Genomic DNA, 72089 nt, shown 5'->3' on the forward strand with positions numbered 1-72089 from the left:
AGAACCACCGTTCACGGCTGGCCGATCCCGGTGATCACATGGGTGGAAAGCCGTTTGCACAACTGACGAAGCGCTAAAAGGAATAGCAATGGTTGGAATCGTTATTCTATTCTGAACCTTGTTACCTTTACACCAGATAAAAACAAAAGACCGGGAACATAAAAGGTAGTAAAGATGTTATCATAAGTGGTTATAAGAACGCAGTTGTAACACATAAATGGGAAAATGTGCGTGCGCAGAATGGCTACACTGTAGACTTACGTCACGTTAATCTTGACTCGTATACTTATAAAGCAGTTAGTGCACTAGAGCGGCTTGTAAGAACCGACGTCGGCCAGCGAAAATCGGTTCTTAGTTGGAGAAAAGGCTTTGCGGATTTGAGGCCTGGCGATCTGATATTCGAAAGGAAAACGAGCATATCGGCGACGCCTTACACTGTTTATAGTCGAATACTTGGGTGTCACAACGAAGATAGTTGAGCTTGAAGGCTGAGGGTATACCGCGATCGTTACCTCGGCAGGCGTTGACTGATAAGCCGCGCTCTTAAAAGAAAAGAAAAAAAAAAGGGGGGGGGGGGAAGAAAAAGAGTCTGCGCTGGAGTTGTGCCGGTGTCAAGCATAGAGATATATCGGGTGCCAAATCCGCGTGGGGTAGCGTTGATAGAAGCCGCGGCTTCCGTGGCCACTCGTTGGATTCGCCTCCGCGCGGGATGTTTGCTCGGCCCGTTCGCGCCCTCGGGCTCGCCCGGGGAGGTGCGGGAGGCGCGCGGCCAGACCTGTTCGGGGCTCTGGCGCGCGCGCCATTAGGATGCAAAGCGCGTCTTCGCATTTCGCTTTCAAATCGACACGCGGGGCGCAACGAGGCGGAGAGCGAAAAACCAAGAAAGGCAACGCGGTTTGCTGCCGTCGCGGAATACTGATGACGCCCCGGCCCGGTCGCAAAGTTTCCCAAATTATCTCTCGGAGCAGGCGATTAGAGGGGGCGCGAATTCCGCCACCGGCAGGTTTCGGCAGTCCTCCCGCGACGCGCGCCCGCCGTCGAGGCCTCGCATACAGGCGCTGCACGCCTGTTGCCGGGCTCGTATCCCGTTTCTCATTTTTCGTTGCATTCGCGGGATCCCCAGGCAGCCTTGTGCATCCGAGGTCACGACGGTAGGCGAAACTTTTGATGAATGAGGCCGGAAAGACTGCCGACAAAAGAGCGGCGCCGAGCGACATCACTGTTATGTGCAACGTCGAAGGCGCGGTGGCGTCAGCTCCGAAGGACGGATTAATAATTCTGAGTCTGGGAGGAGCAGCGAAGCTTTGTGGTTTAAATATTGACTAGACGTATGTTATCTCATAAATGTAGATTTTCGCAGCACAGATGCCAAACAAGTTCGAGACAACGACCGCACTTCGTTTTAAGCGTTAGAACACAACCCCGTGAGCTGCATATACAACCGACGACGGATTCCACTCGTTGTTGACGATAAACGTGTAGCTGTGTTTCAACAGACTGTAAGTACGGGCAGTGTGCAACCTGTATGTTTACACAGAGCATGGAATGAGTGCTGTTTTCAATTCCTGTTTCACTCAGGTGCGGAGATATATAGGTATACTAGATGGGCATCCATTTATCGGCGTTGCAGCTTTTCCCTTCACGGTACATCAAGAACTAGATATCGTCATGTTGTAGGGACGGGGAATAATAGAACTGCCAAAAGCGCTATAGTTAGAGCTTTAACTTTTGATTTATTTGTCAATATCAATGCTCATTCGACGCCATTCATCTCGTTCAATTTCAGTGTCACATCAAGGAGTCACAAAGTCTGCAATTTGGCTGCATTTTCAGCAGCACTAGTTTCGCTGCGGTATATATACATATATATATAGTTCATGGAGAGTATACCAGCACTAGCGCAGTACGTTTATTTCAAAAACGAATACAAAGGTGCAAGCCTTGTTGTCTGCTCGGCGCATTTCGCGCGTTTGGCGCATTGTGTCGCAGCGTCGGCTTTTGTGACGCGCCACAGCGTGCTGTGGGGCGTGTCGTGGCGGCTGCGGCTGTCGCCACATCGTTCTACGGGCGCTTTTTGAATTGATGCGGCTCCTCACGGTTCGAGGTATGTTTTGCTTTTAACTACGCTCGAAGTTTGCCTCCAGTGTTAACATGCTTCTGCAATCTAGCAGCACCTCCCATCAACTTAGTTAGTACAGGCCTGTCGTGAACTATGTCGAAAAATTCCCATGTAGCACAAGAATATTATGTCCTTTTCGTTGTCGCAATAGGAGTTGTCATGATAGTATTAGCATACTACGTAGTGAGAACGGAATGGTAACCGTGAATGCTGGTTTTTAAGTCAGACAACGTTCCAAGCAATTTAACGATCGAGAGCAACTTAACGCATCACATGGCTTTACTAAACTGCCCTCTGTTACGTTTCGCCTACAACGCGCGGTAATGCCGGCGCGGATGCAACGGACGCCGGGGCTTTGTTCAAAGCGGCGGACATTTTGGCCCGTCCGACGCCGCCGCAACGCCTACCCGCCAAGCGTGCCCAGGCGTGTTTCAGTGCCACGTGTCTTCGTGTGTGCGTGTGTGTGTGTGTGCCCTCGCTTGTCAAAGCGCGGCAGCCGGGGAGCGGAGTTCCCCGAATGAGGAGCCTGGAGGTCTCTCGGCTCAACTGTTCGCGCCGTCGTGTGGGTGAGGGTTGGCGATGCGTCACTACACTCGGTTCAGCAGGTCTCTCGGCCCGACAGTTCGCGCCGTCGTGGGCTCCTGCTGCGCCGTCCCGTGACCTTCATCCCGTGACCTTCCCTCCTTCCCTTTTGGACCGCGACGCCGGGAGTATAAGAGCAGCTGCCCCCGGACGCCAAGAGAGAGGCTCCGATTTGTACTGTTGAGTTACGTGCTCTCCCGTCTCTCCACTTCGGTCGACCTGACCGGCCGCTCTTTTGCTATGTTAGAATAAACAAGTTGTTCTGTTACCAGTCTTCTCATGCTTTGCCGGGACCTTCGGATGCTTCCAGTGCCCCAGGCCGCCAGGCCAACGCTACCCTTGGGGCTTGCGACCCATTGGCAATATCGGGCGTCAGCACCGAGACTCCAACAACTCGTGCCAGCGGTGCGATTACAACATCTGGTTGCCAGCGGTGAGATCGCGACAACGGAGGCCAGCAGCGAAGAGATGCGGTTGACTGTATGCTGAGCAGCACAACGACCATCCGGGAGCAGCGCAACGAGCCCTGTGTGATGACTGGTTGCCTGCAGCGGAACGACTGCGCGGAAGTCTTGGCTGCGAGGTTTGGTGAGTGCGGGACTTTCTTCTTCTGAGTTTTGCCAGGCTTTTGTTAGTGTTAGAAACAGAGCTGGTAATTGTGGTTGTCGTTGCTACCGGGTTAGTTTGCGGCAAGACAATAGTAGGCAGTAGAGAAAGCAGCATTCAGAGCAGCCATGGATTTGAAGTCGTTGCGCAAACCGAAATTGTTGGAGCTTGCGAGAGAGTTGGGTCTGGATGTCTCAGACAAACTCAGAAAACCAGAACTGCTAAGGGCTATTCTTGAGTTAGAAGCTGAGGATGACGAGCTGTCGGAATGCCTTGAGACCATTGAGGAGAGGGAGCTTGAACTTAAAGAACAGAAAGAGAAAGATGAGCGTGAACGAAAAGAACAGAAAGAAAAAGAAGAGCGCGAACACGCTTTGGAAATGAAGCGTCTCGAGGTAGAGATGGAACGCGCTCGTAATGGAAGTCAGGCACACGGTGCAGGAGAACGAGTATTGTTCAAAATGACTGACCTGATGCGGCCGTTTAAGCTTGGAGAGGACATTGGTTTGTTCCTGGTTAACTTTGAGCGAACGTGCGAGAAGCAGGGGTTCTCTCGGGAAACGTGGCCACAGCGCTTGCTCACTTTGCTACCCGGCGAGGCGGCCGACGTAGTCGCTCGCTTGGAGAGAGAGGAGGCAGAGGATTTCGACAAAGTGAAATCGAGTCTGCTAAAAAAGTACCGGCTGTCAGCGGAGGCGTTCCGTCGGAAGTTTCGGGAAAATGAGAAAGGCAGAAGTGAGTCATATACAGAGTTTGCCTACAGGCTTATGTCAAACATGCAGGAGTGGCTCAAAGAAGAGAAAGCGTTTGGTGACCACGAGAAAGTTCTGCAGTGTTTCGGGCTAGAACAGTTTTATAGTCGGTTACCTGAGAACGTGCGGTACTGGGTCTTGGATAGGCCAGACGTTAGTACGGTGGCTAGAGCCGCTGAGTTAGCCGAGGAGTTTGTGACGCGTCGGGCTCGTGGAGCTAAGGACGGTCAAAAGGGTGAATTTGGCTCCAAGTTTGAGAGGCCGAAGTTCACGCCCATGAGAAAGCGGTTCGAGACGAGGCAAGCGCGCGTGTGTTATACGTGCCAGAAGCCGGGTCACTTTTCGGCGCAGTGTCCGACCGAACGTGAGGAGACGGCGGCAACCGAAGCCGAACGCAGAAAGCGGTTCGAGATGAGGCAAGCGCGCGTTTGTTATACGTGCCAGAAGCCGGGTCACTTTTCGGCGCAGTGTCCGGAAACAAAAACACAAGTCGTGTTTTTGTCTATATGCAGCACTGACGAGAACATGAAGCTTCTCGAGCCTTACATGCGAGACCTCCTCGTGAACGGGAAAGAGTGCCGAGTGCTTCGCGATTCCGCAGCTACAATGGATGTAGTTCACCCCTCTTACGTAGAACCCGATATGTTCACGGGCGAGTGCGCATGGATCAAGCAAGCAGTGGAAGCTCATAGCGTGTGTCTGCCGGTAGCAAAAGTGCTTATTGAAGGACCTTTCGGAGCACTTGAGACGGAGGCCGCAGTGTCATCTATGCTGCCCCCCCAGTACCCGTACCTATTTTCGAACAGGTCCGATCACCTCCTGCGCGAGAAGGGGCTTTTGTTTGGTGAGGCTAGCGTTCAGGCCTTAACCAGATCGAAGGTTCGGGAGCTCGCTGCAAAGGCGGTAGATGCGGGACCGACGTTGTTGAACGATGAAAAAGGGTCAGAGGCGCAGCAAGCTAGTATTCAGAGCACGCCCGAACGGGATAAAATTGAGCCTGTAGCGTTAAAGGCACCAGATACTGGAGAGGAAATTCCCGATGCGGGAAAGTTAGAAGAGCTTCCGGTCGAGCTTCCGGGACTAGGCTCAGTGACAAACAGGAAAGACACCGATCAAGTCATTAGTGACTTAATAAGGAAAGCATCGCTGTCGCCTGAGCAGAAAACAGAACTACACCAGCTCTTACAAGAGTTTCAAGGTCTGTTCTCTGAGAGGCCTGGTAGGACTTCTGTCCTTACTCATGACATAGAACTTACCTCCCCAGAGCCAGTACGATCCAAGGCGTACCGGGTGTCACCCCGCCAGAGCGATATTATGGAGGCTGAGGTAAAGAAAATGCTACAGCTCGGTGTTATTGAAGCGGGTGAGAGTGATTATACCTCCCCTTTGATTTTAGTTGAGGTACCGGGCAAGGAACCTCGTCCTTGCGTCGACTACCGCAGGCTTAATTCCATCACTAAGGATCAAATTTATCCGATCCCTAACATCGAGGAGCGCCTTGAGAGAGTGAGTAGCGCTCAGTTTATTTCCACCCTAGATCTTGTCAGGGGTTATTGGCAGGTTCCACTTACAGAAGAGGCTAGTAGGTATGCGGCGTTCATTTCACCAATGGGGACATTCCGTCCTAAAGTTTTGAGTTTTGGTTTGAAGAACGCGCCATACTGCTTTTCAAGCCTCATGGATAAAGTGTTGCGGGGACAGCAAGAATTCGCTTTACCGTATCTAGACGACGTAGCGATATTCTCCGCATCCTGGCCTGAACATATGGCGCACTTGCGGGCAGTGCTAACCCGCCTGCGCGATGCGGGCTTGACAGTCAAGGCTCCCAAGTGCCAGTTAGCACAGGCCGAGGTTGTCTACCTCGGACACGTGATTGGTCGGGGTCGTCGCCGCCCCTCTGAAATAAAAGTGGCCGCTGTGCGAGACTTCCCGCAACCGCGCACGAAGACCGATATTCGGTCGTTCTTAGGTGTCGCCGGCTATTATCAGAGGTACATTCCCAGGTACTCTGATATCGCGGCTCCCTTGACGGATGCTCTAAGAAAGACAGAGCCGCAAACAGTCGTCTGGGACGAGACAAAGGAAAGAGCTTTTAGCGCCCTAAAGAGCGCCCTAACAAGCCAGCCTGTGCTACGATCGCCCGACTACTCAAAAGGGTTCGTTGTTCAGTGTGATGCTAGTGAGCGAGGCATGGGCGTTGTACTGTGCCAACGGGAAAATGGAGAAGTAGAACACCCCGTCCTGTATGCTAGTCGTAAGCTGACGAGTCGTGAGCAGGCGTATAGCGCCACCGAGAAAGAGTGTGCGTGTATCGTATGGGCCGTTCAGAAATTGTCATGTTACCTAGCTGGCTCGAGGTTTATCATTGAAACGGATCACTGCCCTCTCCAATGGCTGCAGACCATCTCTCCCAAAAATGGCCGCCTCCTGCGCTGGAGCCTCGCTTTGCAACAATATTCCTTTGAGGTGCGTTACAAAAAGGGGAGTCTCAACGGTAACGCCGATGGCTTAAGTCGAAGCCCCTAACGTGGGAATCAGCCTCAAAATTGCTTGTTACTGATGTTTTTCTTCCTGAGGCAGGATTTTTTTTAACTTATTGCTTTTGTGTAGTGTTTCAAAGTGATGATGTGCTTTTTAGTGCAATTTTTCCGATTTGTGGACGCGTTCTGAGTGCTGCTAAACTACTGTAAGGAACTAGGCAGCAGTATAAAAGGGGAAAGAGCCTGGCAGGGCTTAGTGAGGGTTGTGCCGTGCTTGCTAACTGAGCGGTTGACTTTTGGCGTGGTTCTAACGCTTGCCGGAAACGAGAACAAAAATGTCAACTCTCCCGAAGTCACTTTGCAGTGTCCTGTGTGCACCTGAACGTGAGAACGAGGCCTTCTCTGTGCGCTGCGCTCAAGAAACGCCCAAGGACGCCCAACTTCGGTTATGAGCATCATCGAGCGACATCCCTCCGGACAGCGGATGCAGTCCCCTGACCATCGGGATCTCCTTCCCCCGGCGGGGCGGTCTGTTACGTTTCGCCTACAACGCGCGGTAATGCCGGCGCGGATGCAACGGACGCCGGGGCTTTGTTCAAAGCGGCGGACATTTTGGCCCGTCCGACGCCGCCGCAACGCCTACCCGCCAAGCGTGCCCAGGCGTGTTTCAGTGCCACGTGTCTTCGTGTGTGCGTGTGTGTGTGTGTGCCCTCGCTTGTCAAAGCGCGGCAGCCGGGGAGCGGAGTTCCCCGAATGAGGAGCCTGGAGGTCTCTCGGCTCAACTGTTCGCGCCGTCGTGTGGGTGAGGGTTGGCGATGCGTCACTACACTCGGTTCAGCAGGTCTCTCGGCCCGACAGTTCGCGCCGTCGTGGGCTCCTGCTGCGCCGTCCCGTGACCTTCATCCCGTGACCTTCCCTCCTTCCCTTTTGGACCGCGACCCCGGGAGTATAAGAGCAGCTGCCCCCGGACGCCAAGAGAGAGGCTCCGATTTGTACTGTTGAGTTACGTGCTCTCCCGTCTCTCCACTTCGGTCGACCTGACCGGCCGCTCTTTTGCTATGTTAGAATAAACAAGTTGTTCTGTTACCAGTCTTCTCATGCTTTGCCGGGACCTTCGGATGCTTCCAGTGCCCCAGGCCGCCAGGCCAACGCTACCCTTGGGGCTTGCGACCCATTGGCAATATCGGGCGTCAGCACCGAGACTCCAACAACTCGTGCCAGCGGTGCGATTACAACACCTCACAACCATTCAGGTATCGAAATCGCACCTCTCATTATTATGCCTGCAACTATATAACTGTTGTAACCAAAGCGGGAGATATTTACGTCCGCACGTCATTATTAAACTAGCGCTGTGCCGTGTCGTCTGCTGCCGAGAGCTTGCGCATTGCCTGCACTTCCAAAGTACTTTGTGAGTGCAGGAGAACCGGGAACTCGTGCAGAACTTGCCTTGCACGAAGTCAAATCGAACAGCGCAGTGCACACCGTGCACACTGCAGTGCAAAATCGAGGACAAAAGTTTTCCACTCCCTGAGCGCAGGACATACGTCACGCAAAAGGAGCATCATATGTGGAACACGTCAGCCAAAAATACGGCCGCAATTTTCCGCCGCAGAAGAAGCTTATAGTGAGACGCACCGTGGAAGTGAACCGCCTCGTTTTTTCCGTTCGGTACTAACGTTATAGGCACGTTACAACTGTTGCTACGGGCCATGCCTGTCGAAGTAAACGTATATCTTCTACAGTTTTCCTTTTTTTTTTTTTGTACGTTCAGAGCAGTTCTTCAGAGCCGGATTCCGCAACAATGCCGCCGATGCACCCACGCCCCTATTTTTTTTGCCCACGATATCTCTAGCAGCCTGTTCAGCGGCTTGCGCGCACCGCCGACCCCAGAACATCCATCACCGAAATTATACAACAGAGTTCGTTTTCTCGCTGCGCGCATATGTGCGTGTGGCAAGCGCTGTAGCGAGCTGTACGCTCGTGAGGCGCAATCCTAAAATCATGCACGCCGCAACAGTGTCCAAACCCGGGGCCGCTTGCAGCCGGCGGGACATGTCGCAACCATTCAACTTCCAGAGTGCACCGCGATATGCGGCCGGACACGCATGGCGCGTTTCCCGCGTGACGTTCTTGCTCGGAAGAACCAAAACGGCGCCGGCCGCGCTGAGCAACACCGCCGCGACCGGCCTTCGTGTCCATGTTCCCGTCAGCCGGCGTTACTAATGTAGATAAGGAAGCTCAACCATCCGAAAGAATAAATGTCGGCTGATGACGCAAGGCGCAAAAGTTCGGGCGCAATGTGCGCAATCGACCGGCGGGCGCCCGCGAGCGCGCGCGGACGCGGGAGACAAAGCAGAGGTGTGGCCAGAACGTGTGGTGGCACCTATGGCCGGGGGTGGCGCAAAGCGGCGTCCTTGACGCCGCCGTGTCCAGCCGCCCACTTTTGTCGCCCCGAGACGGCCTCGATGGTTTCAGTTACGGGCAATCAGTTGATTGGTAAGTTTTAGTTGCTTATCATTAACGTATACGTAAACCGGTGATGGAGACTCAGGTACGTTTGAGGTGCCAGGGAAAAAAAGAAAAAGATCGCGGAAAGAGGCGAAATACAAACGCGATACAGTAAAGCTCGAAAGCACGAGCAGGTCGGAATGCAATACAGCAAAGTAGAGCACATATAACAGAACACGTATACTACTTGGAGTTGCGGTGCGGTATCTTGTAGCGTGAGCAGTAGTGAACATTAGTTGTAGTAAAACAACAACAACAAGAATTGCTTAGTTCCTGGTCCTGTCACTATAAGCACAGAGAAGCTGTGAAAGCCTTGCGCGATTTTCTTGTGGACGGTGACCTCATTAACTCCTTGTGAATAATGCTATTTGAGTGACGCAATCTTTTGACTCACGATAACATCATCATGACTTTGTCATGTCATCGACATTTTGCGTGCTTTGGTGTGTTTTTCCTTCTTCATCTCAATTTATTATATGACAATTTTTCCGCGTTAGTGACTTTTTAGACGCTGGGCTTCGAGAAGAGACTACTGTTGCTTGTCACAGGTCATACGCTGACTCTGCTTTATGCATGATTTACACGGATTTACAACTTTGTATAAAGTTCTTTGTATATTTGTAGAGTGAATGTAGAGTGTTTGTTTCACTCTATGAGCGATTCTAAAAGCTTTTGGCTCTTTTTTTTTTAATTACATTTTGTACTGTAATAATTTTTAAATGTGTGTGTGTTTAGCAACGACCTTGAGATAGCGGGCTCTTCAGTATACCCGGACTTTGAACACTATCGCAGACAATAAACATCAACAGCAAAAAAGAGGAGGTCAGCGCCTCTCGTTCGCTCGTGCACTGGGCCCAGAAACTGGTCAGTAGCAAGAGTTCAGCAGCATATACCGGGTGTTCCAGCGAACATTTCCAAAAATTTTTAAAGGTTGCCTGTGGCAGATAGCACAACTCTAGTTCTTGAGCTGGTCTACTCGAAGCGGCGAACACTAAAAAAATCACAAAACGTTGAAATGCATAATCTACTAGTTAACAAAAAATAACTAATTAACTTTTAAACCAATTACCTTATGGCCCATATAACAATTTACAAATTCTAGCCGTGGAGTTCACAAGGCAAATCCACTTGGAACGCATTCTCAGGATGACACCACATTCGAATAATTAATTCTTGAACTTTGCGGAGAAAAGCATTGGCGTTTATTTATTTATTTATTTATTTATTTATTTATTTATTTATTTATTTATTTATTTATTTATTTATTTATTGTGAATACTTTCAGAGTCCGAAGGCACTACAGAAAGGAGTGGTATGGACACAAACGTGTGCAGTGAAATAACAGGAAAAAAAAAAAGGCCACAAGGCATTGTTTCATGGCGATCTTGAATCGTTCTGTATCTGCAATGTCAGCAATGGAGGAGGGAAGGTGGTTCCATTCGGTGGTTGTTCTTGGGACGAAAGAATCATGATATTAGTGCGACACGATGGCAAGCTTACTTTGAAGAAGTGATCTGCTCTAGCTGAAACATAGCAAGGTGGTGAAAAGAAAAAAAGAGCGACTTTCAATGCTTGAGTGTAGTGGCAGATTTTATTAAAAAGAGTCAGGCGGGAGTATTTGCGGCAGAAGGAAAGGTCCGGTAAGTTTAACGTCTTTTTCAGCTATGGTGTTGCACTGCTCAGCACGAGATCGCGGGATCGAATCCCGGCCACGGCGGCCGCATTACGATGAGGACGAAATGCGAAAACACTTGCAGACAGAAGAAAAGTTGTTCGATGTCACATATTGGGTGCGTTTAGAAAGAAATTATTTTATCCATTCTAAGACATTGGGATCTATATTAAGCTGACTAAGTTTGAAGATAAGTAAATCATGCGAAACCGAGTCAAAGGCATTTGCGAAATCAATGAATATACAAGGTGTTTCAAATCCCAGGTTCGCATTAGTGAACAGAACATTAGTGAAAGACAGCAGTTCCGTTTCGTACGAAAACGTTTTGCGGTACCCGTGTTGGGAATTACTGAAAAAAACTATTGGACTCAAGTTAGTTCCAGTTACTTTCTTAACAAAACGTCGTTCTATGCATTGAAGCACAAAAGAACTTATGAGGGACGCCTTACTGAAGAACATCGGACAAATTTTGGCCTCCTGGGGTTCTTCAACGTTCAGCTAAATCCAAGTACACGAGCCATTTTTTTTTTTTTTATTTTATGTTTGCTCCCAATATATGCGTGTGTGTGGCAGGCGACAGAGACAGAGCGTCGCATTGGGCCCTTGGCCGAAATATATGTAAACTAAGCAGGCAACACGGGTGATTCGCGACGACGGTGATATACGGCCTCCAGGTCGCGAATTTTCACATACTAAAGTCTTACTGCTTGTCATAACCACTGCGATAGCTCGTTGGCTATAGCCACATTCATAGCCACTGAGCTAGCCACATTGCGAAGGGGGCGAAATGCAAAAAACGCTCGTCTAGTGTGCCTTGGACGCAGATTAAAAAACCCAGGTGGTCAAAGTTATATACCGAAACCAGACTGTGGTTCTGGCACGTAAAACCCTCGCGTTTATTTCATCAACCGTGATAGCCGTCATTAGTTACCCCATTCCCTCCGCTCATAGTAGCAAGCTATGGAAAGCTTTGAGCTCAGGCCGACCTTTCTGCCGTTTATCAAACAAATCTCGCCTCTCTCTTCAGCCAGAAAACTCCGTTGACCATTTATGCCATTTTAGTCTTTTGAATCACTCACTGTTCATTTTTTATTGCACCCATATAGTCCACTCGATGATAAATGCGCAGAGTGCAAGACAACATATAGCGCACGCGAATACTTTTGCTGAGAAATAATCCAGACGGTGTTCGTAAAAGCAATGCTAACGGACCTCAGTCTTTTATGCGAGCAGCACGCTTTCAAGAGTGCCGCATGCGGGCTTCCCGGAGTTGCCGAGTCTATTCAGATGAATCAGCCTGGGCGGAGCACAGGCCCGCTGCGGAAGCCACGCCGTCACCAGAGACGGAGGCGAACCGCGTATATGACGACGGATGTCGCACTGGGACTCTCAGCTGCCACTTCGCAAAGAATCAGAGCCGGTCTTCTGCTCGGTTCCTGTGATTAAACGGGGAGCCGAAGGCGGACGCCGTGCTGTTCGCCTCTCGCAATGCACGCTGGAACAGGGTTCATTATGCGGATCTAATTAGGGAATCAATTACTGACGAGAGGACGATGCCTGAAAAGGTGCCCGCAGCGCTAGCTTCCTTCCGACAAAGCCGTCGCAATTTTTGCGTCGTGGCGCGCGCAATTTCATCCCCCCCCCCCCTTTCCTCGACAATCTCAAAAGCTCAGTGGGCTTGTGACTGCCGTGAACGCGGCCCAACGCGCACTATGGCTAGGGCGCAACTTCGCCTCGGTTGTGCGCGTTTTCATTAAATCCGAGCGAACCGGCGACGAAGCACGCGCCTTCGATGAATGGGATCGCGACGCCACGAGCGCGCCCGGGCACCCAGCGCAGCGGGGCAGCAGCTGAATGCGGCCTGGGAAGATGCCGCACACTTGCGAGCGCACACAATGCATGCTGGTGTGCGTACGTCTCGTGTGTTCGTGTGCGTGCGTGCGCGTCTCACGAAGTACGAGCCATTCTGAGAGCGCTGAGTTCTAGATCGTACAGAAGTTGCAGATGTTCGATTAATTAAATTAGAGGGTTTTAGGTTCCAAAACCACGATCTCATTATCAGGGACACCGTAGTGAAGGTCTCCCAGAAATTTAGACCACCTGAGGTTCTGTAGCGTGGACCTAAATTTAGATGCACGGATGTTTTCGCATTTCGCCCCCATCGAAATGCGGCCGCCATGGCCGGGGTTCGATCTCGCGACCTCGTGCTTCGCAGCCCAACACCATAGCCACTAAGCAACCACGGCGGGTACCGATGTTTGTAACAGTGCAAGAACGCACAGCCTTCATCACTTGCAGCCCCGTTCACATGACTACCTCACCTGTATATGCGGGTGCCGTGTGTCAATGGGAATGCACGACTACCGCAGTACATATGCTGTCATGGGTTCAGTGTGGCAAGGCACAGAGGTCGGGCTATATCAACAATTTGAAGAGGCTCGGCGCAGCAAAGAATTACATCCGCTGCTGGTTGGTAATCAGCTGCCAAATGCAAAGGGAAAGAAAAAGAACAAGAAAGGTAACGAAAGGAAAGAAAGCAAAATGCTCAAGCAGATGGCACGCACCTGCAGCGATATGAAATAGGCCAATGTCGTAAATGAAGAGAATAACAAAAGTTTAGTTGGCGTGTCAGTAACGCAATCAACTTGCGGCGCGGTCAAGCCACGTCACTCTCGTGCATTTTTGATGATGATCGATGATGTTTTATGGCACAACGGCACCTAGGCCGAAGAGCGTCATTAACTTTGTATCAACTGTTCACCAGGCTATATAAATCAAAAGTAAATTTTGATTCATACCGTGCATTTTTATTGCTTAAGGTCACAAGGGGGTGTCAAATTGCACCTGTCGCATTCTTCTGGCTGGACTGGCTTCCTAGGCGTTCAACTGGCGACATACGTCTTTTGAGAGTCAATTTCGTGACTGCTGCATATTTACATTCTTTAAGACTCCAACGCAAAGAAAGCGCTGACACACAAGCGAGAACTAATATATTGCCGTAAAAAAAAAAAGAAAGAAAAAGTAAAAACGGTAGCCACCGTTGGTTCGCTACGGCGGCACCCCGAGTGACACCCTCCGCTTTCATTCTTTGCCGCCAGCATAAGGGGGCGTGTTGTCGGTGGCAGTGTTGCCATGGCAACCGCCGAAGAAGCGTAGCACATTTGATGGATTACCGGTCGCGAACCCCATCCTGTTACGAAGCCGCGCGCCTGGCAGCAGCAGTAGCGAGCTGCACCAGCCAGCCTGCCTGATTTATTGATTGGCGCCCTCATATGCGCGAGAAACCGTGAACCCCCCTCCCCAAGCGTCTGTGCTGCAGGGCACCGCTGCCGCCACGTGCTGAGTCGGCTGCGTGCCCGTGGCTCTCAAAAGTGCCCGCGTCTTTCACGTGCTGGAGCGGTATACCGGTACACGGATTCTGCTGCAAAAGTTTCGAGGTCACTGCGCGAGTCACAAAAGCTGTCAGCCGAGCTCCGTGTTGGCGCTTCTGTAGCTCTGGTCGCGCTCACTCGGGTCATAAGGGAAACCGGCACATATCGGTAGCACTGAAAGTTATGGGAATTCCACAACGGCGCAAGCGTACGCGCCAATATGACAGCTCCGGTCGCTTACGCGGTGGCTTACGAGCTCTGGGAACTCACTGAGCCCGTACATGCTAAAAGCAAACCCCTTTGATCCTGAGTGCGTTCGAAACCGCGTCCTCGTGACTGCGACACATCTGAACTGCATACTCGTCGAGAAGTCATGCAGCGTTCAGTCTGAATGATATCGTTGTCAACTGCGAGAAGGAAAAAAATCAGTTTCGCCCAACCGGCGAAGCATTGACTGAGATTAAACAGCTATTTAACTATTAAACAGCTAAACGAAGTATAACATTAGTAGTTTTATCAGCTGCATAAACTGCTGTGAACATTCGCTTACTAACGGAATTGTTTAAATTCTGGGGTGTTATGTGCCGAAACCACAATATGATTATGATGCACGCCGTAGATGGGGCACTCCGAATTAATTTTGACCACCTGAGGATTAGTTTTGACCACCTGACAACCCAACGCACGGCACACTGGCGTGTTTGCATTTCGCCCCCATCGAACTGCGCTCGCCGTGGCCGGGATTTGATCCCGTGCTCTCGGACTTAGCGGCGCAACGCCATAGACACTACGCCACCACGGGCCCGCCGTGGTTGCTCAGTGGCGATGGTGTTGGGCTGCTGAGCAGGAGGTCGCGGGATCGAATCGCGGCCACGGCGGCCGCATTTCGATGGGGGCGAAATGCGAAAACGCCCGTGTACTTAGATTTAGGTGCACGTTAAAGAACCCCAGGTGGTCGAAATTTCCGGAGTCCTCCACTACGGCGTGCCTCATAGTCAGAAAGTGGTTTTGGCACGTAAAACACCATAATTTTTTTTACGCCACCATGGCGGGTTAGTAATTAAATTAACAAGCCCGTTGTCACGCACGCACCGGTGATCGCGATCAGATGATCGCGGACACTCGCGGTCAGAACGTTGCCGTGATGAAGAGCCCGGCAGCGGCGGCGAGCGAATTCCCCTGCGTGCTGCCTCTCGCTTCAACGAGAAGTAGGCGCGCGAGAACACACCTGACACGAAGCAATCAGCTATCACCCGTCGGCTAGTCTTGAAACCTACCACAGATTGTCTCCAAGATAGGAAGCGCGATGCCGCGCTCAGCCACCGCAGCTGGAGTAGAAGTGGAGATCCGCACTGACCTGCTCCCTTGCCACCCCCCTCCCTCTTCTAGCGCACGCACATCACCCCGCTCCCGCCCTTGCGGCGTGCGAGAAGACGGCGCGCACTTTGCCACCGTTTCCTCCCTTGCGAGCGCGAGAACACACCATCGCATCAGGGCACCATCCTTCTCGGCTCGCCTCGCAAGCTTTCGCTCGCACTATAGAGCATACGGCGCACGGCCGCGATGTTATCGCACTTGGACTTTATACGGAACATCACGGCGACGGCGAAGACGACGGCGGAAATTCTCCTGGAGTGTTCGCATATAATTCGGCGACGAGAGGCAAAAGTCGAAAGCTATAGTTTAGATTTTAGTGAAGAGATACTAGTGTGATATCAGTAATACTAAAGGTTGAATCTAGCAGAACGGTCCTAGGGTTTTCTAGAGCTTTAGTGAGATTAGATTGGCGTGTGGTTCGAAATTAGCGCATGAGCATTCAAATTTTGGTCATACGAGTTCTTTATAAGCAACTGATTTTACGGAAGACGGTGCCACGTAAGAGATTACGGCGAAGATAACCAATAACCTTCTTATATGAATTGATCGTATGGGTTACATGTTTCGACGAAGACAAATATTTGGAGAGGGGTATGCCTAAGCACTTGGAGCAGTCAGCGGTTGCTATAACACAGTTATTATTCTTGTATGCGGGGGAGGTATAGTGAGGTCGACGATGGAATTAAATATGTACCGTCTTACTAGCGTTCAGTGACATGAGCCAAGTTGCACAACAATCTTTAATGTGAAAGGTTATCCTGGAGGGAAGAGACGTCAGTGAGGTTGCTGACAGGGCGGTTAAATATACAGTTATCGGTAAGAAGGCGCATATATGAGGTTACTGAAAATGACAGGTCATTACTATATATAGATAAATAAAATAGGAGAGGCCCAAGTACAGTGCACTCAGGTACACCAGACAGAACGGGAAAAACGGAAAATGCATTATTGTTAGCGTATACGAACTGCTTACGGTTGGTTAAGCAACCATGGATCCAGATAAAAACAACAGGGTGAATATTTACGCATGATAACTTCAGCAAAAAACAAAAGTGCGGCATTTTATCAAATACATTTTTGAAATCTAAAAATAGGTCATCAGTTGGAATATTAATCAAGAAGCCGTGTTTCTTTGTTTGTTCGTTTTTTTACTTCAGACACTTTCTTTTTTTATAGAAGCCCACAAATGTTCTCAGATCACGTCATTATGCATTATGTCCCTAGGCGGACATCATTTGAAAAAAGAACAAAGCAATCAATTCGCAAATTAGACTTATACTTTAATTAACCCTCTTAGTTACAAACTTCACGGCACATGTCTATGTTGAAAAGTTGAAGAGAATCGTCATAGAAGTCTAATTCCGTGTTTCAACATTTCAACACGGCCATGTAAAACGAGATAATTGGCCTCAAATAATTTGTTGAATTTACCTGATTACGTCACTCAGCACTGCGAAGCGCCGCTGGTGCTGCAACTCTCCTGTGACGTAGCAGGGTGGCGTATAAAACTGGGGACAGGTGCATAAAGCGGAGCCGGGTGGAGCGATCACGTGCGTATCTTTAGTGTGCACTACTAGTACAGTCAGCAAAAAATCCGGTAGAACGATTGTGCAGATTTGACAGAAATTGCATATAATGACAGGCATATTGGAGAAAATTGCAAGGCACTGGAAACATTAAAGAAAATTTCCTATTTTGGATATAGAGTGAGCCGTTTGAGTTAGTGATTTTTCTTTCTTTCGTTTTCTTTTTTTATCTTCTACTTCTAATGCTGTTAACTGAAAACGAAGAATACGCGGGTCGGTGGCCGGCGCCGATGCAAGTCCGATGGTCGCGCAACGAACTAGACGAAGTAGCCGTGGCCAGCGTACGGCAGACAGTGCATTAACGAGGACGCTGCATAGTGTGACAAGGAGCCAACGCCCTGCTTCGGTGGCGGCCTTAATTGCGCCCAGATGCGGGCTAGCGGTGATAGGGCGACGCGTACGTGCGCCGGAGAAAAGAAAAAAAAAAACACGAACGAGTCCGCAGCGCGTGATGAGCGGCTGGAGCCGATATGCGCACGCACGGCCGCGAGCAGGCGGCGCGCAGTGGTGAGACAGCCAGCGGTGACATCCGCCCACGGACCAGCCGGCCGCCGCTGCCGCACGGCATCTTGGCCACAAGACTCGAGTGTCGGTCGCGGCCGCGGTCTCCCGTCCGCTTTCGCGTGGACCACCGCTGTTCCCGCTCCTTCGCGTGCATGGAAGCACCCCAAGCACGCTGCCGTGTCTGGACGCAGACTGCCTTTACTAATAAAGACGTCGAGTAAAAAAAAAACGAAGGACGATATGCCTAGCATGGATATCATAGAGTTTCCTACAAAAATCACTGCTGGAAACTATAGCGGTATACCGTGGAAACTGTGGGTCGTAGTAGTTCAGCTACCATGGGAATAATGGTATAGTGCATAGCTTCAACGAGCCTGGTGGCACCACCCACCATCCTGTTTCAAGGAGGTTGCTCACAAAATGTATCCGTCGATCCCATTCAAATCAATCCATCAATCCGCTCATTGACACATTCATCTGTCCTTACTGTCGGTTATTACTGCTTCTCTTATTCCTCCACAATATATAGTCTTTCAAAATATTGCAGTGTAATTGCCATTCGAGTCCATCCAAAGCAATACCTCATAATGGAGCTGCGGTCTCTCACCTATTTTTTATATGTTTTTGACATTATTGTGTTCCGGAAACTTCGCCTTCTTCATTTCTAGAAAAATTGGTACCAATAACACAGTACTATATTCGTGTCTACAATGTAAAATATTTGCTTACGATAGCGCTGCCAGATTTCGTCTCATAACTTTGGTAATCTATACTTCGATGAACACGCGCGGGATATTTGTTCTTTGGACACCGTAATTATTGCATGCAGAAATGACTTTGTTTCACGTCAAATTTTATATTCCCACTGCGTCTCTATTGCCCCATCCTGCAGGAGTCACTTGTCGGAATGAACTAATAACTTATTTCGCTTAAATTCTAAAGTTTTTGTGTTTTCAGATTCGCTCTGCTTGAAGGTGCCTTGAAACGATTCAGAGTCTTGTGCAGGTTCACATGAATTTTGTCGACAAGCTACTTGAGGCCACTGTCGATCAGGTTTAGGCCTGATCAACAGTGAACATAAGAGGGAAGGAACAAGGGGATGTCTCTTTGTAAGGACCCCTTGTTGTCCATATGTCGAAGCGTTGGTTTCAGGCTGCCAACTGTCTCCATATTTTAAGCTGTCTTTCCATAATTCAGTAATACATATACGAATTTTGAAGATATCTCATCCCTACCGATCAAAGTGACAGCTCTCCATGCATTTTATCACTCCTGTGTGCATTTCTACGTAGCATGGGTTAGTGATGTTACTTGAGCAAGCGATCTCATTGGTGGCCTATTAGACGTCATTCAGAACACTCAAACATGCAGTTCCTGTAATCTTGTTTTCAATTGTATAGGTATACGTAATTTGTTTACCGGTCAAAATTAAGTAAACAAATGCAACAAACTTGAACGTTTTCTTGAAACTAATGCCGCATGTCCACCTGAGAACGCAATGGATTGTCTGCTGCAGCTGTCCGTACTGTTGTGCCACACAGCGCGCCTATCGTTGAGGCAACGGGCGCTCTTCTCGCCCCCCTCGTTCTTCTGAAGGGGTTGCCCTTGTGCTGGGCTTCAAACATGCACTGACGACCTGCACAGTTCCAAGAAACTTTCCGTGAGTCGAAGTCAGGAGCCCAGGGGCACAGAGCACCCCGACGAAGCTATTGACAGCCTTCAGAATTCCACAGAACGGCTGATCCCTTGCAGTGGAGACCAGTGGTATGCAGCTTGGACTTCTACCGCGACGAAAGAGGAAAGCGACGTGGTTGACGTCAGCACCGGTCCTGCCTCATTCCTGCCGACGATGGGACACCTGCCCCATTGTTAGGAAAGAGTCGCCACTAGCCGTGCCCGTCGGTTTGGTGCGCTCTTCGACACCGCTACTTGTATGCTATTACCTGCTATATATGTATATATTTTATTGTATTGTGCATATTGTACATATTGCATACATATACATATACATATTCTACATATTGCTATATATGTACAGCTTTTCGTCTCCTCTGCGCCTGCTCCAAGAGTACGTCCCTCGTCTTCGACGCCGAGTCGCAATAGTACACGGGCATTTGTATGCGAGAGAGACTAATGGAGCGAAATAAAAATTTCTTCCAAAATATGTGCTCCATGATAGATGTGTGAGGATGCATGTAGGCAGGGGAGGCGTGAGAAATAATGCGACAACGGTTAATAATTGTGCATTGCTGAAAGAGGCCGGTGGGAGGCCACCGATATTATCTCACACGAACCTGTGATCCTGACCTCAAGAATAGAAATAAATGCCGCGATGTCTTCTACTCGCTTGAGAATGAATCGTGCCAGCGGTATACTCTTATATCCCCATACGTATTCTCAGAAACCAGGGCTCTCATTTTTGCGCTTCTGGTGTGTGCAATGAGTGAAATAAAAAGAATTCTACAGTTTTACGTGCCATAACCATGATTTGATGCGCCGCACAAACCGAGGCTGCCTTGGCTGGTCCCGAACCCTGCGGCCTCCGTGCAACAAATCAAGTCACCAGAACTAGCGAACTCCTCCACCCACGATTCTCGGTTTCGTGTCCCGCAGTGGCTACATGTTGGGGAGATTCCAGAACACTTGATGTTGGTCGCATTGATCTTGCAGCTGATCTTGCTCCTTCGCTGTCAGCGTGGCCAAACCTCTCGCGCACCAGTGGCACGCGATACTCGTCGCTTCCTGAACGCAAAAAGCGGTTGACAATGTCCAGTCAAAATTTGTTTCAGAAAAGCTTATGTGGAGAAAGAGAGTGCTATTCTTTCTTTTTTGATTTTTTTTTTTTCAACAAAGCGGCATCAAGATGCGCAAACGTAATAGAGAATATAACAATAACATGATATTATTCTTAGTACTATAGCACAAGTTGGCATTGCGTCATCCGTTTCGATAACGGCTCGGCTTCACTTCAAAATACAAAGAAAAAAATATGATGTCATTGTGGCAGAATGTTGTCGCCTCATTTTCTGCATTGCGTATATATGTCGCAATTCTTAATGGCTGGAGCTGCTAGCCTCTTGGCCTGTGATCGTGAGAGGGATGAATATTGCTCGACGAATGCAAGCACGTAACGTGAGAAAGAAGTCTTTATCGTGGATCTGCGGTATCTTTTGGGGGTGGACTATACCGCTTTCCCCGTTGATCACTGGAGAAAAGAATATTACATGGTTCGTGGATTTTCCCATTATGTACCCATGTTTGTGATGTTTAGCAATTCTGGCACCTTATTCGAAATGACTGGCGTGGTGATGACTACTGCGGGCACATGCTTTTATTACGTCGTCTGCTATACGAAGTATGGGGCGCCTTAAAGTGTGTATGGCGCTTTTGTTCCAGAGGCTGACTGCACAAAGTTTTTTGCCTATTGACTGTCACGTGAAAAACTTCCCGCGAGTCACCGTATGTTGTTGTATGGTCAGTTTCAAACAGGAGCTACCCGCCTCGCTGGCTCAGGTGAGATGGGCAGCTAGATCGTGGATGGAAGACAGCCACCCAGAGAGGAAAATTGAAGAATGGTATATCGGTGAACGTGGCATGGTTGAATGTTCTTCAGTTGGAAACGTTTTCAAGTATTACCCCTGGAGGGGTTAGCGAAAGAAACCTGGAAGGGTGAAGCGGTGTGAACCTTTTCATAGAAGATGAAGCAGTGCAAGAGCCTGGGGAAGGGATAAAGGAGGATAATGTTGGCAGAAAGAAGCGACACTCAAACTATTGTAATGCTTAAGTTGCCTAATGTTTTGTTTTTTGATGCTCTGCATTTTAGCCCTCTTTGTCTTTTGTTGGGTGCACCTTTCATTACCACCAGCGTGGTCGATGCCCCTCGTGGATACGAGCAGCAATAAGACGGACGCCAGGTTCACAACAAATCTTTGTATTGCGTACTTTTAGATAGTAACCTACAGTTATGTCACCGCAGACACATTTACGCCAGCAGATTAGTGGTGTCCAGAGCGGCAGAGGGTTAGATAGAGGGGCGAGTTTTATTAACTTTCCAGGCGTAGAATTAACTCGGCTAACGCTGCACAGGAGTAATGGTGATTAAAACAAGAGACCTTACTCCTGCAATGACATTAAGCAGTAAATTAATGATGATCATTCAGACAGTACATAATAAGTTTCTGCGTTTATTGGACAAGCACAGTGTGACGAGATGTCATCATCACAAGCGCTACTCGTTGCGGCCACGTAACGTAGACGCTCACAGGTCTGCGTTATGCTATAAGCAATCAACACTTGTAAAACAAATAAAGTCGCTGCCGCCAACGTTTCGACAAAGGGACTTGTTCTCGTCAAACGAAAGCGAAGTCCCCTTGTCGAATACATTGGCTTCCGCGACATTCCTTATTCGAGCACTGTTAATCACTTCAAGCCTCCATCTTCCTGTGAACATCTCTCCTGTTTATTCATGCTACAATAGCATAATTAATGTACAAGGCACAGGGAACACCATGTAAACACTCTTTCAAATCATTAGGCGAGAGGACACTTAAACGTGGTTGTCTTAAGTATATTCGGTACCGTTAATCAGTTGCAGTTTTTTATACACTTGCTGGCGGAACCGACAAGGCTAACGAAGGTCTTAGCCAAACGGCACAAAAAAGTGAGCACATTTCCAAAAACATTTTTACCACCGTAACGTTCGCTAGCTGGAGAACTGCACTGCAACTGGAACATTTGCTTGCACAGTCAGTGAAAATGAAAGGTGGCTGCAGGCACTTCTTTCCAGTTTCGCTCGTCTGTATCAGAGCTGCTTTGGATTTCATAAGGTCGACGTTGATGTAGGCAAACACTTGGCAGGACACACGACACTTGTTGGGCCGGAAATGTTGGACTCCTTGGAGGAGTTTATGAAAAGAGGCAATATTTATTCATTCCTAGCGCCACCACTATATATAATGCCAATGTCAGGGCGGTGATCAGCAATAGAAAAAGAAGAGAAGGATGCGAAGGTGCGCGAGGCAGGTGTGAGCGGCCGTATTTAGAGGAAAGTTCGAATAAACAATATTCCGGTGTGGCTTACAAGCACCTTGCGCTGAAGCTTTCCATAGTGGACAGCGGCGCCAGAAGCCACAGCCTCGCGAGCGGAAGCAGCAAAATTGGAAGGACGCGATTCGGACTTGATTTAGATTCCGATGACGCCTCGGAACGTTATCGGGGGACAAAGGTCGCGCTTGAACGCGGCAGCGCGAGCCTTATCAAGGTTGGGTTTTGGACTGGACAAAGCTAGACCAGCATTGGACACTCGGACAAGCATCTCTCGGCGTTTGGAAGGCCGGCAAACGTCCTCTGGCCCGTGCAGAATGCCTTTACGCCGGCGGAGCAGCTAACGATTGGTTTCTCTAGCCTGCGTGACTCAAGTAGTGTTTGCGCTAGTTAACTGTGCTGCGTCATTTGTTGCTGCTGCTCTACAGTAACTTTCATACGATGCTCACCAAAGCGGTATCTTGCCTTTGATGTTAACAGCGTGGCGGCCGCATTGGAGAAAATCCCGTCTCAGCGGCCCGTCAAGTCCGGCTCAGCCAGCCTAAGTTTGCGTCCCGCCGCGTCGTCGAGCTGTTCCACCACCTCCACCTGCCTCGCTGGTTCACCTGGTCTGGAAGCGTTCCTGCTGCTGCGAACAACCTCATCTGGGTAGGGATGGAATGGCAGCTGTATACTCCCGCTCAGCCCATGGCATTCTATTGTTGGGAGCTACTAGCCACAAGAATTTCAACAAATTAGAAATTCTTCCAAAGAAAATACGATGCTTTCTTTAAAGATTTCATGGTCATCCAAGGGAATTGCCTACCAATCCATTATGCATAAAACATTACGTTCTTAAAACGAGGTATATCTTCACTACAAGCTATCGTTTTCCGCCCGCAATATACACGTTACTTAATTTCGGAATATAAATGCTCGCATAAATACACATTACGGTGGCTGGAAATGCAAATACCTGCCACGTAAACGCAGTATGAAAAATTCTGAACTTATCGTGTGCCTGTGTTACTGAATCGCACAAGGCAGAAAATAAAATTTCATCTTATACTGAGCTCTATAATTCAAATATCGCGTCAGAAGGCTTGTTGTAAACAAAACAAGTTAAAATTGACGAGTTGCTTCTTTCTCTTTTCATTTTTTAAGTGTATTTTACAATCCCGCAAAACATTGTATCCATATGTTATGGTTCATGTATTAGGGGCGAGGACTTACGGAGTCACCATCCGTCGGAATAAGCGCCTCCCCTTGCGTAGTATGAGGGATCACGCGGCACGCTCCTCATAGGTTTGGCTTACGGCGCTTAATAATAACACCACGCAGTAGCCCTCCTGTACATATCTGTAAGTACTCTCAAAACTTTATTATGGACGAAGTAACAATCTTGGGCAAACTGAAATCACAGAACCGTTTACAGATGTCATCTCTTTACCGAATGCGTACAGTGAAAGCCACTGCACGAGGTCGCCGCGATGGAGTCTCCCGAACCTGCTTACGTGAAAGGTCGGCAGTCACTGAGCGCAAACTATGTGAAATATGTTCTTATAGTGGGTGGTCTGTATAACCAAATGGCGCATAACAGAACGAAGCCTCAATGCATGCAGCGATCACACGGGTTCGCGCTGACCGACTGCACGTCTGCATGCATGTGCACCCACAATGTTTCACTTTCACTGGGAGCGTTTTCGCACCGTGCTGTGAGCTTTAGGCCGCAGTATATGAGCATTTGACAGTCCACAAGCAAGCACTGTTGCGTGGACGTTATCAGAGCTGTTCAAAAACAATTTCGTTTTAACAAGGGACTTCGACACCTACGCGGCGACTGTGATATGACGTCGCGACGATTGAATAATTTTTTTTCTTCTAAATTCTTGGACGATTCAATATTATTTCTAAAGTTGCGTCGCACTGTATGCACTTAGCGGGTGATATCGCGCTGCTTCCTTTTCGTAATCCAGTGCGTTAATTTACAACACAAACATAAGCATATGCCATGCTTTTGTTTAATGTGCTTCTTACCAATCCCTTTCCATTCCAGTAAACTTGCCAGTGTCTAGCATCAACAAGTTCATAGACCAAGCCGTCGTGACATTAGCCAGGCAGCGAGCGCGGGCGAACGTCTCAGTACGCGTTTTCTGCTACTCGCCGAACATATCCCAGTCCCGGCGCCGTAGCAGAAATCTTCCTCGCGTCTGTGCTTGTTGCATACCCGAGTTGTAGCCGATGGCTGTTTGCCGGTTCTAAGTTTCGCGATCCAAGCTTCACACAGCTTCTTGTCCTGGGACTACGTGTGATAAGGCTGACACAGGGCTCCGTTGCGTACGTCCGGCACTGTGGCACCGAGCAGTAGCCTACCATGCTGCACGCCTCCAAAGGCAGCCACTACCTATTATAGTGATTTCAAATGTTGTCAAGCAGACACCCAAGGCAGAAAATCCTCACCACTTAATCAGAACCGCAGTGCAGGTGGTACTTTAAACTCGTTTTCAGCTCGCTTCGGCGCTTCCGAAGCAGCCGACGCGGCCGCTGTGTCCACGTGATCCCTCATGCCAGGTCACGCCGACGGTGGCGCCAGCTTTTCCAGTGGTGGAGCTGGCCCCCAATACTATACACATTTGTTGTATGGCAAATCAGTTCTGCAGATTCCCGCAAGGTGAAGCAAGTATCATGAATGGGCATATGAATGGGGAATAGGTCCCGTACCAGGACGAATTTTTCCTCGACCGCGAAGCGTTCTTTCTGAGAAACCCGTATGAGTTTCGTTTGTAGCTTCGTGCTACATTCGGATGAATGACGATTTTTCCCATTCACGATACTTGCTGCACCTTGCGGGGTTCCGCAGAACTGATTTGCCATATTCTCTGTCCTTGTGCTTCGAGTTGTCAAGTAATTCGCCCTCGCACTGCGATCTGCTAGCCTCCTGGTCAGCTCAGATGGTAGAGCTAACGGCCCGGAAAGGAGTTGGTCCCGGGTTCGTATCCTGGACCAGGACGAATTTTCCCTCAGCTGCGAAGCGTTCTTTATGAGACACCCGCATGGGTTTCCTTTGTAGCTTCGTGCTGCATTCGGATGGATGGCAACCTTTCCCTTTCATGAAATTTGTTATATCATTGGTTGCACCACATTAGATATATTTATTATTGGTTTGTTTTCCTAATTTGTGAATGTATCACCGCTTATTGCCATAGTAGACAATGCTAATTATGTGTTCTCTGATTGGCTGCTTGGTTCATCACCAGGCCTGACAGCATGAAATGTGAAAAATAACCTCAGTCGTTCTTGGGGGCGCACTTGTCGATCCTGAGAAGTCAGTGCCGCACAACTTGGCGCCATCTACATCAAGAAACGCCGAACACGGAGAAAAAGCTGTTGGTTTATTCATTCAGTTGTATAGAAAACACATTTATCGCGCAATGCTACTTGTGTTAACGTCCCGAAGCAAATCATGGGGGCCTTGAGAAACGTTATATAGTGGTGGTGGGGTGACCCGGATTAATTTCTATCTCCTGGATTTCATTAACGTACTCCCAATGCACATAATGTCGGTGTTTTTGCATTCTGCCCCCATCGGAATGCGGCTGCCTTAGCGGAGAGTATTAGTACCTGCATGCTGTGCCGCAGAATTCCAAAGCCACAGAGTCGGGTTGTTCAGTTGCAAGACGCTGAAAGCACAACTTTGGCGCCGTAACGGGAGGCGGTGTTATTCGAGTTGACTGACATACTGTGAACATATGGCACGGAAGCTAATTGTCCTTTTCGCGCCTCTTGCTTGTCTTACATTCGACTTACCCAACGTGCCATTTTTTTCATGACTACACTCTAAGAAAAATCCCGGTGAAAACGGGAGTAACTGGGCCGTTAGTCCTAAAAATGGCGCTTTCATCCCTCAAGGGAATAATCGCATGAATGTGCGTGCCGTGTGCACATTTTTGAGAGTACTATCATAAGAAGCCAACAAACACTGATACCAAGGACAACATAGGCGAAATTACTTGTGCTTAATAAAGGAAATAAAGAAACGATAAGTTAACGGCAATCAAAGCGGATGAAAAAACAACTTGCCGTAGGTGGGGACCGAACCCACAACCTTCGCATTTCGCGTGCAATGCTCTATCAGTTGAGCTACAGCGGCGCCATTTCCCTATCCACTTTCTTGGGTATTTATGTTTCCTAGTAGAACCCTGGGAGTATTAGCCAGTGACCCCACTCGCAGACCTTGGCGGCGGATGTGGAACATCCTTTCTGCTACAGGCGTCGCGAGAACGCGATCTTTTGGGTGAAGGCAACCGGTCAATAAACCCACACATGCTACCTGAAGGCATCAATTGTCGGATTCGAGACCCTCGTTATGTAATAAACGAGAAGAAAAGAGGTTAACCGAGGGGCCCAATTTTATCATAAGAAGCCAACAAACACTGATACCAAGCACAACACAGGGAAAATTACTTGTGTTGAATAAACGAATTAAGGAAACGATAAGTTAATGGCAATGAAAGTGGATGAAAAAAAAATACTTTCACGCAGGTGGGGAACGATCTCACGTCCTTGCATTACGTGTGCGATGCTCAAAGCAATTGAGCTACCGCGGCGCCATTTCCCCATCCACATTCTTCGGTATTTATCCACTGTCATTGCAATTTATTTATCATTTCTTTAATTCAATTAGTAAGTACAAGTAATTTCCCCTATGCTGTCCTTGGCGCCTTTGTTTGTTGGCTTCTCATATTACACAATGTAGTGAGGCAGCCTATTGCCAGCCCCAGCTGCCTAATATTTTCTTCTCTACGCATTTCTTTTTTTGAAAAGGGAAGTGGATTCGTACGCCAATCGAATGATGCAATGACAAACTTTATTGTGCTACTAAAAATAATTATATTATAAACCGTTTCCTTCATAACAAATGCTTACAAACTGTTCTGAAACATGTTTTGTCTCGGTATAATGGTGAATATTGCGTGCGGCGAAGATGACGAAGACCACGTGCGATCTGACCGCGAGGCGCTCGCACACGCTGGAAGCAAGCGTATGACGCGGCTCGTTCGGATTCGTCTGGGCAGTCAATCAGAGAACGCATCACCTGCGCTGTGCACGACGTCGAAGCGGGCTACTGGACCACAACACGGCTGCTCCATACCTTCCCCGGAGAGACTGTTCGCAGCGGGAATCCTTCTGGACAAAGTGGACTACAGCTTGGCGAGGCGGATGGCAGAGCAGCAAGCCGACACAACGGGACGCCAAATTTGGCTGCCGGAGCAGGGATTTACGGGCCGCGGCGACGCAAGTTGCTGCAAAGCGGCCACCATGCTGCGGAACATCCAGGGCAACATTGGGCTGTTCGGCACCTTGCACGACAGCGCGGACGGGGAGCACGGACACCACGCCTATGCTGATAACATCTTCCTGCAGCCGCAGCTGTCATCCCTGTCCTCATCGCTATTTGAGGACCCAGTGCAATGTGGACGCCTCGCACAGGAAACTTCTGCGGAGAAGGTGAGCAACGTAATGAAATTTTTATTGCGATAGCACTTGTATGGACACTCCAGACGCATTTTTGTTGTCGCCGTCGCCGTGATGTTCCGTTTAAATTCCAGTGGCGATAACCGTCGCCGCGCCGTATGCTGTATGTGCGAGTGAAAACACGCGATAAGCGACGACGATCGCCGCTCAATCTGGCGCGCGCAAGGGCGGAAGGCTGAGAGGAAACGCGCGGTCTTCCGTAGCGCGAAAGGCCGTGAGGGAATGGGAAGAAGGGAGGGGAGGGGGCTGCGTTCTTCGGCGGCAACTTTGTATTTCGCGACTGCGCCCAAGGGGAAGCAACGACCGCAGCTCAACCTCGAGCGCCAGGGAGAAAAGCGAGGAGGCAACGCGGGAGGAAGGGGCGGCGGCGTTTTATTTCGGCAGCAACTGCGTACTTTACGAGGCCGCTCGCGGTCGCGCGTGCCCTATCTTGCAAGCGATCTGCAGACGGCTCATACCTTTGTGCTTGCTGTGTTCTCGCCGCTACTTGCGTTGAAGCGATAGACAGCGCGAAGGTCACTTCGCTCGCTGCTGCTGCCGCGCTTTCTCATGCAAGCGTTTTTACAGCGACTGTCCGCGATAATCGACTGTGATGTGTTCGTGTTTGCCTGTGCGCGCTGACACCATGCTTGTTAATTTAGTTAATAAGCTATTTTTTCAAATTTATGCAGCCGATAAAACTACTATCCGTACTTCGTATAGCTGTCCACTAATTTGCTATCGCAATCGATGCTTCGCCTTTCGGGCGAAACAGCGAAATTTCTTTAAGATCACCTGCGTCAAATGGGCGCCACACGGTCAACTAATGAGAACACTTGAGTGACTGAAGCTATAGAGAAAGCAACTGTTAGCTACTCTCCAACGTGAGGCGCACATGTAGGAATAATATTTAGTTCATCTTGCTTGTATATACTGCCGCTTTCGCCCACCCGGGCGCAGCTTCGCATCCTTCTCGTGAACAGCATACTAAGTATAGTGTAAGGTGGTGAACAGTATACTAAGTATACTGTTCACCACCTTACTTAAGCATAGTTTTGGTGGCGCTAGTTATAATTAATATGACTATGCAGAAACTCCTGGAACGAGTCCGACATCCCTGCTCCAACAGGCGTCCTTCTTGCTGCTGTGTCCAGCCATCGAAACCGTGCCTACGAGATCAGCGACTGCCGTGAAGCAGACCATCGAAACAACGAAGTGTCTGCAATTAATTTTAATTTCACTGGCAGCGCTGGCACATGCTACAAGACTTGGAACACAGTGCCACAGCGAGTCAGAGCAATTGTGGAACAAGGGATAATTGAGAAATATGTTTATTTTTCTGCCATTCGCTTGAGCTAGAAATGAACCGACGGTTCGAAAAATGTTTGCTGTTTTAATTACCCGTTTATGCAGCAAATGAATAATTATGTAATGAAAACGATGTCGTACCACTAATTGGTATATTTAATAAAAGCAGATTTAGGCGTCCTGTCTGTATTATTATTTAAAATAGCTTTTGCATGTGTCATTGTATATTAATTACAAACCCACAGTGTGCCAGGCAGTAGGCATGCGAGGACAGCGCACATGAAGCCACCAGCCATCTCGGAGGTTACTGCAAGGTCTGAGTGCGTACACCGCTGGAACCCTACCTTGGTTACTTCCAAGGTAGGGTTCCAGCGCTGTACGCGCTCAGACGCTCGGACAGCCATGCACAGACACGGCCGGGCTAGCGGAGGAAGCGCACGATCACCTGCACGCCCCCCCCCCCCCCCCCCCCCCCTAGCGCACATGTTCACGGTACCTTGCGCTCACCTCGCCCTCCCCCACTTAGCCTTGCGCACGCTTTATTACGTGACCTCCAACACTGAGCACCATGTTGAGCGCGCATCAAGCCATCATTGTTCTCAGCTCATCCCTGTCCGTTTCGTTCGATTCCCTCGCACCCACAGCATACGGCACGCGAGGCGCTATATGATCTTAAGGCTTTATGCGGAGCCTCACGGCGGCGCTGCCGGCGACGACGAAGGCGAAAGTTCGTCTGGAGTGGCCATATGATTGCTATCGCAGTAAAAAAAATGCAGGTCCAGCCCAAAGTTGGAATCTATATATGAAGCGAAAATTTATTCAAGCGGTGTGCATTAAATCCTATGGAACCAACAGCGACGCCCACCTTTGTGTACTTTCATCTATGCAGCGTGCAGCCTCATTTAATGTTTGTTTATCCACCACAAATGCGACAACTTTTTATTCCTGCGGCTATTTTGATGCCATATGCCGCTCACAAGTTATGCCGAAATAATAACGGCAATTCAGGCGGATGCAGAGTGTGGGACGTCTATGCAGCTATTTCAGGGCTAAAGTACAGGGTCGTCCACTCTTGGTACGAACACGGCGCAGCGCGTCCGCGCCATGCGCGCTGGCGCTCCGCGGAGCGCGGCCACGCTGCGTAGTGTTCGTACCAAGAGTGGACGACCCTGTACGTCCTGGACGGCACTACCGTAGATACGTATGTGTAAGGAGATGTTGATTGAACATATCTGTATTGTTATTTGAAAGGTGGTCCAATTCTTAATGTTTAGTCGATCGCATATAAATCCAAATTTTGTGCTTGACCTTCAGTTTTCTGCTTTTATTTGTTAGCCATAGTTGTACAGGGATATAAAACCTTTGCTACGTGTTTATACCCTATGTCCCGGCTAACGTTAGCCAAGCTGTTCAGCGAAAGAAATCCGAGGGCACCTAAGCACTTCTTATGAGTTGTGAATGCGAATGCGAATGCATTAATGTCCAATTGGACGCTGCTAAGCGGTCCTTCTAGTTATGAACTCCTCGCGGGCAAGCGAGCGCGTTGAGAGGCTAGGCGCGTTTTGATCTGCCCTCACCGAGGCTCAGTTCGAACCAACGTTTATAGAAAATCTAAAAGCCTTGGTTCGAACGCAGGTGAGAGCTTGTGCGGACAAGGAACGTGTGGATAACAAGGCTCCCGAGAGCGAGAGCGAGGGTGCCGTGGCGTTGCGTGGATGCCCTCTCCCCTCACGCAATACCGCAGAAGCAGGTGTTCCCTTTCGCCCGCTCTGCTCCATCGAGGCCCGAGCCAGCAAGCGCGAGCCAGAGCTCGTAACGTGACGTCGCAGCCAATGGGATATTTCGCTGCTACAGACGCCGCCGGCTTTTGCGCGCAATGGGCCATTGGACGCGTTCGCATAAAAAAAGAAGAGTTAAAAATGCGATGCAAGATGCAGTTATAAAACCTACGGTGTTTCGTTGTCAGAGGTCTGGCGACCGAACACCGTACGTCTTAAAATTGTATTTTGTACCGCGCTTTTTACAACAGCTTTTTTTTTTTTTTTTCGTTGAAGAGCTTGGTTAACGTTAGCTGGGACATCCTATGCCGGGTGTTTCTGCGAATACGTTTGTAAAAATCATATTTGGCAGATAGCGCAATTCTAGAAGGAAGAAACCAGTCAAAAAACACAAAGGACAAGAGGAGAGGTTCACACCACAATGACTGGACTGGGCCAGTCGTTGTGGTGTGAACCTCTCCTCTTGTCCTTTGTATTTTTTGACTGGTTTCTTCCTTTACGTATGTACCAACTGGCCCAGATTTCAACCCTTCTGCAGCGCAATTCTAGTCCTTCAGCTGATCTCGAAGCGGACATTAAACTCAAGATATTGAAGTGCCTAATCCAATAATTAACAAAAATGCACTAATTAAATTTTCATCTAGTTACCTTACGTCACATATGCAATTTACCCATTTTAGCTCGTGAGACAAGGCATATACACTTGAAAATAATTATATGGATACCATAATTTTCGAGTTATGCACCATGAAACTTGCTGCAAAAACGCACTGTCGTTTCACGTACTTATTTTAGGACAACGCCGTTGTATACATTGAAGAACAAAAGTAACTGGACCGCCAATGTATTTCTTCGCAAACTTCGGCAATTAATATCTCAAAACTGGTGCCATCCTGAGAATTCGTCCCAATTGGATGTACCTTGCAAACTCCCAGGCCCATGAGAGCGATTTTGTGCGCCACGGAGACGCGCAACGGTTTCGAACGACGAAACGGCCCTTCGCTTGAACAGATCGCTCGGTTGTGGAAGTCTAGAATTCGTCGCTCGTCGGCCGGAAGTGCTATGAGCGACCGGCCAATAGCGCGAAGCCGGAACTGGATGTACATCACTGAAATACTAAGGGCACGTTCGAGTCGCCTGCACCACCTGAACCAGCTCACGAGGGGCTGCACCCTGCCATTCGTTTCAGCGGTGCAGCAATGGTGCCCGCTGAACCACGACGTTCGTTTCAAAAGGTTCAGGAAAGGTGCGCAGGGCTGGTTCATGATTTTGCTGCATCCACTCCGCTGTCGGTGCCGACTTGGGGTACGTTCGATTCGCCTGCACCACTTGAACCAGTTCACGAGGTGCTGCACCCTGCCATTCGTTTCAGCGGTGCAGCAATGGCGGCCGCAGAACCACGACGTTCGTTTCAAAAGGTGCAGGAAAGGTGCAGGGCTGGTTCATGATTTTGCTGCACCCGCTCCACTGTCGGTGCCAACTTGGTGCAGGCATACAGGTGCGAAGCAGCGACGCAGCAGACGACGCAGCACACGGGCGCGAGCACCGTAAAAAGCCCGCTTACACACGTGTGATGTGTCTACGCAACTGTAGTGTGTATTTACGCCCCAGAAACCGATCATACCTGCAGTTCAGGACCTCTCAAACTTACGCACTCCGTGCACATTAGTCTGACATAGCATAACATTTACACCGCGTCTGCACCTTTGCATTCGTTTCGAGTGTTTCGCTGGGCCTGCACCTCCGGAATCGAGCTGCACAGTTCTTGAACTTCTCGTGATCCGCCGTGAACTGGTTCACAGTGGTGCAGGCGAATCGAACAGACCTTTGGTGCAGGCGTACAGGTGCGAAGCAGTGGCGCAGCAGACGACGCAGCAGACGACGCAGCACACGGGCGCGAGCATCGTTAAAACACCGCTTACGCAGGTCTGATGTGTCTACGCAAGTGTGGTGCGTATTTACGCCCCAGAAGCCGATCATACCTGCAGTTCAGGACATCTCAAACTTACACACTCCGTATACATTAGTCTGACATAATATAACGCCTGCACCGTGTCTGCACCTTTGCATTAGTTTTGAGTGTCTCGATGGGTCTGCACCTCAGGAATGGAGCTGCGCATTTTCTGAACTGCTCGTGAACCGCTGTGAACTGGTTCACAGTGGTGCAGGCGAACCGAACAGATTGATTTTGAGCATAAACAGCGCTAAACAACAGGACGAAGAGAGGGCCACAGACCACAGCGCTGACTAACAAGCAAGTGCCTTTATTCTTTCAGTCAGCGTATATATACTCCTCTACCGCTATCTCAAAGCACAAAAGCAACAGAAATTCAGCACGCGCAAGGGCAATAAATTGCAATCAATGAGATAGGAAGGCTATCTCCTTCGGAAGGACGCAGGGGCAATAAATTGCAATCAATGAGATAGGAAGGCTATCTCCCTCGGAAAGACCGATGTTGTCGCACGGAACGAGCAAACGATTGGATTTTTATACGTGCAAGGATAAGAACCTACCGAAAGACCTTCAGAAATATTTTATGCTCTTTTTACACTAAAACACATCAGCTTAAACTAATAAAGCACGCGTCACGATATTTTCGACGCGTATTTGCTGCCCTCATACCGGCAACACCGGGGAGACGTCGCTCAAAGTCGTCACTCGCATGGGGTACGACGTGTTGGCGACAAGCGAACACGAGAGCCATCTTCATCGCATCGCTCGTCGCTGTCGCGCGCAAGATCGCTTGAATGGGGTTTATACTTTATAGATTGTAATATGGGCTGTAAAGTAATTAGTTTAAATATAATGAGTGAATTAGCGTTATATTATTCGCTTAAGCATCTCGATTTCTCGCCCAGATAATGTTCGCCTGTCTGGGCAATCAATAGCACAAAACATTATCATTGCGCTATTTGCCACAGATGATTTTTTTTTTAATTACTGAAAGACTTTGCAGAAAAACCCGCTATATGCCGTACGATATTATTTATGTTTCTATTATATCGCAGCGAACAGGGTACATATGTGCTGTGCGCGTATGTGCCTTTTGTGCTGCGCGGACTATTGCGAAAATCAGCAAGTGTGCTATACAAACTCCCTTAATATAGACATTTTCTCTCTCTCTTTTTTTTCTTGTTGTTCCTGTGGGAAGCATGTCCGAATGGAGGTGCTATCGCCATTGGAAGCTGTAAAAAAATACTACGATTTTTAAGCGTGAAAGGAATAAGCGTTGCACATGGCGCCATTCATTCACATAGTACCTGCGCCGAAAGCGCGAAAGCCATTGGCATCGTCCGATTTTGTCAGACAACGAGCTAGAATAGCGAAGGAGGACACGTAGCGCCATCTAGAAGGTTGACGCCAAGTTGCGTTTCGTTCTCGCCGACTGTCGCATATCGCGGGACACTTTAAAAACGGTTCTCCAGCGCCTATCCCAGAAACAGCCGCATCATTACTTCCACACCAACTGACTTCCTGTTTTGTCATTCTCTTTTCGTCATATTGATGGACGGGTCACGGTGAATTACATGCCACGTATCACACCATCTTCAAAATTAAATGCCTGGGTTTTACGTGGCAAAACCAGGATACGACTATGAAGCACGCCGAAGTGGTGGACTCCGGATTAATTTCAACCACCTGGGGTACTTTAACGTGCGCCCAATGCACGGTACACGGGCGTTTTTCAATTTCGTCGAAATGCCGCCGCCGCCGCGGTCGGGATTCGATCTCGCGCCCTCAGACTTAGCAGCGCAACGCCAAAGCTACTACGCCACAACGACGGGTCAGTGTGCGCGTTCTTATTTCTTCTGCTGATCAGTTTGTCAATTAGCTATGCGCTATACCTTCTAACAAAGAGAGAGAGAGGAGTGAGACCTGCCACGTGGGGCTTATTTGTTCAATGAGGCGCTTGTGGGCATCCTGAACCAAAAAGCCGAGGAAACGATCGCGGACTGAGCGCCAGGAAAGTGTGCAAGGGACCATAGCGGCAGCGCGCCCTATAGATATCTCTATTCGCGCCCAGTGGCGTAGTCAGAAATTTTTTTCGGGGGCACCCACTTTGCCGAGGAAGGGGAGGGGAAGGAAGGGGGGAGAGGCGCTGGGAAGGCTGTGTATACTCACAGAAGTTTCGGGAGGGGCGCATGCCCTGTGTGCCACCTCCCGGCTACGCCACTGGTCGTGAGCGCCAGTCTAGATGGCTGACAGCACATGCAGCCAAAAGATAGCCACTTCATAGACATTAAGAGGCTAGCGAGCTTTGAACCGTGATGTTACGCAGGTGGGTCGGGAGTCCATGCATTCCAAAGAGAGTCTCGGGCGACGATTGGGCAATAATTTTGAATTCCAAAGCATAGCTTTCACTTTGAGAGTCTGGCTTTCAAGATGAAGTCACAGGTCGAGTTCACCATGCTTATGTTACCTAGGCGGCGTTGGGTAGAGAGAGTCAGTGTTTTCTTTTCGTTTTTTTTTTTTTTTGTTCTTTAAGCAAGGTAGGACATTAGGCAGTATAATAGCAAGAGCTTGGTGGCACAACCCACCACCCCAAAAAGGACGCTCATAACATCCATCCATCCATCCATCCATCCATCCATCCATCCATCCATCCATCCATCCATCCATCCATCCATCCATCCATCCATCCATCCATCCGTAGACATGCTGTAAGACAGCTATAAAACACGCTATAAGTAGCACTTATAGCACGTCTTTTGTCGTGTCTTGTCTTCTAATGGGAGCATTGCCTTAGTTACCTCTTAATGTTTCTGCGCCTTTCGACATTCGCCGGTGTACTACAAATCAGGTCGTCAGGCCGTCACCTTCGCCGTCATACTGTCGCCGCCGCCGTCGCATCGCATGCTGCTGTCGTCGTAGCTTAAACGTTTATCGCATTCGTAATCTGAGGCACGTCGAATGCATTGGCAGGATGAATTCCTATGCCAACCAACGTGCTCGCTAGCACTTTGAGGAAATGTGTTACGCTGAACCATCTTCGGTATCAGCACATATAATAATAACTTCTTTATTTCCATCAGTGACGGAGGAGACTGCGGGTAAAAGTCACTTTAGAGGCAAGCGACTTCACTAGAGCCCGCAGCCTCATTTACAAGGCAAACAGCGATTGAACAGGAGATATATATACATAGCAATTGACTACATGTGAAATATGCACAAGAAATAAACGCGAAAACACAAATTTCCTGAAAAACGCTCTTCAATTATTTAAGAAAAGATTGAGTGGCAAAATGTTCACGTAAAGCTCGTACATTATTTATATAAATATCAAGACTTGATTTCAAAAACAAATTTAAAAGTGTTGGTAGTGTGTATGATATCTTTTGTGTAGAATAATTGGCTCGCGGAGTGGCACCTTCCACTGTTCCGTACACCTTGTGATGTAAGAATGTGTGTTCCTGGTGAGATTAGATAACTCATGAAGAAACTTTAAATTCTCTTTTACCTCCCGTTTGAAAGCTTGACTTAACTTGTAATTATAAAGATGAAACACGGGTATTATATTTTCTTTCGGAAATAAGTCTGATATGTGGGCATTGTAAGGCAAGTTAAATGGTACTCGCAAAAATATGCCCCGCTCATTTCCTTATTACCAGCTAGCGCTGTGTCGGCGCGTTGTGACATTGTACCACCTTTGGGATTGATACAGGTCGTAACGGGCAGGATGCAACATTTCTTCGGCAAACTACAGCAAGTCAGTCGTCAGGTCATCCCCGGTGTCATCATACTATCTTAAAGCCAACCACCAGCAAAATGCTTCGCAATACATCCAATTCCCACGGTAGCTCGGATCCGCAAAATATTACAGTAAAATGTTTTTGAATATATCTTCGCTCTAGAGTTTGTCTCGAACCAAACCCGGGTACGGACGATTATGTCGTGCATCGGCCGTTGTCTGAGCTGGTGCAGTGCAACATGCAGTGTTGGAATTAGTTGCATTGCGATGCCTCGCCCTTTATGTATACCACCTCCAATTACATACCTCCTCGCTTCCAAGCATCACAGACACCACGCATCAGACACCAATCAGGATTTTAGAGTTGTGAATTAGGGTGGAATAGCTCTGCCTATCTTGTATGGAGTCGTTCGAAACCACGGAATAACTTCGCACATCGACCGCCATTGGCAGAATGAATCTAACTCTGTGTTAACGACCGTACTCGAGGGAAACTTAAAGTACGCGAAGCATTAGAGTGATTACAGTTATACCGATATCACCCGCCTATACCTCAAACCCGCATGCTTCCGAGAACGACGTTCACCTGGGCTCACCAGAAGGTTTTCTTTTTTTCATTAAGAATAGCAAATGCATGATGTCAAAGTGTGTTTTACCACCCCGTCATACAATTTCTTATGCCAGGGACGAAATGCTACACCTAAATCGGCGGAGTGTTTTGAAGGCCACTATGTAAGCGCCGTTGTAGCGACATATATGAGTAAATTTGTGTGCTGTCGAAGTGCCAGCGCGCCCAGAATGAATAAAACACAAATAGCATCGACTGCATCTCTTTACGTACTACATGAGACCCCCATAATTAAGTAAAAGGCTTCAAAACTGCACCTCACCTCATTAAATGTTTCATATATTAAGCTAATGAGTTTGTTTGTTAAATATTCACAGTTGGTCAAATAAGGTGAAGCTCATTTCGCTCACGGTGTGTAAACTGCTATATCTACTTAATATACACTATCTGAAAACAAGGACGATCAAGCTAAGTAAGTAGATGAATTGTTGGAGTTTAAGCTAAGCGGTTATTGAGAAGCGAACAAATGATGGCAATGCATTTTCTTTTGTAGACAAATTTTTGAAGAATCGTGCTATCACTGTCAAAGTTTTCAAGCCATATGCGCACATTGCCTATCTCGCTCATACAGGCACCTTGATCAGGTGCACCCTTCAACATGCACGCAGTTGCTATAATCGACGGCAGCTGCCATTCGACAGAAGCATCAGCGCGTCGCGGCACCTTTCGGCTATGTGGTAGGTTTCCCAATAGCATTACAGAAAATCTTCATGACCAGTTAAAGAAAAAAAGAAAACATGAAGAGCCACACTGAGTTTGTATTATCTACTTGATCGATCAACCATTGATATGCATTGAAGTGGCCTACAAAAGGTGGTTACTGCCAGAAAAAACCGAGGGCAAAATTTGTGCTCTAACCGCACTGCCAGCGCCTGACCTACAATGTCAGGAAATATCAAAACGTTTTTTTCCATCTTTGAGCCGCTTTCCCATAGAAAGAGTGTTGAAAATTGACTACGTTGTGTCTTCGATTACTTTATCTTGAAACGTAACACTTGTTTGACATAAACTACTAAGTAGTCCTGAGCAGATGCCATTCGAATCTGATGACGTCGCGGGCAGGTAGCGCGGAAGTTATTAACCGTCGTTTGTTCTTGCATCTTTTCTAGCTATCCAAGCCTGGACTCACGGTGAGACTTTCCTTTCTTGTATTAATAAACTTCATATCAGGGAGTTTTAGAAATAGCGTACCCAAGCGCCTGCGCCCAAAGCCCCACGCCCTGCTTTCGTTCTCATGTACTACGTTTGCGTCTTCGAAGCCTTCCAAATATTTATCTGTCTATGTCTGTGTGCGTGCTTCTGTGAAGGAAGACTGGATGCGTCGTGATGAATAAACAAGACAAGGCCAATGTATACATCAGCCTTGGCCAAACCAACGATTGCCCACTGCAATGCAACAACGCCCCTGCCCTTCCACTATAACGGTTCTTTAAAATTCGGGGGTTTTAGGCGCCAAAAGCACGATATGATTATGAGGCACGCCGTAGTGGGGGACTCCGGAAATTTTGACCACCTAGGGAACGGGGGTTTTTTGCATTTCTCCCCCATCGAAACGTTATAGTGGTCATGCACGCCCACCACAGCGGTGATACTTCCAGCGTTCAGTAGGAGAGTAGTCACATCAGAAACGGCACACAAAAGCAGTGGTGAATGAGAGCACGGATAAAAATATACACCAAAATATCGTTTCTAACACCTTATTTGGAGCTTTCTGGAATGAGACTGTGTGATATAGCGTGGATAATTGTTGCCCTGCAAAAGTTGGGGTATATAGCACGTTGTTATTAATAACGACCAGTGGCAATGGTCACATATGCCCCGGTACATTCGGGTCTGCGAAGTCGCTCTTCTAATCTAGATCTGGAGGCTGTCGTGAGCCCCACGTATCTAAACTGATCTCAAACAACCTTCTTGCATATTTGCTTGGTTGGTTTCATTGTTTCAGAACAAGCAGGAAGGTAACCCGCCGTGGTTGCTTAGTGGCTATGGTGTTGGGCTGTTAAGTACGAGGTCGCGGGATCGAATCCCGGCCACTGCGGACGCCACGGCGGACGCAGGGCGTCCTGTGGGTCCCTAGGAGCTCCAGGGCACCCCGATAAGCCGAAAAGTCCACCTCACTCAGAGCGCACGAAGCGTCGGCGGCCTCCTCCTTCCCCATCCCCAGCCACTGAAGAACACGACCATGGTGACCTGTTGACCAAAATGACTGTCTTTGGTTGTAAGTAAAGGCTAGAGTTGCATCTGACTATCGGTTCTCTTTCTACAGCGCAGCCATGTCCTAGCGAAGCCGAACGATTCAGCGCGTGGAAAAAGGAAGCTTAGGAGAAGCCCCGGTCCCTCCGGCTGCGTCGGAGAAATTGGGACCCTATTCATCAAAACACTTTCGCTAGAACTCTTTATACGACCAGCTGCGAGCCAATCCTGATGTTGGAAATATAAAACAGTGAAGATGGCCAGCCATTGTCAATTCGTTTTTACGAATGAAAACCTTTGTGAAAGTGGACGCTGTGGTCAAAGTCGCGCTTTTTTCCCAGTAAGGCAGCGTTGGTACTAGTTGTAGAAACAGTCACGTTGTCGTACTAGAAGAGCATGGATCTCGTGCTCTTGTGGGGCGAGGGAACGCAGACTTCGGTGACAACCGTCGGCACATTTGAGCCTACAAAGCCCACTGAGCTGGCCGTGATGGTGGATTTTTTTTTTTTAGCTATATCCTCAAGGTACATTGTACATTACAGAGGGGAGGGGCATATGCAAAAAAAAAAAAATGGGAACAACATTTGCGCCATTACAATGCAAAACAAAGACATCTAAAAATAAATACAAAAGGATAAAGGAACTTAACAGGCACATGCACGCTAATATAAATCTAAACATAAACGCACCATAATGCAATTACAACAATGACTTGTTAGGGCATGGTCACTAAATTATGTTTTCTTTTGTGTTCCTAAAAAGGGCATGATATGTTACGGCCACTAACGATGGTGACAAATTATTCCATTCTTTACAGGTTTTAGAAAACAATGAATGCGAGTACGTGACAGCTGTGACATTGAGGTATGGCAACTTTCCGGGGATGGTTCAAGCGAGAAGAAATAAATGACGTAGGCTGAATCCAACGTGAACGCATGGTGCTGTTGTGGCAGAAAAGTTTATGAAAAAGTGAAAGACGCGATAGTTTTCTTCGAGAGGCTAACGATGGGAGGTCCGAAATGGGCTTCATTTCTGTTACACTGGCGGCCCTTACTTAAGATGAAACTAGCTGAGCGATTTTGCACTCATTCAAGGCATTGAATTAGAGTAGTGTGACCCGGGTCCCATCTGCAAATTCACGCTGTGGACGAACTTTGGTGGCGTAAAAAAAAGCAGTTTCAATGATGAGGGCGCTAAAGCGAAATTCCTGAGAAAGTATCCAAGTGCGCGAAACGCTTTTAATGTTACATGTTCTCTGCATAATGTTCAAGAACGGGTGTCAGTAATGTGAACACCAAGGTTACAGTTTACAATGGGACATTCTTGAGGTAATAAGTAGAGCAGGTCAAGTCATTGCGAGAAACTGTCATTGATTTGCACTTGTTTGTATTTAATTCCATCTTCCAAATACGACACAAGTTGGTGATGCTATCAAAGCCAGTTTGAAGGGCTTTAATGTCGGAATCGTTAGTAATCTTATGGTACAGCAGACATTCATCGGCAAACAGGCATATATTAGACGAAACGTAAGTAGGTAAGTCATTTAAATATATAAAAAACAACAAGGGGCCCAGCGCTGATCCTTGAGGCACACTTGAACCAACTGGCGCCGAAGGGGAGCAGACATCGTTATCAAAGACGAACTGAACACGAGACGTAAGGAAAGGGCGTATCCAGGTAATTATGGTGGGATCAGTACTAAGCACGTTTAGCTTATGTAATAGCAGCGAATGGCTTACCTCGTCAAATGCTTTAGCAAAGTCTAAAAATATGCACGGTGAGTTACAAAACCAATGTCTAAATATGCATGCAAGTTGTAGGTGAATGACAGGAGCTGAGTATCACACGAAAAATGTTTGCGGAGTATTTGTTGTGTGGGCGTAAAAAAATTGTTGGCCTCCAGAAAATTAACCAGATGTGTGAAGATAAGGCATACTGAAAATATGTTGCGCCAAAAAAACAACACACACAAGAAAGACGACGACACCACGGGCGACACCACGTACCGACGGTGCGTTGTGTGACCGACCGGCTTAGGGAACATGCAAAAGGTATAAAAAATAATGAAGGTGAGCGACTTGTCGATCACTGCAGGGCTTGCACCGATTGTTTTCCACGGTTCCGCGATGCGAGAATTTTGGGTAGAGGCAGGCATCAGACATCGCGTGAGACATTGGAAGCCTTCTACATCAAGAAAGCGGGTCCGAACTGTGTTAGTGATACATCGGTTTTTCTTTACGAGGCTGAGCTGAAGTTTCTATCGCGCCTACTCTGATAAAACTTTGTACTCCATGTTGCCTTGTACTCATGCGCGGTGTTTGGGAGGGCTATATATGTCGAGTGCTTTCACCATCATTAAACAGTTGAAGTAGCGCCCGTGGTGTCTTCGTCTTTCTTGTGTGTGTTGTTTTTTCTTTTTTTGGCGCAACATCTTTTCAGTATGCAAGATCACCAACTAGCCCAGCAGTTAACTCTTCTGAAGATAATGAGCTCCATTATTTTGCAGGGTACAGATGTTAGGGACACTGGCCTGTAATTGTTAGGATTATGAGTTTCCCCGGATATGCGGATCTGAATTACTTTGCTTGTCTTCCAGTCTGTGGGAATTGGGTGCAGAACTATACGATTGCGAAAAACTACATTCAAGAATGATGGAACAGTATTCAACCGTGTTACGCAAGAATTTGGTATTTATTTGGTCAACACTGTAAGAAGACATTGATTTTAAAGTCTGGATTATTGCCTATATTCCCGTCGCGCTGAAAACAATATGATCCATTATAGATAATAGTGAAAAGAGCATAGCACAGGAAGTTTGCCACTGAAATCTGGCGTTGTAAAAGAATTGACAAACAAATAATTTAGCATGCTAGCGCAAACGTAGCTCTCCACAGCGTCCCCAGATAGTGTTGATAACAATATTTTATTTTCACTATTTTCTCTAACCATATTCCAGAAACGCTTAGGTTTGGATTTCAGTAAATTTGGAAGAGCTTTGTTGAAGACGGACACTTTAGTAGCTGTTAAAGCACACAGGTAGCTGCTAGCAGCACATCTGCGTGCCAGCCATCACGCGGGTTTGTTACGTCGCTTCGCAACACGAAACGAACGTTTCTTCTTGTTAGAAAGTTGATTTAAGAAGTGTTTATACCAGGGGGCGTTATTACTTGTGTAGACGCGTCGAAAGAGAACATGCTGATTAATTAATTCTTAAACTTTATTTTTGAAACTTCACCACTTTTTTTCAACTGAGCAATAATGAAACTGCAGTAAGAAAGTGTATAGAAAACAAGAGATAACTTTGTTAATGGCAGGAAAGTTAGGTTTCTTAACATCCCTGACAGTTTTGAGACGCATGCCTTGCCGTACGGAAAAACCTAAGCCGCGCGGAAATTAAGGTTGCTTGTCGGGTTACGGATTCGAACCACCGACCTCCGGGTTACTAAACCATGCCGCCAGCCGATTCAGCCACTGTCGGTTTATCATACGCGACCTTTAAAGCGGACATTTATATGCATGAAGAAGTAGACGCAGCGCAAGGCGCGACCCAATCACAGGTGTCCCCTGGAGGAGGGAAAGGGTGAGATACCGCACAGGAGCAAAACCCTGTCGGAAAGTCCTTAGAGTTCCTCGTTGAGGATCAGCAAGAGGCAGAGTATATGACAGTTTCTCGGCACATGGAAAGTCTCCAGTCTGCTGAGTCAGGTAAGTCTCAGCAGCAGTAATTAGCACAATTTTCTATGCCTTCTACACTCTTGTGCATTGCTCTTCATGATGTCTTTTAGCTCACAGTGAAGGGTGTGGAGACCAGACTACTCCCCATGATGGAATTCTAACAGCGCATCAGGAGAAGGAGCTGGAATCAGAAATCATTGAACATGCTGGTTTAGGTTATGCCAAACAGGCTGAAGACACTGAGGCGCCACTCCTAAAACGTCAATCAGCTGCAGTAGTTCAGACAACGGTTATCTGCCGAAGTCGGGGTAAGGATTTGTGTGTCCAGGATGAGCTTGTAGCTTCTTTCACTTGCCGAGGTACATTTTACTGCATATATAGTTCACTATTTGGCGGTTATGTCATCACTAGTAAACATTTCATTACTCCAGAAAATTTTCTGCGTATCATATATCATATATCACTGTTAGTAGGAATGAAGAGACAAGAAAGTATGCAGTCTCGTGCTGTCCAGACCTACTGCTTTGAGATGCCACGAGCATCGTCACCAGTTTGCCTTGAACCCACATCTGACTCTTGTCACATAGAATCTAGAAATGACACATAGGGCAGGAAAACTGATTCTTCCTATGCATTATCTGACACTAGTCTTCACAGGTATGTGAAAGAGTGTTTGCAGTACTACACTACAGTAATGACATGGCCTATGTAAATTTCAGAGGGGATGTTGACCAGACAGCACCATCCCTACATGAGGAGCGAAAATTTATTGTATTTGAATCCTCACTGGACCAGCTGCTATTAACCTGCCCAGTGTGTTCGACAAGTGTGCTCAGCTGTCGACAAAGGAATAAAAGGCACACTGCAGCGAGTTGAAAGGATCTGCTGAAACCTGCATGTTTATACTTAAACAAACCAGCTGATGACTATGAGGAAAGCAGCTGCAAATGTGTTACTTCCTGCAGCAGCCCTATGCTTAGGGTGTAACGTTTCCATATTTCTCAGAGCCCCGAAGAGTATAGGAGTACAGTGTGCCCTACCTATCGTTACCACCATGCTGTACAGACATATCTTCTGATTCCAGCAATCACTAAGGTATGTGATACGATCCCTATGTTCGTAGTGAAGGCAGTTAAAATTATTTCACATAAGTGTATTTGTACTATAATTGTATTCTTCCACAGGTCTGGACTGAGCATCAAAACCTGCTTTTTGAAGAACTCGCTGAGAAGTCACTGCGTGTGGCTGCGGACAGAAGAGCTGATTCGCCGGGTCACTCTGCCAAGTATGGTACATATTCACTGATCGACATTGACCACAACAAGGTCCTCTATGTGGAAACTGTGCAGGTAGGTACATTTCGCCCCAAACTGAATCATGTGTGGGAAAGCACATATTTCTGGATGAAATGTTTATTGCAGTCTAAACCGTTTTGTATAGAAATAAGTATTTTGTTCATTCAACAGTCCGCAGAGGTGAATGGGTGGAGTCATTCACTGCTTTCTCCTAATTTTTCAGTCTAACGAGACAAAGAGCAGCCGCAACATGGAGCTCGAGGGTCTCAAAAGGTCTCTCACCATTTTTTGAGGCGAAAGGAATGGCGACTGAAGTAATTGCGACTGACCCATATTCCCAACTTAAGGAGTTTGCTGCAAAAGAAGGAAGCCTTGATCGCATCTATGATTGTTGGCACATAGCTAAATGTAAGCTTTATGATACAAATTATTAAAGAAAGAACTTATTCCTTAGAGAATAAAATGTATATCAGTTTCAGAGTTCATCTGCTTGTTTCACGCTTTTCTATGTTGAATGCGCTTGGTGCAGCGCGCGACCACGTGGCAGTAAGGATCTTTTATTTTCTTCCCATTAATACTCACTACACTTGCATTAGCACAGTGTCCTGTTCGCCCAATGGATATTAATTTAAAAGATTGAAATTATGGAGTTTTACTTGCCAAAACCACGATCTTATTATGAGGCATGGCGTAGAGGGGGACTCCGAAATAATCTGGACAACCTGGGGTTCTTTAACGTGCATCTAATCCTAAGTACAAGGGTGTTATCGCATTTCGGCCCCCATCTAAATACGGCTGCCGTGGCCGGGATTCGATCCCGCGACCTCGTGCTCAGCAAGCTAACACCGTAGCCACTGTAGCAACCATGGCAGGCCCGATGCAGACGTTGAACAAGTCAGAAGCAATCGTTATCTTTTGGGCAACGCTAACGCGCACAAGTGTCGTTCTGTTGCAAGGCTGGTCGCTTCAAACAGGCCAATCTACAAAAATACTTTCTTGCCAATTATCTCATGGAAGTTACGTTTACGCCAGATGATTGGTGACAAGGTGAGTAGAGCATTAGATGTAGTGATGAGTTTTAGAAAAATTTAAGCAATGGAGTGGCCTAGGCTCACGTAACAAAGAGGCAAGTGGAGATCGATACAAAAACCATCCTTCGGTGGACTCATGACGATGTTTCGTGCATTAAAAAATAAAGCTACTGCGTTCTTTCGACACGCACAGTTCGACGCTGTACAGTGTGAGTTTGTCATTAATGTACAATGACGCATGCAAAAACTATTTTAAATAATAATACAGAAAGGACACCTAAATCTGGTTTTATTAGATATACCAATTAGTGGTACGACATCGTTTTCATTACAGAATTATTAATTTGCTGCACAAATGGGTAAATAAAAGAGCAAACATTTTTCAACCCGTTGGTTCTGTGCTAGCACAAGCGAATGGCAGAAAAATTAGCATATTTCTAAATTATTGTTTGTTCCACCATTGCTCTGACATGCTGGGGCACTGTGTTCCAAGTCTTGTAGCATGTGCCAGCACTGCCAGTGAAATTAAAATTCATTGCAAACACTTCCTTCTTTCGACGGTCTGCATCACGACAGTCGCTGATCTCGTAGGCACGGTTTCGATGGCTGGACACAGCAGCAAGAAGGACGCCTGTTGGAGCAGGGATGTCGGACTCGTTCCAGGAGTTTCTGCATAGTTATATTAATTATCACTAGCACCACCGCAACTATGCTTGAGTAAGGAGGTGAACAGTATACTTATAGTATACTATTCACGAGAAGGACGTGAAGCTGCACCCGGGTGGGCGAAAGTGGCAGTATATACAAGCAAGATTACCTAAATGTTATTCCTACGTGTGTCCCTCACGTTGGAGAGTAGCTAACAGTTGCTTTCTATATAGGCTCAGTCACTCAAGTGTTCTCATTAGTTGACCGTGCCGCGTCCATTTGGCGCAGGTTATCTTCAAAAAATGTCGCAGTTTCGCCCGATAGGCGAAGCATCGATTGCGATAGCAAATTAGTCGACAGCTATACGAATTACGGATAGTAGCTTTATCGGCTGTGTAAACTTGAAAACATTCGCTTATTAACTAAATTAACAAGCATGGTGTCAGCGCACACAGGCAAACATGAACACATCACAATCGATGGCCGCGGAGAGTCGCTGTAAAAACGCTTGCGTGAGGAAGCGCGGCAGCAGCAGCGAGCGAAGTGACCTTCGCGCTGTCTATCACTTCAACGTAAGTAGCGGCGAGAACACAGCAAGCACACAGGTATGAGCCGTCTGCAGATCGATTTCAAGATTGAGCACGTGCGACCGCGAGCGGCCTCGCAAAGTATACGCAGTTGCTGCCGGACTAAAACGCTGCCACCCCATCCTTCCGCGTTGCCTCTCCGCTTTCCTCCATCGCGCCCGAGACTGAGCTGCGATCGTCGGTTCCTCTTGCGCGCGGTCGCGAAATACGAAGTTGCCGCCGAAGGTCGCCGCCCTCCCTCCCTCTCTCCCATCCCCTCACGGCCTTTCGCGCAACGGAAGACCGCGCATTTCCTCTCAGCTTTCCGCCCTTGCGCGCGCCAGATTGAGCGGCGATCGTCGTCGCCCCTCGCGCGTTTTCACTCGCACATGCAGCATACGGCGCGTGGCGACGGTTATCGTCATTGGAATTGAAACGGAACATCACGGCGACAGCGACGCCGACAACAGAAATGCGTCTGGAGTGTACATGTAAGTGCTATCACAATGAAAATTTCATAACGTTGCTCACCTTCTTCGCAGAGGTTTCTTGTGCGAGGCGCCCACATTGCACTGGGTCCTCGAACAGCGATCCGTGCTCCTCGTCCACGATGACGTGCAAGGTGCCGAACAGCCCATTGTAGCGCTGGATGTTCCGCAGCATGGTGGCCGCCTTGCAGCAACTCGCGTCGCCGCAGCCCGTAAATCCCTCCTCCGGCAGCCAAATTTGGCGCCCCGTTGCGTCGACTTGCTGTTCTGCAATCCGCCTCGCCAGGCTGTAGTCCACTTTGTCCAGAAGGATTCCCGCTGCGAACAATCTCTCCGGGGAAGGTATGGAGCAGCCGTGTTGTCCAGTAGCCCGCTTCGCCGTCGTGCAAAGCGCAGGTGATGCGTTCTCTGATTGACTGCCCTGACGCATCCGAACGAGCCACGTCATACCCTTACTTCCAGCGTAGCCGAGTGCCTCGCGGTCAGATCGCACGCGGTCTTCGTCATCTTCGCCGCACGCAATATTCACCATTATACCGAGAAAAAACATGTTTCAGAACAGTTTGTAACCATTTGTTATGGGGGAAACGGTCGATAATATAATAATTTATTAGTATAATAAAGGTTGTCATTGCATCATTCGATCGGCGTACGAATACACATCCCTTTTCAAAAAAAGAAAAACGTAGAGAAGAAAATATGAGGCAGTTGTGGCAATATGCTGTCTCACTACATTGTGCAATATGAGAAACCAACAAACTAAAGCGCCAGGACAGCATAGGGGAAATTACTTGTACTTACTAATTGAATTCCAGCACTTAGCGATAGCTGGGTAGGTTCCTGTTTCATCATTATCAGATGCGCATCATTTTCGAGATATGCACCAGCGATTACACCAATTACTTGTCCTTCTTGGATACTGACAACACCCAAAATTGAACTATCGGTTGAGAGAATAATATCAAGAGAGGCATGTTCGTGATAGCCGCGCAACAACTGCCACTACACCAAATTTACACCTTATATCATCAGTAAATCCACGTGTGTACAGACAGATCGTGCTACAATAATTACACTGCATCAGCATTCGTCATACTGCATTTGACATTACAGCAAACATTTAAGTTATTCCGGGCGACATCTTCCACCGTTACTGAACTGTTTCCAATACTATCGTGTTGGGCTTCTAGCATCAGTCAATGATGCGGAAAAATTGGTAATCTTTAGTGATTCTCAAGCCTCACTCGTCTCACTGAATAGCACAGACGAAAATTTGTTCAGCACATATTTATTGTACGAGAGAGAGAGAGAGAACAACTTTATGCCTGCAGAATCGGTTAGGCTCCCTCCACGCAGGGAGGACAAGCTTTTACTGCGACGCGGCCACTACGTCAGTCTCGTGTGTTGTGCTCCTCGAGGTCTTGGTTCCTCGCTACTTCCGCGGGTCCGAGAGGGCCGCCGCCCCCTTCCTGGGGGTGCTGCCCCCCTTCTCCTCGGTTTCGCGCGGTCGCTGCCTCTCTAGCGCTTCCGAGACCTGCTGGACGGCCTTGAGTTGTGTCTCTTGATCATAGCTCCTCGTTGCAGCCTCTAGCTGCGCGGAATCGTCGTCTTCTCGCTGGCTTCTCGCGGATTTACGCTACAGTCCCAAAGGATGTGAGCCGCGGTGGCTCTCTCCTTCGCGCACAGTCTACACACGTCACTCGCGTACACGCTCGGACACACGTGCTTAGCTAGCACCGGGGTGAGCAGAGACCCCGTCTGTAACTGTTTGTATAACACTGCCTCCTTCCGGGTAAGCCCCGGGTGAGGTGGCGGCATAGTCTGTCTGTTCAGTCTGTACCACTTCACGATCTCGTTGAAGGTGGTCATCTTGTCCTTGGCACTGCACCGCGACCAACACTCCGAGTCGGCCGTGCTTGCAGCTGCGCGGTTGGTTAGTCCTCGCGCGGCCGAGTTGGCCGTCTCGTTGTGGTTCACGTTCCCGCGTTCCGACACGTCACTGCCCATGTGGGCCGGAAACCACTTGATCACCACAGCACTTTTGCGTCCGGTGTCTTCGGCCTTGCGCAGTATGCGCGCGGCCTCACTACATACCCTACCCTTGGCGTAGTTCTTCACTGCCGTTCTAGAGTCACAGAACACTGTAGTGCATCCGGGGTCGGAGACGGCCAAGGCGATGGCCACCTCCTCCGCCCGGTGCGCTTCTCGAGTCCGGACGCTCGCTGCGGTTCTTCGTTGCACCCGTCGATGCCCCGACAGCCACCGCCGCGTATGCGTCGCTGCTCCCTCGATACTCCGCCGCGTCCACGCAGACGACGCCTTCTTCTCTGGCGTGGAGGTCCACGAGAGCCCTGGCCCTCGCCAACCTCCGCTCCTTGTTGTGCTCGGGGTTCACGTTCCCCGGGATCGGGCAGACCCTGAGCTTTCTGTTGATGCTATCCGGTGTAGGTACGTCTTTCTGCTGCTTGCCTTCCCTCGGCTCGAGGCCAAGGTCCCGCAGTATCTGTCTTCCGGTTCTCGTTTCAGAGAGACGCTCGAGTTGCGCCGTTCTCTGTGCTTCGGCTATTTCGTCCAGCGTGTTGTGGACTCCCAGCGCCATGAATTTTTCGGTGTTCGTGCTCCCGAGGAGACCGAGTGCCGCCTTATACGCCTTGCGTATGGTGGCGTCTATCTTGTTACGTTCGCTCGGCCTTCAGTTGTGGAAGGCGGCCACGTACGTTATGTGGCTAACTGCGAAGGATTGAATGAGCCTAGTCAGGCTCTCCTCGTTCATCCCCGCTCTTCTGTTGAACACCCTCTTGATGAGTCTCATTGCCGCGGCCGCTTTGCCCACGAGCTTGTTGACCGTTTCACCGTTGACTCGGTTTCGCTGGATGAGCAGCCCGAGCACTCGAATCTTCTCGACCTCCGGTATTACTTGTCCTCCCGCCGGCTTGACCGTGATCTTGGGACGCTCGTACTTGACTTCCATATTCTTTCTTTTCCTGCCCGCTCCTGTCGGTGGAATCACCAGCGGGTCTGGACTCGTTTATTGTACGAAACGCTGAAAGAGCTCACAAAAGCAAGTGCGAAGGATCACGTTACAGCGTTTAAGTGAATGTCGGGCCACTGAAATATTCCCGGAAACACTTGAGCGGATGCAGCTACGAATCGGCCGCACAATAACCAAGAAACGTTAATCCTTCCTCTTTAACGTAGTGAAGCCGGCTTGCTCCTGAGACAGTTATCCGGTCGTCTCACCAAGACTGCGTGGTTTATTCTACAGTAGTAAGGTTCCGAGTTATTTCTTTTTATAGACCCATGTATAAAATTGTCGGTTCCACCAAATCTGAGAGATAAGAGAAAATTGAGACGTTACTGCACCGTCTGCGACTTGGTACAGCATATACGTGGCACTTGTCCAGCGTGCCCCTGGTTCGCAGGGCTCGTGTGGCCACCCGGATGAAGACCACCTCCTTCTCGAGTGCCCATGGCACGAAACTGTACGACTAAATTGTAGGACAGATCTAATGCTATTAGGTCGACGGTCACTCACCTTTAAAAGAATATACTTAGCCCATGGTCAACGGCGGGGCTTCAGAGAAAAACCTTTGTCGCTTTAAACGTTTTCTTAGAAAACACCAGCGTTTTGCATCTATTTTAAATTTTAGTGTCCGCTGAAAGATACGTGTATGATGTAAGTCTGGGCTTATAAGTTTGTCTAAAGCTGATGTAGTATTTTATGTATGGGTATACTTACGGTCTGTGCACTCATCTTTGAAACTGAACTTCATCTGTCAGGTTGAACTTCTCGGTGTACTCGGACATGTGTTCACGTAAGCCACTGTATACATGTTCACATTCTGTGGATCCCTGGAGTCATATACGGTACTTTTTGATAGTGCTGACTCACTGGTTATGTGATTATGTTGTGCTGCATTTTGTTATAAATTTTGAGACAATATATTTTTTTGTCAAGCTACAAAGAGCAGCCGGTGGAAAAGGTGCTAAAGGCGCCAGCCTCTCCTATTGTATCATGTCAATAAAAAAGCTTTTTTTTTTAAATCTTGCTGTAAAAATACACTGTAGTTCCACTTACTTTTATAACAAAACTCCGTTTTGTGCATTAAAGCACGAAAGTTACTGGACTGCCATTGTAGTTCTTAGCATAGTTCGGGAACTAATATCTGGAAACTGGTGTCATCCTGAGAATTCCTTCCATGCGGATCCGCCTAGCGAACAACCCGGCAAAAATTTGTAAACTACAATATGTGATGTAATAAGTTGAAAACTGCATTATTGCATTTCTGTTAATTCATGAATTATGCATTTCGATTTATCGTCCAACTAAAGTCCGCCTGTTTGGGCAATCCAGCTCACGGACTATAATTGTGCTATCTGCCACAGATTATTTTTAAATATTACTGAATGTCGTCGCAAAAACACCTCTCTCTCTCTCTCTCTCTCTCTCTCTCTATATATATATATATATATATATATATATATATATATATATATATTTATATACTGTCATGCAGCAGTGGTAGTGTCACGTAGTAGACTGAGAGGGAGAGGTAGTAGACCTAGAGACTGAGACTGAGAAGCTCGGAAAGCACGGCGCGTTGCATAATGCCGGTCTCAGGATGTCAGCTTCGCCTCAATAAAGTAGTGGTACGCTGTGAAGCATACGCAAAGGTATTGCGGTGAAGCATAACAAACTTGGAAAGGGTCAATTGTCACGGGAAACTGCAGTATCTATTCCTTAATTATACACCCTTGCACCCGCCATCTCCTGTCATAGTACGATCACCTATATGCCTAATAAGTGTACTGACAGGCCTTCAGAGCTTTTTTGGATGTGCCTGTGGCGATTTGAGCCCTTAATGGCGGCTGGCCCTAACGCTGGTGACTAATTAGCACATTTACACTATTATAAATGCGAAACGAAATTTCACTATATGTCAAGGATAATTATGCGAGAAAGAAACAAATATAACCACAGAAAAACTGAACAGGCTCATGCCAATGCGCAACGTACTCTGTACGGGAGACTTATCGCGGTCGTCTTTCGTCGTTGTATGTCTTTAACGGATCATCGGTCTCTGAGTGTTTCCACTGCTTTTATCATTTACGAAGAGATGATTGCAGGGTCCTTTTAAAGGCCAACTGCAACAAAATTTATCTTTCGTTAAATAGGCTATGCCCCGGCCTGAACAGTAGATGTGACTGAAGCGATCATTCCGTAGAAGCTGTGCTGGTAATTGTCTGTCTTTTTTCCCCTTAATTATTAGCACCATTTAAATAGCACTTAAGCAGCCGAGGCGTGCATCTGTTGTTTAGAGGATGTGGCTTAAATCCCAGCACATCGGCCCCGAGGTTCTTACCGCCCGAGGTATAGACTCACTGTATAGCATTCACGGGGTCCTTGCGCGACAGTTACCCTAACCACAGGCAGCCGCGAGCGCTGCCTCATCTCGGAGGCCATGCCTAAAAAAGCTGCGTCGTAGTTTTCAATGTTCTGGCTCGTGCTTCACTTCCGGCGAGCAGGAAGGGCGCCGTTTTTGGCCAATTTCGCCATGGAAAGCGCCAGTTTCTTCGAGCTTCCCGTGACGCACCCGCAAGTATTTTCAACGTAATTTCTTGCACGGAGGGTGCTCTATATATAGGTTGTCCCAGCTAACTTTAACGGGAGTTTAGAAATATGCGAATGCCTCGTAGCTCGACAGAACAAATGTGATGTTGCTTGCCATCGCTTGGAGATACTCGAACTATTTCTTTCATTCCACCTAATTAGATCATCAGTGTTTTTTTCTAATTAATCAACTTCTCAAATATTATAATTCCATTAGAAGTGTCAATGAGGAAATTGTAGAGCGACATCAAAAACTCCCGATGCAATTTTCTGTTTCTCAATACGTGCTACATAAAAGTGTTTTCCGAGCCTGAAAAAAGCCCGCGAATGCACGCAAAGTGCCTCGAGTGGCCAGTACCGCGGCAATATTGTGTACATTTGCGGGCTGCTTTCACGCTCAGAAAAACACTTTTATGTACCATGTATTTAGCAACAGAGATCTGCAGCGGAAGCTTTTCATGTCGCTCTACAATTTTCTCATTGAGACTTCTCATCTAAATATAATATTTCAGACGTTGAATAATTAATTAAGACTAATTATCTCCTTAGGCAGAATTAAAAATATAGTTTGAGTATCTCCAAGCGACGACAAATACATTAACTTTGTTCTGTCCAGCTACGTGGCATTTCCATATTTTTAAACTCTGGATAAAGTTAGCTGGGACACCCTGTATATACAGGGTGGTTCAGAGAACACCCGGATATCCAGAGTTGGTCAGATAGGGTGAAGCTCATTTCACTCACGCTGTGTAAACTGCTATATCTACCTGAAATACACTATCTGAAATCAAGGAAGATCACGGTAAGTAAGTTGATGACTTGTTGGAGTATAAGCTAAGCGTTTATCGAGGAGCGAACAAATGATGACAGTGCATTTTTTTGTAGCTTAAGATTTTTGAACAATCGTGCTATAACTGCCCAAGTTTTCACGCCATATGCGCACATTGCCTATGCCACTCTTAAAGGCACCTTGATCTGGTGCACCCTTCAACATGCACGCAATTCCCAGAATCGACGGCAGCTGCCATTCAATAGAAGCATGAACGCGTCGCTGCAGCTTTCGGTTATGCGGCACATTTCCCAATAGCATTACGGAAAGCTTCATGACCTGTTAAAGAAACAAAAAAAAAATATGAAGAGCCACAGTGTGCTCGTATGATCTGTTTGATCGTTCAACAATTGATATGTATTGAAGTGGTGGGCAAAGGTTGGTTACTGCCAGAAAAAAACAGAGGGCAAAATTTGAGCTCTAATTGCACTGCCAGCGCGTGCAATATCCTGCAATGTCCAGAAATATGAAACATCTTTTTTCCATCTTTGAGCCGTTTTCCCACAGAAAGAGTTTTGAAAATTGACTACGCTGTGTTATCGATTACTTTATCTTGAAATGTAACACTTGTTGGACATAAACTAATAAGTAGTCCTGAGCAGATGCCATTCGAATCCGATGACGTCGCGGGCAGGTAGCGCGGAAGTTATTAAACGTCGTTTGTTCTTGCATCTTTTCTAGCTTTCCAAGCCTATACTCACGGTAAGACTTTCCTTTCTTGTATTAATAAACTTCATATCAGGGAGTTTTAGAAATAGCGTACCCAAGCCCCTTCGCCTACGCCCAAAGCCCCACGCCCTGCTTTCGTTCTCATGTACTACGTTTGCGTCTTCGAAGGCTTCCAAATATTTATCTGTCTATGTCTGTGTGCGTGCATCTGTGAGGAAGACTGGATGCGTCGTGATGGATAAACAAGACAAGGCCAATGTATACATCAGCCTTGACCAAACGAACGATTGCCCACTGCAATGCAACATCGGCCCTGCCGTTCCACTATAATGGCTAAAAAAATTCTGAGGTCCTTCGTGCCAAAACCACGATATGAATATGAGTCTCGCCGTAGTGGGGGACTTCGGAAATTTGGACCTCCAGGCGATCTCTAACGTGCTCGTAATGCACGGGACGCGGGCGTGAACGAAACGCTCTAATGGTCATGCACGCCCACCACAGCGGTGATACTTCCAGCGTTCAGTAGCAGAGTAGTCACATCACAAACGGAACACCAAAGCAGTGGGGAATGAGAACACGGATAAAAGTACACGCAAAGTTATCGCTCCAAACAATTTATTTGGAGCTTTCTAGAATGAGACCATATGATATAGCGCAGATGTTTGTTGCCCTGAAAAAAAGTTGGGGTATATGGCACGTTGTTATTAATAGCTACCAGTGGCAATGTTCACATATTCCCCGGTACATTCGGGTCTGCGAAGCCGCTCTTCTCATCTAGATCTGGAAGATGTCATGAGCTCCATGTACTCTCAAACAACCTTGTTGCATATTTGCTTGGTCGGTTTCGTTGTTTCAGAACAAGGAGGCAGGTAACCCGCCGTGGTTGCTTAGTGGCTATGGTGTTGGGCTGTTAAGCACGAGGCCGCGGGATCGAATCCCTGCCACGGCGGACGCATTTCGATGGGGGCGAAATGTGGAGACACCCGTGTACTTAGGTTTAGCTGCACGTCAAAGAACCCTAGGTGGTCCAAATTTCCGGAGCACCCCACTGCGGCGTGCCTCATAATAAGGAAGTGGTTCTGGCACGTAAAACCCCATAATTTAATTTTAAGGAGGAAGGATGGTTGGCGCTTAATCCAGCAATGAATTTTCCCGACCAGGTGGGTTTCCGCCGAACCCTTCGTGGATTACAAGGAGGAAGATAATGATGAAGGAAAGTATTGCGGCCCATCCTATAAGTGTTCACTTCTCGGCCGGTCGTTGAATTGTCTCGTTGTCAAGGACAGGACAGGAAGGAGGGGTGGTTTGGAAACCTGGTAAGTCACATATTTATTGCGATGACAAAAGCGACCCTTTTCCTTCCGGCATGACAATAAAGCGCGTCTTAACGTTGCAGACCGCAATGCATTCTACGGTTCTCGGCAACCACCAATGAAAAGGCATAAGAACATGTAGGACGCTGCGCTGGAAAGAAATATAATGTAGGCTCCCGAACGTTCCTACGTGAGATTACGACAGAGCTGGCTTGCTGAACTGAGTATACTTGTAAGTGAAGCGTACTTCAGGTACCCTTAATTACCAGATCGGAGATTAAACGGAAGCACCATTACAGCATCGCAAGAGGGACGTGCAATGGATAGGGCTCTCAATGCGTGGTCCCACCGCATGATGAACGCTCACAGTGACCGCAGTGCTCCAGCATCGAAATGTCGCGCGACAAATTGTGAACGCCGGTAGTATAGAGGAAGGGTTCACGCACGATAGGAAGTACGCGCCTATACATATATACCTCAGCTGCAGGTTGCAAATATGGGGCTCTGGAATTTCTTATCGATAAGTGATCCGTGCAACGCCCGGGCGAACTGGCAGAACAAATTATGATTACTGCACATTAATTTCTAACACTCACCGATGTCACTTCAGGCCGTCCTGTGGGTCCCTAGGAGCTCCAGGGCGGCCCGCTAAGCCGAGAAGTCCACCTCACTCAGAGCGCAGGAAGCGTCCTCAGCCTTCTCCTTCCTCATCCCCTGCCACTTAAGAACGCAACCGTGGTGACCTGTTGACCAACAAGACTGTCTTTGGTTCTAAGTAAAGGCCAGAACTGCATCTGACTATCGGTTGTCTTTTAAAAGCGCAGCCACGCCCTAGCGAAGCCGAACGATTCAGCGCGTGGATAAAGAGAGCTTAGGAGAGGCCCCGGTCCCTCCAGCTGCGTGGGAGAAATTGAGTCCCTATTCATAAAAACACTTTTCGCTAAAACTCTTTATACGACAAACTGCGAGCCCATCCAGATGTTGGATATATAAAACCGTGAAGATGGTCAGCCATTGTCAAATCGTCTTTACGAACGAAAACCTTTGTGAAAATGGACCATGTGGCGAAAGTCGCGTTTTTTCCCCAGTAAAGCAGCGTTGGTACTAGTGCTAGAAAGAGTCACGTTGTCGTGCTGTAAGAGCCTGCATCTCATGCTCGTGTGGGGCGAGGAAACGTGGATTTCGGTGACAACCGTCGGCGCATCTGAACCTACAAAGCCCATGAAGCAGGCCCTGGCGATGGATATTTATTTTTATTTAGTTTTGATATCCTCAAGGTACATTGTACATTACAGAGGGGAGGAGCATAAACAAAAAAAGAGGGAACAACACTTGCGGTATTACAAAACAAAAAAGACATTTAAAAATAAATATAGAGGATAAAGGAACTTAACAGGCACTTGCATGCTAATATACATCTAAATATAATAGAATTACAACAATGACTTGTCGAGGCATAATCACTAAATTATCTTTTGTATTGTGTTCCTAAAAGGGGCAGGATATGTTATGGCCCTAGCGATGGTGACAAATTATTCCATTCTTTACTGCTTTTAGAAAACAATGAATGCGAGTACGTGAAGGGCGTTACAATACGGTATGGCGACTTTCAGGGCATGGTTCATGCGAGAAGAAATAAATGACGCCGGCTGAATTCAACGTGAACGCAGGGCGCTGTTGTGGCAGAAAAGTTTATGAAGAAGTGAAAGACGCGTTAGTTTTAAATTATGGGGTTTTACGTGCCAAAACCCCTTTCTGATTATGAGGCACGCCGTAGTGGAGGGCTCCGAAAATTTCGACCACCTGGGGTTCTTTAACGTGCACCTAAATCTAAGTACACGAGTGTTTGCGCATTTCGCCCCCATCGAAATGCGGCCGCCGTGGCCGGGATTCGATCCCGCGACCTCGTGCTCAGCAGCCTAACACCATAGCCACTGAGCAACCACGGCGGGTGACGCGATAGTTTTCTTCGAGAGGCTAACGATGGGAGGTCCGAAATGGGCTTCATTTCTGTTACACTGGCGGCCCCGTGGTAGTTATTTAAGGTGAATCTAGCTGAGTGAATTTCAACGGCTTCAAGGCATTGAATTAGAGTAGTGTGACCCGGGTCCCAGATGGATGCTGCAAATTCACGCTGTGGATGAACTTAGGTGATGTAAAAAAGCAGTTTCAATGACGAGGGCGTTAAAGAGAAATTCCTGAGAAAGTATCCGAGTCTGCGAAACACTTTTTATGTTATATGTTCTGCCTATAATTTTCATGAAAGGTTGTTAGTAATGTGAACACCAAGGTTACAGTTTACAATGGGACATTGTTCACATAATAAGTAGAGCAGGTCAAGTCATTGCGAGAAACTGTCATTGATTTCCACTTCTTTATATTTAATTCCATCCTCCAAATTCGATACCAGTTAGTGATGCTATCAAACTCAGTTTGAAGGGATTTAATGTCGGAATCGTTAGCAATCTTATGGCACAGCAGACAATCATCGCAAACAGGCATATATTAAACGAAACATTTGTAGGTAAGTCATTTACATATATATATATATATATATATATATATATATATATATATATATATATATATGGCACACTTGAACCAACTGGCGCCGAAGGGGATCAGACATCGTTACCAAAGACGAACGGAACACGAGACATAAGGAAAGCGCGTATCCAGGTAATTATGGTGGGATCAGTATTAAGCACGTTTAGCTTGTGTAATAGCAGCGAATGGCTTACCTCGTCAAATGCTTTAGCAAAGTCTAAAAATATGCATGGTGAGTTACAAAACCAATGTCTAAATATGCATGCAAGTTGTAAGTGAATTAAAGGAGCTGAGTTTCACACGAAAAATTTTTGCCGAGTACGTGTTGTGTGGGAGTGAAAAAATTGTTGGCCTCCAGGAAATTAACCAGATGTGTGAAGATAATGAGCTCCATTATTTTGCAGTGTACGGATGTTAGGGACACTGGCCTGTAATTGTTAGGATTATGAGTTTGCCCGGATATGTGGATCGGAATTCCTTTGCTTGTCTTCCAGTCTGAGGGAATTGGGTTCCAGAATTACACGATTGCGAAAAAATACATTCAAGAATGATGGAACCCTACTCAACATTTTACGCGAGAAGTTGGTATTTATTTGGTCAGCATCATAAGAAGACTTTAGTTTTAAATTCTGGATTGTTGCCATTATTCTCGTCGCGCGGATTACAGTAGGATCCATTAGATCATAGTGAAAAGGACATAGCACAGGAAGTTTACCACTAAAGTCTGACGACGTGAAAGAATTAACAAACGAACAATTTAGCATGCTGGCGCAAACGTCGCTGTCCATAGCGTCCCAAGATAGTGTTGATAACAATATTTTATTTTCACTATTTCCGCTAACAATATTCCAGAAACGCTTAGGTTTGGATTTCAGTAAATTTGGAAGACCTGTGTTGAAGACGGACACTTTAGTAGCTGTTAAAGCACACAGGTAGCTGTTTGCAGCACATCTGCGTGCCAGCCATCAAGCGGGTTTGTTACGTCGCTTCGCAACACGAAATGAACGTTTCTTCTTGTTAGAAAGTTGATTTAAGAAGCGGCTATACCAGGGGGCGTTATTACTTGTGTAGACGCACCGAAAAAGAACGTGCTGATTAATTCATTCTTAAACTTTATTTTTGAAACTTCGCCAGTTTTCTGCAACTGAGCAATGACGAAACTGCAGCAAGAAAGTGTCTAGAAAACAACAGAGATCTTTGTTAATGGTAGGAAAGTTAGGTTTCTTAAAATATCTGATAGTATTGAAACGCATGCGTTGCGACGGACGTGATAGTTATCGTGAAATGCAAGGCGTTATGATCACTCAGACCAGGAAGGTGCGTAGCTGGTGAAATGTTATCTACCGGTGATGTTAGAACCAAGTCAAGCAACGAGGAAGTACAGTCAGAATCAGATTGTCTGGAGCAGTCGGGCAGCCGGCTGACGGCTGCACGAGCGCCGCCTCACAGATAGCTGCTGGGTTCGAGATATGTTGGATTCGAGCGCAAGAAGCCTGCATGTGGCATGTATACCCGGGGCCAAACTGCGATATGGGCAGGTAAATTTTGTCATAAGAGACAGTCAAAGTTATCTTAGTTTGTTTCTTTTTTGCTTGCTATCTCTTCTGCAAACAATCGCCGTTCGTGATAAGCGCAGATTTGCGCCCGAATGCCTGCGTTAGCTCTGACAACCACGCGTGATTCAACATAAAGAAGGGCAATAATTCATCTGCACCGTGGTAAATGGTCACGTCAACGCCAATTATTGCATGAAATGATAGACGCAAACAACGACTGACACGTTTTCGCGATGCCTGCACGGCTGACCAAAGAAGGGCGGCGAGCGATCGCTATAATGAGACGCACAATGTACGTACCATAGAGCTATTTGTAATGTGGCAGATCGCCCAATGGGAACTGTGAGCCGAGTCTCAAAGGCGTACCGTGAAGACGGTCGCATCGAAGACGCTCCACGTGGTCACCCTAAAAGGGCCACGTCACATGTGGAAGACCTGCTGATTGTGGCCGTATCAGTAGCAGATCCCTTTCTAACTGCTAAAGAGATCAGGGACGAGCTCGGCTTGACAAGTGTCAGCCTGCCGACGATAAGACGGAGGCTCCACGAAGCTGGCATTCAAAGCAGGATTGCACCCCAAAAAACGTTGCTGGAAAAATCGCACAGAAGGGCTCGCCTTGACTTCGCCTCCACATGCGAGTCGTGGAGTCCCGACAACTGGCGCGTGGTTGTCTTCACTGATGAAGCGTCAATCTGCACCCAGCGGAGCGTTCAGCGAAGAGTCTGGCGGCCGGAAAGGTGTCGGTAAGCTGGGAAAAACTGCATTAGGCGCTGCTATCTTGATGAAGTCGGTTTTCTTGCGTTATGTCTACAAGGTCCAGATGTGACATTTCGGCTTTCTGTTTACCAATACGATATAAATTTAAGCTGTATTGTTTTCCTTGCCCGAACAACTGTGGTGCGTTGCCATTTGCCTTATCCCGTGAACTCCCTATTATTTTGTCTGTGTCTATAGCGTGATAGTTATTTACTTTGCGCACCTTATCAGCATTCCAGCGTGCCGCTCTCGTAATTTGTTTCCAAAGTTACGTCCGGCTTATTCACATGGCATAAGCCGGAATCTGTATAAGAAATAGTGCGACTTTTTTACTTAGAATATAGCAAGATAATCACCTTGCGTTACACTGCAAAAGCTTTGAAGGCGTTCACCTCGGGATACAGGCAACACGCTAGCTACACGGAGAGCCCGTGAAGTGCAGTCGATAGTGTCGCATTGAGTTCGCTTCATTAGTGTGAGCATAACAGCCTCGTTTAGTCCGCTCGCTGCCGACAGAGTTCAATTATTTTTCCACTCGCCTTTAAGTTTTGTTATACAGAATTTTAACATTTCTGGTGTAGGTTCGACGAACGATACATGTGGAATATTCGTTCCAGTGGCCGCACATCTGTCCAGGTGTGAGGTGCCATAAGCTATGCAGGCCTCGGACCAATTCACCGTGTAACAGGCCGAATGACGTCCGATGACTACATGTACATGTTGAAATATGCCCTGATGCCTTACGTGCTCGAAGGGCCATTTCCCGATGGCCTTGCTTGGCTTCAGCAAGGTGAGGCTTCGGTGCACTCATCCAGGTGCGTCAAAAAATTGCTGGACAACTTATGCATCTCAGCCTTTGAGTGGCCTGCACGAAGCCCAGACCTGAACATAATAGAAAATGTTTGGGGCCGGATGAAGCAAAATTTGAGCAGAAGGGCGGGTTTAACGACAGCCACAGCTGACCAACTCTGGCAGCTATTCCAGAAGAGTGGGAGCACTATCGTCTTCTGCCGGTCAATTCACTAACTACGATTCCCTCCTTCGAAGAATCGCGTCTGTGTTCGAACGACGAGGTTGTTTATTGAGTTCGTGCGTTTCAGTGGTGCACTTATATATTCTTTCTTTAGTTTCGCTTTATCAGATTGAGTGAACGTGTTAATTTATTTTTATTTATTTATTTTCATGAGAGGCTTAGTAAATCATGTGTGTCAAATCCACTTGAAACACGGCATCATATATGTCTGCCGAGCTATTTAGTTTCATTTGCTGAAATAGGCGCCGAATAAATTTTTAAGACAGCAATTTGATGCTCGTTTGGATTCACGCTGCGTTAAAACAAATCTTAACCGAAGGGCAAACCTCGGTTTTCACATTCAATGACTCCGAAACACCCATATGCTTTCAAAAATCATGTAACTTACTCCAATAAGATCTTTGATATCATCGAATTAATTTTGGAAAGTGCAGAAGCATATCAAATTATGTGTAATGCTCAGCTTCTTGCTGCAGCATAACACATCTCTGTTTTGCAAAATTCCTTATTTTAGAGCATCGGAAGGGCATAAATTTGATGTATAGAATAACTAACCTATCTAAAATGGTTACAAAGCTTAGTACCCCCAAAATTATGTTCCCAAGCTAGTGATTTCTAAAATTTCTAAGAACTATTTCTAAAAAAACGAAATTTTTATTTATAACCCCTGCTTCTTACAGTTATGGATTTTCGCGTCATATTAATTCACCCAATCATGTCAAGTTCGGTAGGGTAAAGGCCAGATAAGCAATTTCAGCCTTTTCATGTGCGTTCCCTAAGGTAAAGCTTCCTCTTACAGTTTCTGAAGTTTCCTCGTTTATTCTACATGCTGCTTGAAGTGTTTCATCGAATTGCTATGCTCTTTTGGTATGGTATAAAGCAAAAATTTATAACCTAGAACACTACCAATCCTTCAGCTTCTATCAGATACGAATGTATTAGGGGAACCGCGTTTTATTTTCGCTCTCTTATCAGCAGCAGCGACCGCCGCACGCGCTGAAGCAGGCCAAAAAAAAAAAAGAAAGCGCAGATTCCCTTCACCATCACTCGTGGCAAAATCTACAGGCTGGTAACGCAAACAGCCGCGAGCAGCCATACCGCGTGCAGGAAAACGGTGCGCGTTTTCGGCGTCTGAAACTGACCTATGCGCCCTCGCAATATTGTCAGAAGGAACCTTAGGCTGTAGGTTATCGTTATTACCTCAAGCACTTTTTCTACTGACTGCGATGACGTTTCACCGGCGACATCTGATAGTCCACAGGAAGCCGAATTATCACGACCGCACCGTTCTTCCACATCGTCGAGCCGGGCCGTTAGTGCGCATCTGTCTTTGCCAAACGAAGCTTGTTCGCTCTCATTCGTGTCGGCGTTGCCGTACGAAGAAACCCAAGCCGCGCGGAAATTGAGATTGCTTGTCGAGCTGCGGATTCGAAACGCCGACCTCCGGATTACGAGACCACTCCGCTAGCCGATTCAGCCACTGTCGGTTCATCATACGCGACCTTTAAAGCGGACATTTATATGCATGAAGAAGTAGACGCAGCGCAAGGCGCGGCCCAATCACATGTGTCCCCTGGAGGAGGGAAAGGGTGAGACACCGCACAGGAGCAAAACCCTGTCAGAAAGTCCTTAGAGTTCGTTACTGAGGACAAGCAATAGACAGAGTGTGTCACAGTTTCTCGGCACAGGGGAAGTCCCCAGTCTGCTGAGTCAGGTAAGTCTCAACAGCAGTAATTAGCACAATTTTCTGTGCCTTCTACACTGTTGTGAATTGTTCTTCTTCCCGATGACCTTTAGCTCACAGTGAAGGGGGTGGAGACCAGACTACTACCCATGATGGAATTCTAACAGCGCATCAAGAGTAGGAGCAAGAATCAGAAATAATTGAACATGCCGGTTAGGTTATTCCAAAAAGGCTGGAGACACCGTGGCACCACACCTGAAACGTCAATCAGATGCAGTAGTTCAGGCTACAGTCATCTGCCGAAGTCGGGGTAAGGATTTGTGTTTGTCCAGGATGAGTTTGTAGCTTCTTTCACTTGCCGAGGTACATTTTACTGCATATATAGTTCACTATTTGGCGGTTATGTCATCACTAGTAAACATTTCATTACTCCAGAAAATTTTCTGCGTATCATATATCATATATCACTGTTTGTAGGAATGAAGAGACAAGAAAGTATGCAGTCTCGTGCTGTCCAGACCTACTGCTTTGAGATGCCACGAGCGTCGTCACCAGTTTGCCTTGAACCCACATCTGACTCTTGTGACACAAAATCTGGAAATGACATACAGGGCAGGAACATTGATTCTTCCTATGCATTATCTGACATTAGTGGTCTCAGTTATGTGAAAGAGGGTTTGCAGTACTACACTACAGTACTGACCTAGCCTATGTAAATTTCAGAGAGGATGTAGACCAGACAGCACCGTCCCTCCATGAGGAGCGAATATTTATTGTATTTGAATCCTTAGTGGACCAGCTGCTATTACCATGCCCAGTGTGTGGACAAGTGTGCTCAGCTGTTGACAAAGGAATAAGAAGCACAATGCTGCGAGTTGAAAGGATGTGCAAAAATCTACATTTTTATACTTAAACAAAGCAGCTGATAATTCAGAGGAAACCAGCTCCAAATGTGTTATTCCCGCAGCAGCCCTATACATAGGGTGCAATGTTTCCTGATTTCTCAGAGCCCCGAAAAGTATAGGAATATAGTCTGCCCTACATATCGTTACCACCATGCTGTACATACATATCTTCTGATTCCAGCAATCACTAAGGTATGTGACACGATTAATAAGTTCGTAGTGAAGACAGTTAAAATTAATTCACATGAGAGTATTTCACTATAATTGTATTCTTCCGCGGGTCTGAACTGAGCATCAAAACCTGCTTTTTGAAGAACTCGCTGAGAAGTCACTGCGTGTTGCTGGGGATGGAACAGCTGATTTGCCTGGTCACTGTGCCAAGTATGGTATATATTCACTGATCGACATTGACCACAACAAGGTCCTGCATGTGGAAACTTTGCAGGTTGCTAAATTTTGCCCCAAACTGAATCATGTTGTGTGGGAAGTTACATACTTCTGGATGAAATATTTATTCCAGTTTAAACCGTTTTCTACAGAAATAAGTATTTTCTTCATTCGACAGTCCGCAGAGGTAAATTGGTGCAGTCATTCATTGCTTTCTCCTATTTTTTTCCATTCTAACGAGACAAGGGGCAGCAGGAACATGGAGCTCGCAGGTCTCAAAAGGTCTCTCAGCATTTTTGAGGCGAATGAAATGGTGATTGAAGTGATGGTGACTGACAGACATTCCCTAATTAAGGCGTTTGCTGCAAAAGAAGCAGCCTTTGGTCACATCTATGATTGGCACGTTGCTAAATGTAAGCTTTCTGATATAAACCATTACAAAAAAAAGAACGTATTCCTTAGAGAATAAAATGTATATCAGTTTCAGAGTTCACCTGCTTGCTTCACGCTTTTCTATGTTGAATGCGCTTGGTGCAGCGCATGACCACGTGAAAGGTACGATCCTTTTTATTTTCTTCCCATTAATACAGACTATACTTGGATTAGCACAGTGACCTGTTCGCCCGATGTATATTAATTAAAAAAATTCAAATCATGAAGTTTTACATGCAAAAACTACGATCTGATCATGAGGAATGCCGTAGACGGGGACTCCGAAATAACCTGGACCGCCTGTGTTTTTTTAACGTGCATCTAAACCTAAGTACAAGAGTGTTATCGCATTTAGCCCACATCTAAATGCGGCCGCCGTGGCCGGGATTCGATCCCGCGACCTCGTGCTCAGTAGGCTAACACCGTAGCCACTGTAGCAACCATGGCAGGTCCGATGCATACGTTGATCAAGTCAGAAGCAATCGTTACCTTTTGGGCAAACTTAACGCGTACAAGTGTTGTTCTGTTGCAAGGCTGTTGGTTTAAAAAAGGCCACTGCACAAAAATACCTTCGTGCCAATTCTCATGGCCGGCGCGTTTACGCCAGAAGATTATTGGTGACAAGGTGAGTAGAGAATTCGATATGCTGATGAGTGTTAGAAAATGTTCAGGCATAGGGTGGCCTATGCTGACGTAGCAAAGATGCAAGTGGAGATCGATACAAAAACCAGCCTTCTGTGAACTGATGACGATAATTCGAGCATTAAAAAATAAAGCTTCCGCGTTCTTTCGACAGGTACAGTTCGACACTGTACAGTGGGGGTTTGTCATTAATGTACAAGGTCACATGCTAAATCTATACTAAATAATGAGACAGATAGGACGCCTAAATCCGGTTTTATTAAATATACCAATTAATGGTACGACATAGTTTTCATTACAGAATTATTAATTTGGTGCATAAATGGGTAATTAAAACAGCAACCATTTTTCCAGCCGTCGGTCCATTACTAGCACAAGCAAATTTTCTCAATTTCTCAATATTTCTCAATTATCGTCCTTTCCACCATTGCTCTGACTTGCTGGGACACTGTGTTCCAAGTCTTGTAGCATGTGCCAGCGCTGCCAGTGCAATTAAAATTCATTGCAAACACCTCCTTCTTTCGACGGTCTGCATCACGGCAATCGCTGATCTCGTAGGCACGGTTTCGATGGCTGGACACAGCAGCAAGAAGGACGCCTGTTGGAGCAGGGATGTCGGACTCGTTCCAGGAGTTTCTGCATAGATATATTAATTATCACTAGCGCCTCCGCAACTTTGCTTAACTAAGGCGGCGAACAGTATACTAATAAAAGAAGAGAAGGATGCGAAGCTGCGCCCGGGTTGGCGAAAGTAGCAGTATGTATAGAAGCTAAACTGACTAAATATTCCTGCATGTGTCCATGTGGAGTAGCTAACAGTTGCTTTCCCTATAGGCTCCGTCACTCAAGTGTTCTCATTAGTGGACCGTGTGGCGCCACTTTGGCGCAGGTGCTCTTCAAGAAATGTCGCAGTTTTGCATGAAAGGCGAAGCATCAACTGCGATAGCTATACGATGTACGGATAGTAGGTTTATCGGCTGTATAAACTTGGAAACATTCGCTTATTAACTAAATTAACAAGCATAGTGTAACTGCGCACAGGAGAGCATGAACACATCACACTCGATGACCGCGGACACTCACTGTAAAAACGCTTGCGTGAGGAAGCAGCAGCAGCAGCAGCGAGCGAAGTGACCTTCGCGCTGTCTATCGCTTCAACGCAAGTAGCGGCGAGAAGACAGCAAGCACAAAGCTATGACCCATCTGCAGATCGCTTTCAAAATAAAGCGTGCGCGATCGCGCGCGGCCTCGGAAAGTACGCAGTTGCAACCGGAGTTGAACGCCGCCTCCCTCTTCCTCCCTCGTTGCCACCCCGCTTTCCTCCCTCGCGCCCGAGATTGAGTTGCGATCGTCGGTTCACCTAGAGCGCGGTCGCGAAATACGAAGTTGCCGCCAAAAAACGCATCCCCCCCCCTCCCTCTCTCCTATCCCCTCATGGCCTTTCGCGCGACGGAAGACCGCGCGTTTCCTCGATTGAGCGGCGATTGTCGTCTCCCCTCGCGCGTTTTCACTCGCACATACAGCTTACGGTGCGCGGCGACGGTTATCACCATTGGAATTTAAACTGAACATCAGGGCGACGGCGAAGCCGACAACAGCAATGCGTCTGGAGTGTCCATATAAGTTCTATCACAATAAAAATTTCATTGCGTTGCTCACCTTCTCCACAGAGGTTTCTTGTGCGAGGCGCGCACATTGCACTGGGTCCTCGAACAGCGATGAGGACAGGGATGACAGCTGCGGCTGCAGGAAGATGTCATCAGCATAGGCGTGGTGTCCGTGCTCCCCGTCCGCGCTGTCGTGCAAGGTGCCGAACAGCCCAATGTTGCCCTGGATGTTCCGCAGCATGGTGGCCGCTTTGCAGCAAGTCGCGTCGCCACGGCCCGAAAATCCCTCCTTCGGCAGCCAAATTTGGCGTCCCGTTGTGTCGGCTTGCTGCTCTGCCATCCGCCTCGCCATGCTGTAGTCCACTTTGTCCAGAAGGATTCCCGCTGCGAACAGTCTCTCCGGGGAAGGTATGGAGCAGCCGTGTTGTGGTCCAGTAGCCCGCTTCGCCGTCGTGCACAGTGCAGGTGATGCGTTCTCTGATTGAGTGCCCAGACGTATCCCAACGAGCCACGTCATACGCTTGCTTCCAGCGTGTGCGAGCGCCTCGCGGTCAGATCGCACGCGGTCTTCGTCATCTTCGCCCCACGCAATATTCGCGGTTATACCGAGACAAAACATGTTTCAGAACAGTTTGTAACCACTTGATATGAGGGAAATGGTTTATAATATAATTATTTTTAGTAGTACAATAAAGCTTGTCATTGCATCATTCGATTGGCATGCGAACCCACTTCCCTTTTCAAAAAAAGAAATACCTAGAGAAGAAAATATTAGGTAGTTGCGGGTGGCAATATGCTGTCTCACTACATTGTGTAATTTGAGAAGCCAACAAACAAAGGCGCCAAGGACAGCATAGCTAAAATTACTTGTACTTACTAATTGAATTAGAGGAATGATAAATAAATGGCAATGAAAGCGGATGAAGCAAACAACTTTGCCGCAGGTGGGGAACGATCCCACGTCTTCGCATTACGCATGAGATGCTCTAACCAAACGAGCTACCGCGTCGCCATTTCCCCATCTACTTTCTCAGGTATTTATGTTTTTACTACATTAATTAATTAATCTAATGATTTGCTCTAGTTACTAATTAATTCAATAATCTATTTTTTTATCATTTCTTTCATTCAATTGATAAGTATAAGTAATTTCCCCTATGTTGTCCTTGGCGTCTTTCTTAGTTGGCTTCTCATGATATGATTAATAAAAATCGGGCCCCTCGGTTGCACAGCTTTCTGTTCGTTAATTACATTGTGTAATAGCTATATGTCGCTATTAATACGGAGCACTCAAACCCTCATTCCAGCACTTAGCGATAGCTGGGTAGGTTCCTGTTTCATCATTCTCAGATGCGCATCATTTTCGAGATATGCACCATCGATTACACCAATTACTTGTCCTCCTTGGATGCTGACATCACCCCAAATTGAACTATCGGTTGAGAGAATAATAGCAAGAGAGGCATGTTCGTGATAGCCGCGCAACAACTGGCACTATACCAGATGTACTCCTTATATCCTCAGTAAATCCACGTGTATACAGACAGAACTTGCCGTAATAATTACTGTTTATCAGCATTCGCCATACTGCATTTGGTATTACAACAAACATGTAAGTTATCCCGGGCGACATCTTCCACCGTCACTGAACTGTTTCCAATAATATCGCGTTGCGCTTCTAGCATCGGTCAATGATGCGGAAAAATGCGTAATTTTTAGTGATTCGCAAGCCGCACTCGTCTCACTAAAAAGCATAGGCGAAAATTTGTTGTGTACATATTTATTGTACGAAACGCTCAAAGAGCTCACAAAAGCAAGTGTGAAGAATCTCGTTATAGCCTTTCAGTGAATACAAGGCCACTGCAATATTCCTGGAAACACTTGAGAGGATGCAGCTAAGAATCGACCGCACAATAACGAAGAAACATTAAACCTCTTGTCCTCTTGCTCCTGAGACAGTTATCCGGTCGTCTCACCGAAAGTACCCGGTTTGATCAACAGTCAAGGTTCCGAGTTATTTTTTTTTTATAGACCCATGTATAAAATTGTCAGTTCCACCAAACCTGACAGATAAGAGAAAATTTGAGACGTTACAGCACCGCCTGCGACTTGGAACAGCATATACGCGGCACTTTTTGTGCAGCTTTAGTATATATATATATATATATATATATATATATATATATATATATATATATATATATATATATATATTGTGGGTATTTACTGTGCACTTCGTCATCATCTGTACATTATCATCATCATGTGTGTGCTCCTCCTCTGCATCGTGCGGGTAGTCGCATAATCAGAGTGCACTGGGCCGAGGGTCTTTCGCTGCGTCTCTCAGGCTCAATCAAGGTCGGCCCCTTACTGTGGCATCACAATACACACACACACACACACACACACACATATATATATATATATATATATATATATATATATATATATATATATAGGAAGAGAGAGAGCAGGGTGTCTACCAACCGGGAAAACCGGGAATTCTCAGGGATTGTGAGTATTCTGGAAATACCCAGGAAAACTCAGGGAATTTGTGCTTCTTTCAGCGAAAACTGGCTGTACTTTTATTGAAATTTAACGAAAGCCGCGGTAATGCTGGCTCGAGTAACAGAGAGGAATCGCAACCAATCGTCTTTGACGCCGTATCGTCGGCTGCAGGAGTTGCCAGTGTACAGTCAACGACCGATTTTCTGGATGCCCGATAATTCGGACGGCTTCGCGGCATCACCACGTACCCCACAGGGTCAATGTATGAGAACGTCTCTGAATCATACGGTATTACTGGTCCCGTCTTAACTCTATTAAAAAGCTATTTGTTGGATAGGCAGTACGTGGTTTCTCTAGCGGGTCGCCTTTCTCAAGCTAAAATAACTAACTTAGGTGCACCCCAGGGGTCCATTTTCGGTCCATTACTATTTATTATTTACATTAATGACCTACACGACCTTTTACACTCATTTCACTGCGTTTTATACGCCGACGACACCACCTTATCATTATCAGACACGTCGTTAATCTCATTAACTTCAAAGTTTACTGCTGCGCTAACTGACGTTATAGAATGGTGTCGCAGTAATCACCTAATTATTAATCCCGAGAAAACTAAATATATAATATTCAATAGTGGTCACAGGGTCCTAACTTCTCCACTAGCGTTAACACTTGGTGCTCATCAAATTCCAGCCGGTGACTTGGTTCTATTCCTCGATGTTCTCCTGGACACTAGCCTCAGATTTGACTCGCACATTAACAATATTAAGAAAAGTAAAACGGCATTTGGCATTGGCGCACTAATAAAAGCACGCGCCTTCTTTTCACACAAGGCCCTTTTATCACTTTACTTTGTTTTTATTCATAGTCACATTAACTATGAAATCGCTGCCTGAGGTAACACGTACAATTGTCACCCATCATCAGTTCAGCATTTACAAAATCAAGCCATTCGTATCATTAGTAGCAGTCCTCGCCAGTTAACTGCATCCAATTTGCTCCGTCAAAACCTCATTTTAACGACCGTGAACTTGTTTCAGTACAATTTAACGATCTTATTTTTTCAAGTTACTTAACAACCAATTGCTTTACGAATTCGTTGACGCAAATGATTTACATAACTACAATAGAACTAGGTTGTCCTTAACCAGAAATTTTTTTACTGCCTCGTGTTGGTACGAATTATCGTAAACTAACGTTATCTTTCGGTGGCATATCTTGATGGAATCGCTTACCATCAAACATAAAATCACTCAATTCATTCTATGCCTTCAAAAAATCCCTTAAAGATTTCCTTTTGACGCATTGACGCAATTATGGTTCCAAATGTTTTATTTATTTTTTCTTAACGCTGTTTTTCCAATGTTTCGCTATTCACATGCTTGCCGTTGCCCTTTAGTTGTTTTGTTTATAAATGCTTCTTTTTATGTCTGTTGAAATTTTCTATATGTATATTTTTTAGCGCACTGATATTTTTACTTTATTTTCGTTTGGGTCTGCCGATTATATTCTTTATTTCGTTCTGTTCCTTCTTTACATAATATAAAGGTTCTGTTGTACGCCGATATTGTTTTCATCTTTTCACAGAAATACTGTACATTGTAGTCCTAATCACGCTTCTATTGTTGCACTTCACCTCTTTGTTTCGCTCAGTGTACACTTTGTAAATATTATTTCTGTTCTGTCACCTATGCAATCTTTTTCTTATAATTACCCACCGAGGGTCCCGGTTACAGTCTTCGACTTTGGGACGCTCGTCTGTAAAACATAAAATGCAACGATTTCCTTTTTTTTGGGATGAATAAGCTTGATTTGATTTGATCTGAAATTTCGGACGCAAGAACCCTTCGCCGTCCGATTTTCCGGAGGACTTGTTGCCGTGACCGCAGGTCCGGAACGGCATTAATCAAAGCCACCGTCGCTGCCGTTTCTGTTACTTCGGCTCAAACGCTGGTGACTAATTAGCACATTTACAATATTATAAATGCTAAACGAAACGCCGCTAGATGTCAGCGATAATTATTCTAGAAAGAAACATAGATATAACTATAGAAAAACTGAACACGCTCATGCCAATGTGCAACGTACTGTTTACGGGACACTTATCGCGTTTGTCTTTCATGGTTGTATGCCTTTAACGGATCATCGGTCTATGAGTGTTTCGACTGCTTTTATCATTTAGGAAGCGATGATTCAGGGTCCTTTTAAAGG

At 47.0% G+C, this 72089-nt stretch overlaps 2 long non-coding RNA genes and 1 pseudogene across 2 annotated transcripts; 2 read left to right on the forward strand and 1 right to left on the reverse strand.

The window, feature by feature from the left end:
* Window positions 1–1940: 1940 nt before the first annotated feature.
* Window positions 1941–29583, forward strand: LOC126546302 (uncharacterized). Its single transcript, XR_011892155.1, has 4 exons — window positions 1941–2104; window positions 23084–23251; window positions 27567–28090; window positions 29188–29583. It is a non-coding gene; the product is annotated as an uncharacterized lncRNA (long non-coding RNA).
* Window positions 29584–43917: 14334 nt separating this feature from the next.
* On the forward strand, window positions 43918–45148 carry LOC140216904 (uncharacterized; annotated as a pseudogene).
* Window positions 45149–45966: 818 nt separating this feature from the next.
* On the reverse strand, window positions 45967–47860 carry LOC129388191 (uncharacterized). The gene is made up of 2 exons (XR_011892156.1): window positions 47440–47860; window positions 45967–46363 (listed from the first exon to the last, which is right to left on the reverse strand). It is a non-coding gene; the product is annotated as an uncharacterized lncRNA (long non-coding RNA).
* Window positions 47861–72089: the final 24229 nt, after the last annotated feature.

The sequence above is a fragment of the Dermacentor andersoni genome, chromosome 1, assembly GCF_023375885.2.
Source record: "Dermacentor andersoni chromosome 1, qqDerAnde1_hic_scaffold, whole genome shotgun sequence".
NCBI classification, from domain to species: domain Eukaryota; kingdom Metazoa; phylum Arthropoda; class Arachnida; order Ixodida; family Ixodidae; genus Dermacentor; species Dermacentor andersoni.